The 72,089-nt window shown below is 36.2% G+C and overlaps 1 pseudogene; it reads right to left on the reverse strand.

The window, feature by feature from the left end:
- Window positions 1-15,800: 15,800 nt before the first annotated feature.
- LOC138172866 (large ribosomal subunit protein uL5-like) lies at window positions 15,801-38,517 on the reverse strand (annotated as a pseudogene).
- Between the last annotated feature and the right edge of the window lie 33,572 nt (window positions 38,518-72,089).

Genomic DNA, 72,089 nt, shown 5'->3' on the forward strand with positions numbered 1-72,089 from the left:
TTGCAGGCATCTTTTATGCCCCTTTTACACATAAGGAAACTAAGGGTCAGGACGGTTAAGTGCCTTGTCCTGGATCACATAGCCCATGATTTTAGGAGACAGGTCTTCTGATGCCAAGTCTAGCACTTTACAATACTCTGTCTCTCTTTGAATATATATATATATATATATATATATATATATATATATATATATATAATATTTCCCTGGGCATGCAGGTGACAATTAATGGTCCTCAATACTTGTGACTCTCTTGGTCCCAGTGAATAATTATATTTCATTCTCATATTCCAGGAAAAATGGGAAGATTTTGGCTCTTTTTGAAATGAGCCACCCAGTGGTGAGGACTCAGTCCCACAAAACATAGCCGACTTTGGAAGAAAAGCAAGTTGTCTCTTATTCATGTCCTCTTCCAATAGAGCAAAACCCAGGCATTAACTCTCAAGTTAAGAGCTGCCATTACCTTAGAATTTCTTTTAACTAAAGACTTTTGTCTGGAATGACATTTCCTCTAGATCGACATGGAAACCCTCCCCGACTCTGCCCACTCCACTCTGTTCTTATATTTGTGACTGTCTGGGGGGTTGGAATCCCATGGCTTGTAGTTCTTATACTGCATAGCTCCTCGGTCTGTCATAAGAAATGTGCCTTCTAAAACTCAAAGTGCTACAGAGATGTGCATTCATATTTTGAGATACAGAATGGGTGCAGTGAGAAGGATGCAGGACTTGGGAGATATGGGTTCAAATACAATCTCTGGCACTCACTGCTTTTATGACTATGTTTGTGAATTTAACATTTTGGAGGCTGTCTCCACATGTACGAAATAAGGATACTGATGATATTCCCTGATACTCCTAGAAAGTATACAGCTGGAAAGAGGCTTTTTGTTCTAGTCAGTCAGTCAATGCTTATAAGTTGGAGCCATTGTAGATGTGGTGAAAACAATTCATTATTATGATTTTCATTCCATAATCTTATAGAAGAGACTAAATTCTAAGTCCTTCATAGTATCTTTAGCCCTTCAGATATCCTAAAATTGAAGAGTTTGTGACCTTGGTGATCAGGCAAATAGCTGAGAATTATGTAGTGCTGTACATAACCTCATTTACTTCTCACAAAATCCCATGATATAGGTTCCTATTATTATCTCCATGTTACAGATGATGATACTAAGGCTAAGAGGTTAGTGACTTAACCAAGGTTACACAGCTAGTGTATGAGGCAGGATTAGAACTCAGGTCTTCCTGATTCTATGTCCAGGGCTCTTTTTGCTATGCCATATCTTTAATAATACAATATCTTCATTACACATATGTACATTAATGATGGGGGCCATCTCCAGTCATCCTGATCTATATTTGGCCACTGTACCCAGATGGCTTTGGAGCAGAAAGTTACACTGGTGACTTTTCACAACCCTCCCACTTCAATTCAGTTCTATGTCATGGCATCACCTCTCTGATGTCATGGTCCTCTTCGAGAACTAAGAACAAACACTGACAATAATTTAACAAAATTTCTGAGGTCACATGGTCAGAAAGTAATAGAGAGAGGTCCAGAAACTAACTGTCCATAATGAATCTGGGGCATTTTCCACTCTCTATATTGCCTGCACATAATTGCATCAAGAGGCCAATTCTTACTGAATTCTCAAATGCAGGGGCCACATGTTAGCAAATTTCTGGCTAGCGTAGTCTAAAAACGACCCTAGTATGTTGTCTGCGACAATTAAAACCCACCTTTTCAAGGCTCAGGTCAAAGCATATTATCACAAGGAAATCCTCTTCTGTGGTTACTACCCCATTCCCTTAATTTATACTCTGCTTTCCACTTGCAGTGTTATTTTTCTTCTTCTTTTTACTTTTTTCAAATGTACCTAAGTCATTTGTTTTTCAAATTATAATGTTAAACTATAAGCTACTCAGAAGGAAGGTTGGGAAATGAATAAACACAGCATGATATAGTGAGACAGCTAGGTGGAGCAGTGGATAAAGTGCCAGACCTGGAGTTAGGAAGAATCATCTTCCTGGGTTCAAATCTGCCCTCAGACAAATATCAGCTGTGTGACCTTGGGCAAGTCACATAACTCTGTTTGTCTCAGTTCCCTCATCTGTAAAATGACTTGAAGAAGGAAATGGCAAAGTACTCCAGTATCTTTGTCAAGAAAACCCCAAATGGGTTCATGGAGAGTTGGATGTGACTGAAGTGACTCAACAACAACATAACAAGTTGTCAATAAAAGCTAGCTCCACCCTGAAACCATTACTGATCTCCAGTTATCAGTCCATCAAAATGTTGATACCTCTAGGTATCAACTCAATAAACTCCTTTTAATTCTCTCTGTCCTGAATATTCTTTCATTAATTGGGGTGGAAGCCCAAATGAAGACTTTTCCTTCCAACACCACAAAGAGTCAGACATGACTAAAATTACTAAACAACAGAAAGTGTGATATAGAAAAGTGATGAAATAGTATTGTAATATAATAAATGCCCCAAATAAGGAAATCAAAGTGAGGTTGAAAAGACCTATACAAAGTGATGCAGAGAAAGTAAGAAAGACCAACAGAATAATGTACACAATGAGCATAATCACATAAAACAAAGCAACAGTGAAAGGTTTCAGAGATCTAAACAATGCAATGACCATAATTTGAATCCAAAGGACTGATGGCAGAACACATCTCCTCCCTCTTGGCGTTTAAAGTGGTGGACCATATGTTAATAATGAAACTTACTTTGCCAGAAATGTGCAATATATTGGTTAACTTTGTTTAATTATTTAATTCTTTGTTAGAAGGGAGAATTTTATTGTAGGAGGTGAAGGGAAGGGAAGTTTTATTGTGGAAAGGAAGTGACACTATTTTAATCATCAGTAAAATATTTTCTGTTTAAAAGCACGGTATATGCCTTTTTAAGTATTTTGAAAAAAACTATCACATGACTATATAATAGGGTCTTAAATATTTGGGAACTAATACCTATTTCTTTTTGGTGTTCATGTGAGCATGAAAAATTTGTCAAAATGACCAGTTGTTATGGTGATACAGACTGCTGGAATGCAGGGAGATAGATTTTTTTTAATTGTTCTGTCTGACTTATCCTGGGATAGTGAGCAAATAATAGTTTCTCTGTCTCTCAATTTCTGAATGTACATTGTTTGTATGCAGCAATTTGGTAATGGCATCACTATCAGAAAGCAAGATATGAATCTTTACAAAAAACTTGATTTTCAACTCAGTTTTACTTTGAAGATCCAGGGAGTTTAAATGGATAGAGAGAAGGCTATAAATAAGGAATCAAGTAAGGAATGGCATGGGGAAGTGACCTCACTTCAATTCAACAAACTTTGATATTCTAAGGTCCCTTTCAACATTGGTATTATACAAGAAGATACGTTCCTTGAGAGCAGGTGTTTATCTTTGTTTCAGAAGCAACTAAGCTAAACAGTACATAGAGCGTAAGCTTAATAAATTCTTGTTGATTGAGTGATTGCTCGGCTAAGCATTGTGTTAGGTAGTAGTCAAAGAACAAAATAAGAAGGATAACAGCTAAATTAATAGAACATATTAAAATTTGCAAAGCAAATCATACAACACACCTATGAGGTAGATGCTGTTGACTTCTTCATTTTTACAAATGAAGAAACTGAGGCTGGAAGAGTTTAAGCAAATTGCACGTGGTCACACAGCTAGTCAACTTCTGAGAGAGGACTTGAACTAAGATCTTGTCTCTGGCTTGGGCACTCTCACAACTATTTTGCAACAAAAACCTAATAACACCTGCTCTCAATGAGCCTATGTTCTCATAGAATGGAAGAGCTTAAAGGAGCTTTAACATCACAGAATATGTCATCAAAGGTAGAAGGGATGTTAGAACATAGAATGTCAGAAGTGCGGGATATGTGAGCATGAAACATTTGTCGAAATGAACAGTTGTTATGGTCATACAGACTGCTGGAATGCAGGGAGATAGATTTTTTTAATTGTTCTATCTCTGACTTATCCTAGGATAGTGGGCAAATAATAGTTTCTCTGTCTCTCAGTTTCTGAATGTGTGTGAATATTAGAGCTAAAAGGAAGCCTCATCAGTGAGACAGAAAAGGTTTGTTAGTTTATACACCAGGCCCTGTGCTGAGTCCTAGGGATACAAAGAGAGTCATAAGACAGCCCTTGCCCTAGAGAAGTTCACAATCCAATGGGGGGAGTTGTAAACAAGTAAGTCCACACAAGCTGTATAAAGGATAAAGAGGACATAATTTAAAAAGCGGAGGCACTGGAATCCTGAAAAGTTGTGGAAGGCTTCCTATAGAAGATGAGATTTTAGATGAGACTTAAAGGAAGCTAGGAGAGTCAGTAAACAGAGATGAGGTGGGAGAGAATTCTAGGCCTGGGAAAAATGTCCATAGCCAGAGAAAATGTCCATAGCCACATGACTGACTCTCTTGTTTGTAGGACAGCAAGGAGACCAGCGTCACCAGATCAAAGATTTTATACCAGGGAGTGAGGCATGAGAAGACTGGAAAGGTGGTTGGGGGTGGGGAATAATAATGAGGAGCTTTGAACACCAAACACAGAAATTTTTATTTGATCCTAAAAGTGGTTGGGAGCCAATGAAGTTTATTGAGCAGGGGGGTAATATGGTAGTACCTACCTACACTTTAGGAAAATCCCTTTGATGGCTGAATGGAAGACAGATTGTAGTATAGACATCCTAGATACCACCTAGTTCAACCCCCTTATTATACAAAAGTGGAAACTAAATTTCAAAATGGAGAAGTGAATTACTCAAAGTCACATAGCATATTAATGGCAAAGTTGGGATTAGAACTCTAGGCTTTCATGAATCCTGTGGTACAGCTTTGTTACTCCACAGAGCATTTCACTTTATTTCCTAAGTCATATACAAACTGGAACCATCTGCTCATTGACTTCCAGGTGTGTTATATGGCATTAGAATGAAAGAAAAGCCTGAAGCAAAGCATTCAATTTCATTTGTGACTTGCTCAGAACAGTAGTGATTAAAATTTCCAAGGGGTATCTAAAAAGTACATGATTCTTTGATTTATGCCATCTTTTGTAAATATGTTTCAAACAAAACAATTGGAGTCAAGTGATACGTACACTGATAGAGATATAGTTTACTAAAATCTTCTTAAAACAATTAACAATTTTGTTCTGAGTTTACCAGTCTCTGAAATTGGGAACTATAAACATTTTCCATAGTGGGTGGAAAAAAAAATACGGATTTGTCTCTAGAGCCTTGGAAATCTCTTCCATATAAAATGTTGTGACTTCAAATAGGAGAAAACACACACACCCACAAGCATGCACACACACACATGTGCACACACCTCTTATTTAGTTGTCCCCATATGTCTGACTATATACCATATGCTATAAAAGGGCCCTTATAAAAGAACAAAGAGAGAGAGAAATTCTTTACTTTTTCTACTTGGACAAAGCTCTTAAGTGACAAACAAAACTATGATGTTCTATTTCTGTATCTTTCCTGGTAAAATACCAATAGGTCTTGTACTTGAAGTACTGACTCACAAAAAAATAATGTTGGTTCTAGTAGATGCCAGAGGGAAACCACTTAACTACACCATGCCTTGTATTAATTAAAGATGGATCTTGAAGTAAAATAGACCTTTAGCTCCAGTATTTTTTTTTCTCTAAAATAGAAATCAGTAAAGGTACCAATCTATGCACATGCCCTGTGCCGATGTAGGCTAATACAGAAGAAAGTGTTTATTTACTCCTCTGTTGGGTGATATAGACTGTAATGTACCATCATCGATTTCCTTTTTCTCCTTCAAACTAGTTCAAACATATTCATGTAGCATTGCAAAAATCATCAGATGACAACCCAAGAACAGTCTCAGCAGCATCAGGATACCTCAATTCTTCAGTGAATGTGTTAGACAATAGATAATGTGATCGACATTAGATATTAGTCTCTGATCTTACAGAATATAACTTATCATAAAATCAGCTTAAATGTCCCCAAATAATAACCATCATTTAAAGGCTTTCTTTAAATCCTTGAACTGAAGGGAAATCAGAGACAAGGGAGACAAAATAGTTTTGGATTTAGCGTGAGAGGACCTGGGTTCTAATTCTGACTTTTATCAGTTAGGTGGCCTTGAGGAAGTCACTTCTCTCTGGGCCTAATTTTTCTTTTCTGTAAAATGAGTATGTAGACTAGATTATCTTCAAGTTCCCTTCTTAACTATAAATTCCATAACATTATTTAAAGGAATTTCTACTTCCTTCAACATTCAGCTTATGTGCTACCCTTTTCAGAGGACATTTCTTGATCTCCCTGCCTCTGCCCCAGTTACTAGTGCACTTTGGATGCTAAAATTAGTTCGTATTTATGTAAATGTGCACATGTTGTTCCCTTCTCAAAAAAAAAAATCGTAACTCTAAAGCTGGAAGGAAGCTTGGAGGTGATCCAAGTCAACCCTTTTATTTTACAGACAAGGAAACTAAGGTGCGAGGAAGTGAAACAATTTGATGAGAAGACAACAATTAAATAAACAGCAATTGTCAGATGCAGAGTTTGGACCCTTTTTATCTCATCTAAGAGATGATACCACTTTATAGTGGTGCTCCCTTAGGAGCAGGGGTTGTTTTGTCCGTGGTTCTACAACCTCAGATCATAGCACCGTGCCTGGCACATAGTAGGCTCCTACTACATACTTGTTAAATCTAATTAAGCCATTATATAATCTTATTCAACTGTTTCTCAAGCCATAGCTCAAGTCCTTCTTCTCTCATAGAGCTTCTACTAAGCACTGTAGTCCATCATGATCACTCCTGCTTCTAAGATCTTTACAAAACTAATGTTTGTAACAATGTTCAAGTTGATAAACATGGTGACAAGTCTGGCATAGAATAATGAAGGCTGAACTTGGAGCCAGAAGGTCTAAGTTTACATCTTAGTTAGTTTTGTTTTTTTTTTTTTAAGTAATCAGGGTTAAGTAACTTGCTCAAGGTTACACGGCCAGTTATTTCTGGGTGTGGTGCTGAGTGTTTGAGCCTGGGATTCGATCTCCAGGTCATCCCAACACTGGAGTGGGGGCTCTTACTCGCTGTGCTACCTGGCCGCCCCTTTAGTTAGGTTTTGTTAATTTAATTTATTCATTATACAAGCACTTTGTTAAGTTTCTATTAGAGCAAATCATTGTTCTAGGTAGGTGCTGGGCATACAAAGACAAAAAAAAAGTCCTTTCCCTCAGGAAGCTTCCATTCCCATGAGGGAAGGAACTGTTAAAAATAGATCAATAAGAAACATATCTAAACTTTATTGTGACCTTTTGGAGGGGGGGTTGGGAGGAGGGAAAAAAGAACAAAGTAAAAAAATGCACAGCAAAGAGCAAAAATAAACTCACAAGGAAGCAAAGAAAAGATTGACAATTCTTAACACGAGTATTATTTTTCATAAAGGCTGAAATGACAATTGATTGTTACATATTTTGAATCCTCTCATTTTGCTGTGTACGTGACATGCTCTTATTTCTTTCTAACTTTGTATTTAAGTTTATGATATGTTTTGTTTCTTTTCTCTATTCTCTATTTGTGTTCTGGTGTTTGAGTCTAAAATAAAATTTTGGGGAAAAATAACATAAAAAAGATCAATAAATATAAACTACTTTGAAGAGGGAGAGAGAACCAATAAATGGGGGGAATAGCAAAGGTTTCCTACAGGCAATGAAAACTGAGTTCATCCTTATTTGCTATGTGACAATGGGCAAATCACTTAACTTCTTAAATTTTCTCATCTATATATACAGTAATATTGCCTAGATAGGCAGAACTTTTTATAATGGTTTTCTGTTTGTCCTCTCCCCCTGAAACTCTACATTCCGGAAGCGAATCCAGAGAGCTAAAAGCAGGTGCCTAGTAAAAGAGTTGTCTATGCCCAAAGGATATAAAACTGGGCATACCCTTTGTTCTAGCAATACCACTTGTATGTCTATATCCCAAAGAGATAACAAACAAAAAGAAAAGGACCCACGTGTACAAAAGTATTTATAGCAGCTCTTTTTTGCAGTGGCAAAGAATTGGAAATTAAGAGAATAGCCATCAATTGGGGAATAGTTTGAACAAGATGTGGTATATGAATGTAATGGAATACTATTGTACCATAAGAAATGATGCACAGTTGGATTTCAGAAATACCTGAAAATACTTACAGGAGTTGATGGTGAGTGAAGTGAGCAGAGCCAGGAGAACATTGTACACATTCACAGCAATAACAACGGTGTGTTATGATCAACTATGATAGACTTAGCTCTGCTCAGCAATACAATGATCCAAAACAATTCCAAATTACTCATGATCGAAATGCTAACCCCATCCTGAGAAAGAACTATGGAGTCTGAATGCAGATCAAAGCATACTATTTTCATTTTTTTGTTGTTCTTTCCTTTTACTTTTTCTTGCTTTTTCCCTTTTGTTCTGATACTTCTTTCACAACATGACTGAAGTGGAAATATGTTTAACATGATTGCTTAGGTATAACCTACATCAAATTGCTTACTGTCTTGGGCAGTGGGGTGGGGTAAGAGGGAGAGGGAACAATTTGGAACTCGAAATATAACAAAAACAAATGTTGAAAATATCTTTACATATAATTGGGAAAAAACAAATAAAATAGTATTAAGGAAAAATTTTTAAAGTGTTATTCTATATTCTATATATTATATATAATAATAAAATATATTTAATTTAAATAAAATTAATTTAATAATTAAATTAATGATATTAATATATTATTATCATTTAATTAATTATTAATATGAAAATAAAATTAATCCACTTAATTTAATTTTAATAAAATATAATAATATCATATATTATATATTATATAGATATATCTTTAGTATTTTATATTTGTCATGTACTTAACACAGTGCCTAGCATATACTAAGTACTTAATGAAGGCTTCTTCCCTTCCTATCATTATTATTTTTAGGAGGAGGAGGAGGAGAGGGAAGAGGAGCAGAAGCAACAGCAGTGGTAGTAGTAGTAGCTGTGATAGTAGTAGCTGTAATAGGGGCAGTAGTATTACTGGAGATCCACTTTATTCAGTCTTATAATGTCTCCTCTTTTGATATTTTGAAATTAATTAAATCTCATTTTGTTATATAACTTCACATTTTAATATCGTGATTGCCCAGCTCTATGGTAGCCTTTTCAAAAATACACATTTATTAAATATCTACTGCATGCTTATTCTATGTGCTAATAACCCTTTGAAGAGATTTTGGGAAGATACAAAGTTGATGTAAGACACAATCTTTATATTTATGGAGATCATAGTTTAGTAAAAATAATATGACATAAAAATAAATAATATATATGTAAATATATTTATAAACAAAATAACATGTACATAGGAATATGGAGAGGGATTTAAACTTATGATTTCATTTTTAAACAGAAATTCTAGATAATGAAAACATACACATGTACATATAATATGTACATAAAACATGTGCATATAAACAGATAATGTAGATAGCTATAATATAAAATTATATCAGAGAGGTACAAAACAATATTTATAGGTCTTGTGTAGTTATAGGTCTAGTTTATGTCTAAAACAAGAGGCAAATGTCATTATATAATGTGTTGGGGATCTTTCCTCAAGGACAAGAAGCATGTCTCCCATTTTTTCATCTCCCCATAGGTCATGTGTCTACATATCTATTTCTTGATTGGAAAGGTAGCATAATAAATTATTTTATAACTTTACTTTACTTTAAATTATTTTATAATTTCCAACTATTTGTATCATCTTTCCATTGAGATTTTAAGCTTTTCTAGTGTTCTAATAACATGTACTCTCTTTTTTTTTTCGAGCCAATTGGGGTTGACTTGCCCAAGGTCACACAGTTGGCAAGTATGTCAAATGTCTGAGGTCATATTTGAACTCAGGTCCTCCAGACTCCAGGGCTGATCCTCTATTCACTGTGCCACCTAGCTGCCCCACATACACTCTTTCTTTGTATTCCTTATAGCACTTGGTACAATTGTGCAAATATAATGGGAGTATAATATTTTTGAATGACAAAATTATGCTAGATTAATTTATGATATAAAGAAAGTCACATTTTTATATCACTTTGTAGAATACATGATAAATTGGTAGGTCAAGAATTATTGCCTCCATTTTACTGATGAGAAAACTGAGTCTCAGATTTCTCTAATATTTATTAATACTATAGTCAGGCAATGAATTCAGATTTTGCTATTCCAGTATATTTCCAATATACCAACCTAACCCTCCTAAATAGCACAGTGAGGAAAAGATTTGGCTGCTTTTCATTACTGAGGAGAAAGCCAAATTCTCAAAAGCTTTTTTGGGCTTCCTTCTAAAGATTGCCCTTAACCAAGCCTATTATCTATAAATTAGAGAATCAGATTAAATCACATAATACATTTGATACACTAATGTAACTATTGGCAACCCAATAATAATTATATTAGAATTATAAACCACCATTTGTCCCAATAAACTACATACAAATCCAGTAAATACAACTAGTTTAACTGTCTTGATGATTCTTACAAATTATATAATTTTTATCCTTAAGTATGTATGAATGTATCCAGAATGTATTGTTCAAATATGACATTTATGAGTGATGATCAACCAGAATTAATTGTATGATAATTATTTTTTATTCTTTCAGGTTCTGACCTTTATCCCTTTCCTCTGCTAGAATTTCCCTATACCAATGAAATCAAAGGTCTAAATCCTTCTCCATATCCCTATTTACATGTCATATTATTTTACTAGACTATGACCTCCATAAATACAAAGACTATATCTTATCTCTACTTTGTATCTTTCCCAAATCTTATCAAACGGTTAACACATGGCATAAGAATAACCTTTATCAAACCTAATTTATCTCAGTGATTTCCAGATTTTAAATTGAACATCTTTGCAATAACCACAGAGTGAAGGACATGAAATTCTTGAGACATCTGTGCCTTGATGTGAAGAAAGTGGCTTCCCAGAAAGCCCTTTGCACTGAGAGGTGACTAGAACCAGGAAATTCTCCAAACAGGAGGTAATCTAAACTGAAATAAAACTGACTATGGGACATTCTAAGTGACAGCAGAGAGGCAAAGTGTAGAACTAAGAATAAGGAAAACCTGAGGTCGAATGCCTTGAACACTTATTAGTTGAGGAATTTATATAACCTTTATCTGACTCAGTTTCCTCATTTGTAAAAAAGAGGATAATAATAGCATCTACATCAGGATTGTTGTGGGGACCATAAGAGATTAGAGCAATAGATTAATTTTTGACCTAAAAATATGATTTTAAAGTACGGATTAAAGTGTGATTTGAAGTATGATTAAAGTACTGTTTAAAGTATCATACAAAAGTTAATTATAATGATAATTATTATTAGTTATTCACTTTCCATCATAAGTGGAGGTATTCTCATCTACTGCTACTTTACCTGGACTTATCTCTTATAGTTAATAAACCCTCACTCCTACTCTCTGAATTCAGTGACAACAGAGACCTGGATTCTAATATTAAACCATTCTCATCCCTAATCACCATTTCACACTTTTCCCTTTCTTTTTATTTTTTTTATTTTTCTAAATTAATTTGTTTGTTTCCTTTTAGTTTAAAGGATTCAAATCCACAATTCCTTGAGTTTCGCATTTTGTCCTCTCCCCTCCCCCATGGCAGCATATAGTCAAGTATAGGATCTGTAAATATCACATTATACATTAGTCAGGTTATAAAAACAGATTGTATCAGATGGAATGAAAAATAATAAAGAGGACATAAAACCAAACAAGAAAAGGAAAAAGATCAGGTATTTTGCTTCCACCTGGATATAAACTCAGTTCTTTCTAATTCTTTCTCTGGATGAACATATTTCTCTCTATCATGAGTCTTTTGGGATTGACTTATGTCACTGCATTGCTGAGAAGAGTCCAGTCTATCAAAGTTGGTCATCACACATACATTGTGTCTGTAATTGTGTACAAATTTCTCCTGGTTCTACTCTTCTCACTCAGCATCAGTTTGTATAAGCCCCTCCAGGTAAATATGAAGACCGTCTGCTCCTCATTTCTTATAGCACAATAGTATTACATAACATGCATATACCACAACTTGTTCAGCCATTCCCCAATTGATGGGCACCCCCTTAATTTCCAATTCTTTGCCACCACAAAAAGAGCTGCTTTAAGCATTTTTGTACATATGTGTCTTCCTCCCACTTCTATGATCTCTTTGGGATATAACCTTAGGAGTGGTATTGCTGGGTCAAAGGATATGAAAGTATTTATAGCCCTTTGGGCATAATTCCAGATTGCTCTCCAGAAGGGCTGGATCAGTTCACAACTCCACCAGCAATGCATTAGTGTTCCAATTTGCACACATCCTCTCCAGCATTTGTCAATTTCTTGTTTTGTCTTCTTAGCCAATCTGACTGGTGAGATGTGGTACCTAGAGTTGTTTTGATTTGCATTTCTCTAAACCATTTCACATCTCTACATCCCCATACTCAATAAGATACTAGACACTGAAGTTCTTTCTCAAACTAAACTGCCAAGCATTCAAACTCTGCTTCAGAGAGGGCAATTCCTATGGACTGGCCATGTTGTTCAAATATCAAATGTATGTGTGCCAAAAAGACTTTTATGGAGAACTCACACAAGGCAAGTGTTCACATGGTGGGCAGAAGAAGTGATACAAGGACCCTCTCCAGATTTCTCTTAAGAACTTTGGACTTGATTGTGTGACATGGGAGATACTGACACAGGACCACCCATCATGGTGTGACATCGTCAGAGAAGGTGCTGTGCTCTGTGAGCAAAGCAGAATTGAAGTAGCTTTAAAGAAACATGATATGAAAAAATTTAGGGAATTCACCCCAAACATTTGCATGGACCATTTGCTCCCAACCTGGGGTAGAACATTATTTGTTTGTATTGGTAAGATCAGGCATAGTCATTCACACTGTAACATGACTCTAACATAGTGATGTCATTTTGGTCCTTTTCAAGAACAAGAACACCAACCAACCAACCAACCATTCTTACCCACTTTGTGCTGGCTCTTCAATATCGCATTTCAGCTCTTTCCACCACTCACTGTGCATCTTCTGAAAGTGCTTTTTGCCAGTACTCTCATTCTTCTTTCTTACCCTTTCTATTTTCAGAGACCTGCTCGCCCTACCTTTATGACTCCACATCTCTTCTCATCTTTTTGACTACCTGTTGTACTTTCACTGATAATATCTCTCTTCTCCCTTCCCAACCCAGAGATTGATCCCGCAGTGGATGTCACAACAATCTTTGTTTCTTACTTCCACTTTCAGACTCACCCTTTGCCACCTTCACTAAGTAACTTCCCCTCCTATATTATTTTAAAATACGTCAACTAATGAAGATCATGGTGTATGTTATCTACCAATCTCCAGGTTACTCTCCTCTTCTCAATGACTGGCAACTCATAGTCTTTTTCTCTACCCTACCTCTTGCCCTTAAAGTAAGGGACTTCAATATATGTTGGTTTTCCCTCAAAGAACCTTACTCCTCAGGTCTTCAACTTACTTAGCTCCATTATGTAACTTCAATTCCATCAGCTACACACAAGATGGCTATACCTTTCATCTTGCCTTACCCATAAATATTCCACTTCCACGATTAAAAAATGCAAAAGTCCTTTATCTGATAATAACCCCATATCACTGTATCTTCTCCTGTACTTTATTTCTCTTTACTTATTCTTTGTTCTCATCATGATTTCCAACTCCTCCACTTAACAGTGGTTTTCTAGGACATCAACCTTTGCTGTGGTTACACTTTCCTTCCTTCTCCCTATTCTGCCAAAAAAAATACATAAATAAAATAAAAAGTTAAAATTTGCTCTTGAATTCTTTACTCCCTTTTCCTGTCGTCATTCATGTCTTGCCAAAACCTAACCATAAATCATTTCCTCCATTGACCTCCTTTGCATATATATATATATACATATATATGATTACATATATATATGTATATGTATATATACTCATACATAAATAGCTGAACAAAGCTTAAGGAAGTCATAAAACTGAGAAGACTAAGTTTACTACAATTTTATGTCATCTAATCTCAAAGGGGACCTTACTCTAGTAATAAAGTCATTTTTCTCCTTCACAATGTATTTTCCATTGCATACACACTCCACAGAACATCTTCTAAACTCTCCTGACCTCTTTCTTTCTTAAGTCTACCACACAAACCCCTCCCTCCACTTATTCATTTGAGGACCTCACCTCATATTTAACTAAGGAAACTGAAGCCTCTGATCTTCATCTCTATGTCTCATAACCCTGTGGTGCCATGCCTTATTCTCCCTTCCTTACTCCAGTGTCTGAGGAAGAACAGGCTATTCTCCTTGCCTTGGCCAATCCTTCTACATGAACCACTCATATCATTCTGTGCCATTTCCTTAGCAGATTACCATTACACTCATCTCCCTCCATTCTTTCAATCTTACCCTACTTGATTCTTTCAAGTTACCTACAAGCACAGTCAAGTCTCCTCTTCCTTAAAAATCCTCATTATACCTTGCCATGCCCTTAACTTATCATCCTTTATCTTTTCTGTCTTTCAGCCAAGCTGCTAGAAAAGGCTGCTGCAACTTGTGCCTTTGCTTCCTCTCTCTCACTTCTCAAGAGAAACCCAAGAGATTTTTTTATATTCTTTCTTTATCACTCAACTCAAAATGTTCTCCAAAATTACCAAAATCTCTCAATTGTCAAATCTCATGACTTTTTCCTAATTTTCATCTTTGTCTCATTAAAGCATTTGCTACCTTAGACACTTTCTACTCATTGACACTTCTGAATTTTCATGATATCTCTCTCTCTTATTTCTCATCCTACCTAAGGGCTTTTCCTTAGACTTCTCTGCTTATTCATATTCTATATCAGAAACCCTGCAACTGTGGTTGTACCCTAGACATATGTCTTCAGTCCTTTTCTATTCTTTCTTCAAGCTTTCTAATATGGTGACCACATCAACTCTTATGGGCTTAATTATCATCTCTATGCAAATTAAACTCAAATCTATCTAGCTATATCCATCCATCCATCCATCCATCCATCCATCCATCCATCCATCCATCCATCTATCTATCTATCTATCTATCTATCTATCTATCTATCTATCTATCTATCTATCTATCTATCTGTCCATCTATCACCTTAGTGTCTCTCCTGATCTCTACCTGAACATTCCCAAATTCATGCAAGATATTTTCAGCTGAATGTTCATCAGATGTCTCAAAGTCAACATGCCCAAAATTGAACTTAGTATTTTTTTCCGTCAAACACTTTCCTTTCTGCAATTTTCTGTTTCTTCTCTTCAATTCAACTAGTTTTACAACCTTGAGAGAGATAATCTTTGATTTTCCTTTCCCTCATTCCACCTATTAAATCGGATGACAAGTTTTGTGGTTTCTACCTCCAAAGTATCTTTTGCATCTTCCTGCTTTCCTCTCTCTACTCATATGTCACTATTCCAGGACCTTACTAATTGTGCTCAATTACTGTAATAATATTCCAATTGGTCACTTTGCATTCTCCCTCCCCACCCCATCTATCCTCTACACAGCTGCCAAAGTGATTTTCTTAAAGAGCACACGTCATCATTTCACTCTCTACTCAGTAAACCCTAGAGACCCCATAGGAGCAAATAGAAACTTTTCTTTTTAGTTTTAAAGTACTTCAAGACCCAGTTGCATCCTACATTTCTAGACTTAATATACATTAATCACTGCCATATACTCTTTAGTATAATCAAATTGGTCTTCTATTTGTCGTTCCTTACAAGAAATACGCCATCTCCTATCTTCACACCTTTGCAAAGACCTTTTCTCATTCTCTTTGCCACCCCCATCATAATGTAAGCTTGAAAGACCTTGTAAAGATTTTTTCCATTTTTTTGTTTTCTTAATTGCAGTATTTTTTCTATTTTCATGTACTTTATTTTTAATTTATGAAATAAAACTAGAATTTCCATAACATAATATAATAACAAAGTTGATTGTACATGAAAAAGCAAATCTATTGTTTACAACTAGCCATTCTTTTAAAATATATAATAAAGATATCATATAAATATTTTCTTCACCTCTTATATTTTTTTACACTGCAGGGATCATTTTGTTGACCTTTTAATAGAAAATAGGACTTTATTTGCCAGGAAAGATGATGCCGTCATACTTCTGCTGGAACCAGCTCATGGCTTCCTCTTTGTCAATTCTGTGTTTGGCCCCGATGCAGCCCATCCTACGTTTCTTGTCTGCAATGCTGAACTCAGACCCGTGTAGCACCACATAGAAGTCCAAGCTGTAGATGCCAATGCTCTAGTCATATTTAATCCCCAGATCAATATGCTTTTGAATCCCAAAGCCAAAGTTGCCGGTATCTGAGAAGTTATTTTTCTGTAACTCATAGTCTCACACCTTCAGCACCTTCATTCTTCTCATTTCTCCTGATTCCAAAAGACTGAACAGCATAGCAAGCTTTGGAGAACACTGGAGTTTGGCCTGTGAGCTGCTCCAACACTCTGGCTGCCCAGGTCAGCTGATCTCCACTCTCCCCAACACAGATATTGAGGCTGAGTTTACGGATGCACAGTTCCCGCATGGAGTTTTCCTTTTCACCCTGATCTTGTGCTATGGTGTTGAACCAGAAGAGAGGATGGAGCTTCCGGCCCAAGGCCTTATCCCTTCTTACTTCTTTTAACTATTTATTTTTAACAATAATAATAATAAAGTTAGAATTGATATAATTCTTTGAGGTTCAAAAAGCTCTTCTCTCCATATATTATCTCATTTTAATTTGTGTTTGTATCCTCATTACCTAGCATGTATTAGATATTTAATAAATGCTTGGTGGTTGATTGAGGCAGTCCATGCTATTTTCAGGGAGTCCTAACTACTAGAAAATGGTTCATTATCTCAAATTTAAATATATCTCTTTGCAACTTCTACTCCTTGCTTTTGAATTCTTCACTTTTGTTGCTAACTACAAGTTGACTCTCACCTCTACATGACAACTATTCAAATGCCCGAATGCACTGATCCTATATTAGAATTGCTGCGTTTGGGCGGCTAGGTGGTGCAGTGAATAGAGAACAGGACGTGGAGTCAGGAGGACCTTAGTTCAAATCTGGCCTCAGACACTTAACACAAAAACTAGCGGTGTGACCTTGGGCAAGTCACTTAACTCTAATTGCCCTCCAAAAAGCAAAAAAAAAGAAGAAAAAAGAATTGCTGCATTCATTCTTTTCTTTCCTCAGTGGTCCTTTCTGTCCAAAGACTCATAGAATGTTAGAATGAAGGGAATGTCAGAATGTAGCCCTCCTCAGTTTTCCAGATGTGGAAACTAAGGACTGGAAAGGTAAAAGAACTCCATCCTCACCCATTTCCCTAGATAATTGTTAACAATTACAGATTTAATGTATTGTCCCCCATGAAGGTACACCATATTAAGATAGATCATTTTGATATGTGCCCCTATACGACACTAGAACTTTACATCCAGAAGATACCTCAGGGCTTGTCTAGTCCAACCCCCTCATTTTAGAAATGAGATAACTAACAAATGATGGAGAGGATGTGGACAAGATGGAACACTAATGCATTGCTGGTGGAGTTGTGAACTGATCTAACCTTTCTGGAGAGCAATCTGGAATTATGCCCAAAGGGCTATAAATACTTTCATATCCTTTGACCCAGCAACACCACTGCTTGGGTTATAACCCAAAGAGATCATAGAAGTGGGAGGAAGACCTATATGTACAAAAAATATTTATAGCAGTTCTTTTTGTGGCGGCAAAGAATTAGAAATTAAGGGGGTGCCCATCAATTGGGGAATGGCTGAACAAGTCGTGGTATATGCATGTAATGGAATACTATTGTGCTATAAGAAACAAGGAGCAGACGGTCTTCATATTTACCTGGAGAGACTTAAAAGAACTGATGCTGAGTGAGAAGAGTAGAACCAGGAGAAATCTGAACACAATTACAGACACAATGTATGTTTGATGACCAACTTTGATAGACTGGACTCTTCTCAGCAATGCAGTGATATAAGTCAATTCCCAAAAGCCTCATGATGGAGAGAGATGTCTACACCCAGGGAAAGAACTAGAAAGAACTGAGTTTGAATCCAGATTGAAGCAAACTACCTGCTCTTTTTCTGTTTCTTGTTTGGTTTTATTTCCTCCTTACCATTGTTCATTCCATCTGATACAATCCATCTTTATAACCTGACTAATATCTAATGTGAAAGTATTTGCAGATCCTATACTTGATTGTAGGCTGCTATGGGGGGGAAGGAGGGGAGGTATAGGGACAGAATTTGAAACTCAAGGAATTGTGGAATTGAATCTTGTAAACTTAAAGTAAACAAACAAATTAATAAAAGAAAAGAAATGAGATAACTGAAGGCCAGAGAAATTAAGTGATTTTCCTAAAGCCACACAGCAATGTCTAAGGTGGGATTTGAATCCAGGTCCTCTGACTCCCAGACCAAGTATTCTTTCCATTGTTCCACAGAGCTTTCCTACCAAGTCTTTATTTGTTCCCACTGATTCTTCTTCAGATGTTGAGGCTTTAAGTCAGTCTTTGCACCGATAAAAAACCCTCCTCTATAGGCTCAGTTTATTTGGTGAATCCCTGATGTTCAAGTAAACACTAAAAAATGAACTGAGTTCATACGCAGCATCATTGTTAACACTAACTGTACATTTGTTCACTCCTGGGATCTTCAGAAGGCTCAGAACAATTAGTAATACCCATAGCAGCCACAGGCTCACGCTGCCCCTCCTGACACAGTAAATGAGTTTTGGCTTCCAAAAATAGGGACCAAGAAAGTCAGGCCTAAGAAGAAGCACAACAAAATTAAGAACAAAAGCTGGGCCAAATTGCATTCATAGTGGGCATTTATAGAGCACCTAAAAATTGCCAAAGGACTTTATATACATTAAAGGGTTTATCCCTATAACATTTCTAAGGGTGGCTCTGATAATGGTATTATTATCCCCATTTTAGTGGTGCAAAACACTGAGACTCAAGGAACTTTGAAATATGACTGGTTCTTGGTGATGAACCAAGGCCACTCCTGACTTCAAGTCAAACGCCTTTTCACTTAACTGTACTGCCTATATTAGATGGGCCAGGGACAAATGGACCATAAACTCATGTCAGATTAGCAAATAAGAAATAAGCCCAGGACTCTACCATTTAAGCTCACCAATTTGTTTGCAATTTTCAAAAACAACAAGCCTATCGATTCTTCCTTCATTTAGTGGCCCAAAAGCAACTCTGCTTTTGAAGTCAGGGCCACTGCACGAGTCTCACAGAAGGCTGCTGCTCTCCTGTGGCCTCATTAGCCGCTCTCTCACAAGGTAAGTAGAAGAACAGTGTCCCAGATTCCTGCACACCAACTCTGACATTTATAAAGCACTTTTGGTCCTGACAAGATCAAAAAACTCAGCATTCTTTCAAATCTCATATGAACTCCCAAGCATCCCCAGGCCTAGCTGTGAAAACTGAAAATGATAAAGCACTTATTAGATATAAAAAAAAAAACCCTTGGGAATTATGGACTCCCTTCTCTCCTCAATACAAGGCAGTCATTTGATTTCTGCCACAAATTCTCTCTTGGAAAATGCTAATAACATTACCTTTTAGACTAGACTCATTTGTGAATGCCATAGCCCTTTCTATTAGCTTGGTTTCTGGAAACTATCTCAGCAGACTGTGAGTTCCCCGCTAAACTGTGGGCTCCCTCCCAAAGACTCCTATGGTTCTGCTGAGTGTCATCCTGGACATTTTGGCTCTCTATACTGGAACAGCCTTCCTTCTAGAGAGGAAACAAAGGTATGTCACTGTGTTTCCTAAGAACAATTTGTTCTAAAATACAGTTTATCAAAAATAAAAAATAAAATAGCTAAGAAAAAGAGTTCATTTTTTAGTCTCCTCCAACATAACAGAAAATCATAGTGTATTATAAGTGGAGAAAAACTTAGAGGTCATCTATTCCTTTCAATAGTAGCTGACCCTTCTGACATGTGACCTTGGGCAAGTCACTTAACGCTCCTGGGCCTCAGTTTCCTTATCTGTAAACTGAGGCAGTTGGGATAGTGTCGATGGCTATTCCAGACTGAGGTTCGTTATCCTATGATCTTGGGTCACTCAGACCCAGAGGAGGAAAGAGGTAGAGCTATCACATGGCAGAGGTTTGGCAGATGATTTCATATGGAAGAAGGAGCACCAGACTAGAAGTCAGAAGGCCTAACCTCTCATTTTAGCCCTTATCCTGCCATTCACTGTGACCCTGGATAAATCACTTAATTTCTCTGTAAAATGGATGGGGTTATGCTAGATAACATTTCTGGTCCCTACCAGCTCTCATAGCCTGTGATTCTTTGAAAAAATGTCCTCCATTCTGGACCCAATCTATCTTTCCAATCTTACAAGAAAACAAAAAAAAAAAATGAAGCAAATGAAAGCAAAAAAACAGAGGAGCTGGTTATTTCAACAGCATTCTATTTTTGGCCAAAATATGAAAAAAACAACAAAAAATATTTTTCTTTGGCTGAGAGATCACAGTTACAAGTAAAGATGGAGAGATATGCCAAATGACATTTTAGACACCCTTACTGCATTATGATGTTTTGTTTAGGTCCTACCCTTACACCTCCCCTTGTTTTGGTGATATGACCCCTGAGGGATGAAAAAGAGGCAACTTTCTTAAGACCAAACCAGATTTTACTTCAGGCAATACAATGTGAGGCATATAAAGAGATTCCTTTTAATAGTATCTTTTTTTTCCCTCAAGATAAAAATGTTGTTACATGTTTGTTTGCTTTCCTCATGATATCTATTACAATCATGTTGGCATTTTTTTTTGTTTTTTGGAGGGCAATTAGGGTTAAGTAACTTGCCCAAGGTTACACGGCTAGTTTTTTTGTGTGGGTAATAAGTGTCTGAGGCTGGAATAGAATTCGGGTCCTCCTGACTCTGGGACTGGCACTTTACTCACTGCGCCACCTAGCCACCCTGATGTTGGCATTTCTTAAGGAAAAAGAAGGAAAGTCCTTTTGGTACACAAATTTAGAGAAAGTAATTTGTAAATTAAATATATGTATGTATGTGTGCATATTAAACACATATGTGTGTGCATATATGTATTTATGTACATGTAAACATATGTATGTCTATATAAACACACACTAAATATATACACATATGTGTGTGTGATCCTTTAATAAATGGTTTCTACCTCTTTCTACTAATCTCTCCCTTTACTGAACTGCTATAGTACTTACTGACTGTCATGTTTTTAAAATAAGAGGCTGTCTCTTATACATTTTTTTTAATGACAGAAAGTACATAGCACATACTTTGTGCTCAAAAAATACTTTGAATGAATAAATGAGTGAATGAATTTCTAAGGCAGAATTTCATAGCATTTATATTTAGAAGGCAACTTAGCTATCTTCTGATCTCAGTGACCATCTAAGTTCTCAAGTGTGGCCCTTTAATTGAATCCAAACTTTATAGAAAAAAATGCCCTTAATAAAATAATTTGTTCTGTAAAACTTGGACTCAGTCAAAAGGTCGTACGCAAGACCTAGAGGGCCACATGTGGCCTCGCAGGTTTCCCACCCCTGAACTAGCTCAACCAGGTATGTACAGGAATCTTCTCTTCAATCTATGCAACAACTAATAATCTGGTCTTTGCTTGAAGACCTCCAATTAAGGGAGCTAAGTATCTCCTACAGCAGACTAATCTACTTTTAAATGGGCCTAATTGTTTTTATACAAAATTTTTTTAATGATATTTTATTTTTATACTACCTAAATTTCCCCCTGTGGATAGGTTTAATAGTTAGGAAATTTGTCTTAATATAATTCTAAAATTGCCTCTTTTCAATGTTTAATCATTCCTTCCTAGTTCTGTCTTCTGGGTTTGGATTAAGCAAGCCCCAAAACTCTTTTCCATAACAGTCCTTTATTACTTCAAGACAACTATCACTCCCCTCCTAGATCGTATTTCTTCAAAGTTAAGTCATTACTCAGTCTTGTCTTACCTTGTATGACCCTATTTGGGTGTTCTTGGCAAAGATCCTGGAGTGGTTTGCCATTTCCTTCCCCAGCTCATTTTACAGATGAAGAAACGGAGACAAACAGATTAAGTGACTTACCTAGGGTCATACAGATAGCAAGTGTCTGAGGCTGGATTTTTATTTAGAAAGATGTATTTTCCTGATTTCAAGCAAAGTGTTCTATCCTCTGTGCCACATATCTGCCACCACTCCAAAGTGATTTAAGCAATCCTGTTGTGGTATGAACTTGAGACCCTTCACCATCATAATTGCATTCTTCTGAATGCTCCCCTGTTTGGCAATATCCTTTGTAATACATAGTATCCTGAAATAAATACAATATTCCAGGTCTAAACGGGGTAGAATATAGTGCAATTTTTACCTCCTTATTCCCAGAAACCGTTCCTCTCTAAATGTAGGCCAAGATGGTATTAGTGTTTTGGGGCTTTTTGTTTGTTTGTTTGTTTTTACTCCTACCACTCTCTGTCCAGTCTCATTTTGAGCTTGAAGTTGAATTAACACCTCAGGTCTTTTTATCAGACTACCTGTTATCTAACCATATCTCTCTATCTTTCCAGTTTTTAAACTCAAATGTAATACTTCAAATCTATCCCTATTGAATTTCATCTTAGTAGAGACAGTCCAATGACCTAGTCCCTTAAGACTTTTTTATAACCTGATTGTCTATTGTATTAGATAACTCCTCCAGTTTTGTGTTATTTGCACATGCCTGCATACCTAAGCCATCAATAAATACAATTAGTGACACAGGGCAAGGATCAGATTCCTGGAGTACTCCACTGGAGGCCCTTTCTAAACTGACATTGCCATTATTAATGACTACTCTTGAAGACTACTCACTCAATCTCTTCTAAAGGCATCTAATTACACTATTATCTAGAGCAGATCTCCCCAGGGCATTTCAACCATTCCAATGACATTTCAACTATTTTTTTTTTTTAACAGAGGAATACACTAAGACCTAGACAGGTTAAGGAACATGTTCCAAGTCAGACATATTGGAAGCAACAGATCTGGGATTGAAACCTAGATCCTTTTATTCCAGATACTCACCCTTCCCAAAATATAAGCTGTACCACATATTTAATAGATTTCAGTTGCCCCGTTAACAGTATTTTACTGAGCCAGTCTCTGACTTGAGAATGAGGAAACAGCAGTCCAGAGATAAAGTGCTAGTAATCAGGTAGTCATTTAATTAATTATTTTCATTATGAGGAACAGATTTGCAAATCAGGAATTCTCCTGATCGAAACTCTTTTTTTTTTTTGGAGGGCAACTGGAGTTAAGTAACTTGCCCAAGGTTACACGGCTAGTTTGTGTGTGTGTGTGTGTGTGTGTGTGTGTGTGTGTGTGTGTGTGTGTGTGTTAAGCGTCTGAGGCAGGAACCGAACTCCGGTCCTCCTGACTCTGGGGCCGGCGCTTTACTCACTGCCCCACCTAGCCACCCCATCCTAGCCACGCCCACAAGTGGAAGACTGTACAACAATTCTGGAGTCCTATGGGAGCAATATTGCTCAAGTCTTTAGGAGTTTTTACTTAGTGGGGTGTAGGACTATATTTCTGTGATGGGAACAGGTTTTGCAATCTTTGATTCACTTCAGTTAAGGCACACAGGCACCAGAATGCAGTATTGTCAAGGTTTGGTTTGACTGATCATTTCAAGCTGCATTGGGAGCTTCTTACTCACAAGCTAGAAGAGGCAATTCTGAAAAATACAATCTACTAGTATATTCATTATATAAATCATATTGATTATTATGAAAACTATAATTCCCTTCACACACCAAAACTTGTGGGGTGAAAAACAGAACAAAACTATTAGAATCTTGTTCTCTAAGTATTCTATTTTATAAAGGTGACCTGTGTTGAAATGCTTCTATGACACTTTCAGTGATGCTAGGACAGGAAAGGCTTTGGAAAAGGCTGATCTTCAAGCAAATGTGCATTAATGGACTACATGGTAGCTATGAGAAGATGACATTCTTTAACTTTGGAGACGTTCTTCAGGTTGGCCAAATGATGGGGTTTTTAGCACACTCTCACACCCACCCTCCCACCCCCTACCTCCCTACCGCCATAGATAGATAGATAGATAGATAGATAGATAGATAGATAGATAGAGAGAGAGAGAGAGATAGAGAGATAGAGAGATAGATGAAGATATAGATATGTGTATATATATGTATATATTTGTGTATGCTTGTATGTATGTATATGTATATATACACACATATGTATATATGTGTATACACACACACACCACCTCCACAGGTCTCATCATATTGTTGCCCAGTTTATTATGGACAGTCCCAAACTGATGTGATTCAAGAACCTCAGCCTCCTCAGCAGCAGGAAAATAGGTATGTGCTGCAAAGTTGTCTCCTAATAATTCTTAAAGACAATCATCTGCATTATAAATGGACATATACCAGTGGAGGGAGTAGTCATCCCTTGAAATCACAGAAATTCTAACATAATACAAAGGTTTGTGGTGGAGGGGTGTGTGTGTGTGTGAAGAGGGGTTAGAGGGTAATAGATTCAGAACTGAAAAGGACCTTGGAGATCATCTACCTGCAAGTTCAATTCACAGATGAGGAAATTGAGGCACAGAGCCGGTGAGTTACCTAACGTCACACAGGGGGTAAGCAGCAGGGGTATAATTAGAACCAAGCTCTTCTAACTTCAAAATCTATCCCTCTTTTTCCTGTTGTTGTTGTCTTTTTAATTAATCAATCAGAAACATTTATTTAGTGTATACTATGTGCCAGGCATATCTGAGAGAATTAAGGCTATAAAAAATGTTCTATTCACCTGTCCATCTTTAATATTTTTTTTAAGCAATCGGGGTTAAGTAACTTGCTCAAGGTTACACAGCCAGTTATTTCTGGGTGTGGTGCTAAGTATCAGAGCCCAGATTGGATCCCAGGTCATCACAACACTGGAGCCAGTGCTCTTACTCACTGAGCCACCTGGCCACCCCTAAGCAATTGGGGTTAAGTGACTTGCTCAAGGGTACACGGCCAAGTGTTTCTGGGTGGGTGATAAGTGTCTGAGCCCGGATTCTATCCCAGGTCATCCTGACTCTGGGGCCGGTGCTCTTACTGTGCAACCTGGCCACCCCAATCTTTAATATTTTTAAAGCTAAAAATCATGTAAATTAATTTTTACTTTAGTCTAAAAGAAGTAATATCCAATTATGAGCAGTAGTTTAAAAAAAAAACCTCCTAAGTATAATTTAAGTACCCTTATATACTACTTAACTGTTGGAAGTGCTACTTAAATATTTTTTAAAATTACTTAAGAGGCTACTATTATGCTGTCACCTTTGGCCTGTCTAATCACTCCTTAAAGGCTCCCAATCTCTATCTGTTCCTTCCTATTACTTTTCAATATTAACAGGAAGTGTGTAGATCTTATTTACTATCTTTCTGTTACTCAGAACACTAATGGTTTTGGATATTTTTTCACAACGGCATCCTTGTATCAATGTCCATATCTCTGTACTTGTACATGTTTCTTTGCTGCAGTGTGCTGAATCAACATTGGAAGAAGAAAGTGCGATTGGACAGACAGACTAAATTTAGAGAGAGGAGAGATAGGTTTGAAGAAAGAATTAGTGTAAATGAGAGAGGAAACACACACATGTAAACTGGTATTATTTATTTTTCTCTAGAGCCCTCGATTCATTGTTGAGGGGTCCCTCAATTTGGAAATGGGAAGCTAAGTGGCACAGTGATTAGAGTGCTTGGCCTAGAGTCAGGAAGACTCATCTTCCTAAGTTCAAATCTGGTCTCAGACACTTACTAGCAAGTAAGTGACCCTTAGCAAGTCACTGAATCCTGTTAGTCTCAGTTTCCTCATCTGTAAAATAATCAGGAGAAGAAAATGGCAAACCGCTCCAGTGTCTTTCCCAAGAAAATCCCAAATAGGATCATGAACAGTCAAACATAACTGGAATGACTGAACACCAGTGAGAAAATTTGGAAGGTCATCCATTGATGCAGTATTGCTTGAAGAACGGAGAAATAAATTGTCTGTGGTCACGTAACTAATATATAGCAGAGTCAGCACTTGAACCCAGTTCTCCCTGACTGCAAGTTTATACTTTGTGTTGTGCATGCTAAATAAAGAAAGATTAGTTTTGCAGGGAAGAAAACACAAATTTCAGAAGCACAGTTTTAAGACTTGGGTCTTAGAATTTATTGAACAGTGTAGTATTTCTTCCTTCTGGATAGGCTTTAATTATTTTCTACCCCCTTCCCTTCCCCTTGCTTATTAATCCCTTTAATTTTTCTTTGGCCTTCTTTCAACCCCAGTATGGTTATAAAAACCAAGCTGTTCACAGAAACATAAAATTGAAAACAATTCAATTCTAAATAATTAATGGAGAATTAATATGTGTGAAAAGTAAGTCAAAATCTTACTTTGCCACTACCACAGAAGGAAAGAGATGAAAAATGAAAACAAAAATAAATCTCCCCCCTCCCCCACTATCTCCTGGGGGAAGGAAGGGGAGTCAGGGAATAACCCCAAAAGAAAAAAAAGAGACAAAAATGTTTCTGATGCTAAATATTTAAAGGCATCCTCTCACAGTACTTGGAGACAAGAAGACCTGAATTCAAATCTTCCCTCAGACACTTAATACCCTGGCAAGGAATTGTTTTTTCAGCCTTAGTTTTTCATCTATAAAATGGGGATAATAATATTTATAACACTTATCTTGCAGAACTAGTGTAAGGATGAATGACCTAATGCCAGTAAGAGATTTTGAACCTTATATGACAGAACTATTGGTTGTTATTATCATACAATAAAATAAGCATGTCAGCAACTGTTTGAGGGATATTAAGGCACCTGTGTTAAGATACAGTCCCATTTGAAACTTTGTTTTGAGGAAATCAGGTTTGCTTTCAAGGTTTCCTTGAAAATCTTGCAAATGAAATTATGCATTTTTTATAACCCTAAATCTCAAGTCTAAAATTCAAGTTCTTTTTTACACAGTGGAAAACACAGATGGTGCTGTGAATACAGCACTGGGCCCAGAATCTGGTAGAATTGCATTCCAAACCTGATTCAGGCATTTAACTAGTTATGTGACTCTGGACAAATCAAGTAACCTCTTGTTTGCTTCACCTAGCTTTAAATCACTAAATAGGTGTTGCCTCAGACAAACTGAGACCTGGGCAAGACCTTAGCTTAAAAAGACCAAGGTCTCCTACTGCATCTGGAGTCATCTCCAGTTGTCCTGACCTCTGTCTTACCACAGGACTCAGGTGACCCTGGAAGAGAGAGTGAAGCTGATGACATTGCACAGCCCTGCCTCATTTAAATCCAATTCACTTGCAAGTCAAGACATCACTCTCCTGATGTCATTGGTCCTAAGAGCAAAGGACAAACAACAATTCTTACTCTGTAAAATTGAAGTAATTATATCACCTAAATCCCAGGCTTGTTGTGAAGAAAAATAATTAGGTAGATATAGAATATACACAGACTGGATGGAAGGCAATCAGGTTACTGGAAAAAACAATGGAGAAAAATAGACAATAAACAACTGATTAAAATTTTAATTTTTGAAACATAAAGAAGAAAATTCATAATAGCAAATGCATCATTCATGACAATATGATTTTGATGAATCTATCTTTTTTCTTTCCAATATTACAGACACCACACCAAAGACTTTCTTCTCTTTTTATGCCACTCTCTACCTCCCCTCCAATAAAACATAAATTAAAAGAAAACTTTTCCCAGAGTCTTCTATTTACACTTCCTTCATCCATTCTTTTCCCTTTCTGTATTGTCCTTCTTCATTCCCATCTGACTGTGCCATGCTTCTGTTCAAAACTTTTCACCAGGGGTCAGAACCAAGATGGTTCCCAATTCTTTTTTAATGCACTCCAATATTTGTTATTTTCTTTTTATCTCATGGTAGCCAATCTGATGGGTGTGAGATGGTACTTCAAAGCTGTTTTAATTCAGAGGTGGAGTCAAGATGGCAGAGAAAAGGCAGAGACTCACCTAAGCTTTCCCCCAAACTCTCCATTAATGTGATGAAAAATGCTATCCATCTCCAAAGAAATAAATGATGGTGCCTGAATACAGATTGAAGTATAATTTTTTTTATTTTCTTTATTTTTTTCTTTTTTTTATTTGTCTGTTTTCTTTCACAACCTGACTAATAAGGAAATGTTTTGCATGTATAACCTATGTCAAATTGCTTTCTAAATGAGGGTGATGAAGAGGGAGGAAAGGAGAGTATTTGGAACTCAAAGTTTAAAAATTAATGTTTAGGCATGCCTAGGTGGTACAGTGAATAGAGCACCAACTCTGGAGTCAGGAGGAAACCTAAATTCAAATCCGGCCTCAGACACTAAACACTTACTAGCCATGTGACCTTGGGCAAGTCACTTAACCCCAATTATGCTGCCCTCCCACCTCAAAAAAAAGCAAAAAAAAAGAATGTTTAACATTGTTTTAACATGTTACAGGGGGAAAATAAAATATTAAATAAATTCAAAAGATATTTCTAAAAAGAGAGTTTTCTCTAGGGCAAAGCTAATGATAGTGATGTTAATGTACTAAATGAAATAGTAACTATACAGGATGAATAACAAATAGCAATATTCATCAGAAAAATAGGAAAATATCTAAACTGATGCAGAGTTAAGCAGAAGATCCAGGAAAATTATACAATTACTACAACAATGCAAATTGTTAGTTCTCTAAAATAACATTTAATATTGAGCAAATATCATCAGTCAATCAATTAAAAACAGAACAAAACAAACTTTCATCAGATCCCCTTTTTTACTGAATAAAATCCAGTATTCTTAACTTGAGATTAAGGACCTTCTACAGTTTGATCCACTCTACCAACTTTTTTAGCCTTCTCACCCACCATTCCCTCTCCAACTTCACTTCCTTAAAAGCAGGGACTGTTTTTTATTTTGTGTCCTTTTTTTGTTTCTGTATTGCTTATCACAGTGTCTGGCACATAGTAAGCTCTTAATAAATGCTTGCTGACTGACATTCAGCCAAATTGGACTACTTGATTTTCCCCAGTCATGTTCCCTAATCTCCTGCCTCTGTATAAATGCACATGACTCCAAACTCTCCCTCCTGAAATCTCCTTCTATTGACATCTTGCCACTCTTTAAAGAGGACCCAATTCACTAAGTCACCTCTTCTATGGAGCTTGTTTCCTTATTTTCTCTTTCTCCTAATTAAAATTTATTTTTCCCTTTTTGGACTCTTGATAACTTTATGTGTCATTATATACTTACGATGTATTGTGATTATCTGCATCTGTGTGGTATTGTCCTGTTGGACTATAAGCTTCATGAAGGCAGGGATCATACCTTATTAGTCTCCCTCTGGACTGACCCCAGCACTCAGCACATACAAGTATTTAATAAATATTGATTGAATTTCATATACTTTTTGTCTTGGTTGACATATTTGTTAGGTTTGCTAAGCTTTTTTGTCATTTCATTCTTTATTTAAAGGATGAATCTCTCAATGAACAAAAATGACAAGGGGGGATACATTTGGAAATTAAAGTTATGTTAAAAAGATATCCATCTATTTTAGTGATTGTTCAGTTGAACTTCAAGAGTGCTAGATTTGGAACTAGATGACCAGGGTTCAAATGCTGTCTGTTCTCCTTACTTCTTACACAATGTTGAGCAAATCATTTCACTTTCCTGGACCTCAGCATCCTGATCTATAAAATAAGAAAGTTGACCTAAATGAGCTCTAAGTTTCCTTCCAATCCCAAGTCTGATCCTATGGACCTAAAAATGAGCAAAAGGAGATATGTAGTCTGCCTTGGTCATTTGTTCCCCATTTGCCATATGAAATACCATTTAGTTATTATGGCAAAAAGGTTTAAGAGTCCTTAGGACATATAATGTTCTTTATTATTAATGATTTCGAATCTTCTCTCCTATTCTAATGGTATATGTCATTGTGTAATTGCAATTGCATCCTAAATATCTAAAATATAGTACAACACATGTTCTGCCTGAAATTTTTCCCAGTGTAAGTCATTTAAATAGTAATCTGGCTTGTAATTCCAGAGCAATAATAAATGAAAATAATAGGCATTTTCAGAATCAGTGTAATATACCCTGGTTTCCTCAATATACCTAGTACATTACATGTCCAGAAGTTGTACTCAAGAGAAAATTATATGTTTATATATATATATATGATATATATAGCATTTAGCTATATCTATATGTATATCTTTTCTATTTATGTACATACAAATACACATACATACATGAGATACACATCTTTAAATATTTGTTATATTTCACAATGCTCATTTTAGGGAATTTTCTCATTTGAAATTTGTGAGATTTTCTCATGGTTAATGAGATACATGTGCTTCACTTCAAATTTTCATGTTTAATAGATTTTTTAGAGATCAAGTATGTTACCATTAGGACCAAGACAAGATAATGTGTGATGGTGTGGAGGTGAAAGGAATCATCTCCAAGACTATGGTCTTAACTTATTTAAAAATATCCACTAGGTGAGCAAATGGAGCTCCAAACCAGCTTCCCCTCAAAGTTTCCATTTTGGGAAGGAAGGACTGATAAGAGGCATACCTACCCCTTGAGTCAAAAGTTGACTGTTAACAATGTTATTAACCTGGTGCCTTCTCCCAACATCACAATTCATTGGGGGAGTATACCAGGGCACTATTTTTGTTTATTTTTATAGTTGTCTGCATGAGAGACAGATGGAACCTAACCAGTATATCTCGGACCCTTCTGTTGGCAGCTGATTTCCAGCCAGGAGCCCCTGCAGTTGAGCTGTGAAAGTGATTAGTTGGTATCCACTGAGTGACAAGACCAATTGGATGCTTCCCACAGAGCTGTGATCCTGATTGACAGCTTCACAATCCTCCATGATCACTGCCTATAATTATTTGCCTTTAACAGTACACCTGGACCAGGTCTAGGAGCCAGAATGAAGGAGTTTTAGGCAGTTTCCTAAGTTTTGTTCCCATTGTTCTCCCTCACTTTAGAGAGGAAAAGGAGAAGTCAGGTAGTGTGGTAGGAGGAAGGAACAAAGCCAAGGACAAATCACTGTGACAAGTACAAAACTTCTGAGCAACTTTGGTTTGCAGACCCCATCAGGCAAGAAAAGCTTTTGCTCAGAGCTTAATATAGTCTATAATTCCTTCATCCCCAAAGTCTCTGTGAGTTAGATTATTTTGATTTATTTATTATTATTTATTTTATTTTGGAGGGCAATTGGGGTTAAGTAACTTGCCCAAGGTCACACGGCTAGGTTTTTTTGTATGTGTGTGTTAAGTGTCTGAGGCCAGATCCGAACTCAGGTCCTCCTGACTCCGGGGCTGGAACTCTACTCACTGTGCCACCTAGCTGCCTCGAGTTAGATTATTTTGAAACTCTATTGAGGCAAAAATGGTCGATGGACCACATCTCACTCTCATATTATCCTGGTTTCATTATATTGTTAGAAAGAAGTGAAGTTGTAGAATATAGAGCAAACTAGGAGTCAGGAGACTTCATTTGCCATTAACAGCATGATCTTGATTGAGCAAGACACTTCACTTCTCTTGGTCTCAATTGGCCATGCAACATTCATAACTTCAATTTACAAGTGGGGAAGCTCCCTCTCAGAGTATCCAATTAGTCAATTAACAAACATTTCTTAAATGCCTTTTATGTACCAAACATTGAGCTAGGGTGCTAGGGATTCAGGAGCTAGCGATTCAGATAAAAAAATGAAATAATCCTTGTTCTCAGGGAGTTTACATGCTATAGGGGAGGCAATGCACAAATATCTAAGTATATATTGAATAAACATATGCCTAAATAATGCAAAATAAATACAGGGTAGCTAGGAAAGGTTGACATAATCCATTGAGAGGAATAAGGAAGTATTTCATGTAGTAGACAACACTTGAGCTAAGACTTGAAGAAAGTGAAGGGCATGGAGTACAACCGATGAAAAGTTGGGAAATGGAATGCCATTTCTGAGGGGCAAAGAGAAGTACACACTATAAATTGGATGAAGAATAAAGTATGATGGAACTGGAAAGACAGACTGGGATCAAATTGTAAGGAGCTTGAAAAGCAAAACAGAAGAATTTATATTATAGTACATACATGTGGTTTGATTAAATTTTATTAAGTAGGAGAATGACAAACTTAGAAATATTTTTGCTTTCTGGGGGATGAATTAGAATAAAGGTAGATTTAAGGAAGTGAGACCAATTAGAAATTCATTGCAAGTTAAGGGACATGCTAAAGGACATGCTAAACACTTATTAAAAAGACCTATAAATCAAGACTACAATAGGCAAATACATTAACAAATATAGAATGAAAACAAATAGTTATAACAAATTAGCACATAGGTTAGAAGCAATTTGGATTCAGTAAAAATACAATTTTATTAGTTGATTGGCAACCCTATCAGAGCTAGGAAATGAACCCAGATTCTTATATTCTAGTTCTATTTCTACCACAAAATAATAAGAGATCAGGCAACAATCATTCATATATGTATATTATTCAGTCTATGTTGGGCTTTAATCAATACTTTCCTTTGAGACTTCCTAGGTAAACATCTAGATCAGACAAGGGTTAGGGGTGGTGTGGTATAATAAGAGGACAGCTGGACTTGGATCCAGGAGATATTTGGGTTTGAATCCCATTTCTGTCACTCAATAGCCTTGTGACCATGGGCTAATCACTTCAATTCTCCAGCTTCAATTTTCCAAAATTGAGATAATAATACTTTAATCGCCAGCCTTACGGGGCTGCTGCAAGACAATCCCTTTATAAAATATACAAGGCTAAAAATGTGCCTACCTCCTGCAGTTACTGGGTCAGGTAATCTGCAACTGCCTAAGACAAAACACTACCATGAAAATAATGGAATCCAACCAGACACCATCATCTTCATAGGCACCAAAATCTAGACTGTTTGCAAATAGAAGAAGAAAATGATGGACACATCCAGGTCTTTGGTACAGACATATTTTGTTCTTTTCTTTTCTTTCTTTTTTGTAAGCATTTTGGAAAGATGAGTCCTTTTCATACTACTTCATGGTAGTCACTTAAAATATAATCGCTGAATGAATGAAAAAATTGAGGATGAATTAGATGCCCCGGTGAGAAAGCCTCATCTATGGAAGTACTTTGCCCTCGCGACAATCTTGACCAGAATTGGTGCCCTGCAATGATTGTAAAATTACTTAACGTGGTGATCAAAAGAAGAGGCCCAAATGCTGAGACTAAATAAACTCTCTGTTCGTTGAAGAATTCTATTTGCACATCAGTAACAGTACAAAAGTAAAAAGACAGCCAAACTTCATAATACTAAATTGCCATTTCTTAATTTCTTTTTTTCTGGCTTTATTTTCTTGACCTACTGTTTTTTTTTTTCTTTTCCCTCCTTAGTCTCCTGAATTTTCTGTTCTGAAACATCTAATTATCATGCATTCTGATGGATAAGCTCTCTGCTATGGTGCTCTGTTTTGGGTAATGGGGACTCTGGTTCCTTCAGCACTTTTTGCAAAATAGATTTCCTTAATTAAGTAATCTTTGCATTCATCATTTCCTAACTTATATTTCATACCCTCTTAACTTTTGCTCCTGGGCAAATGTGAAAAAAGGAGAGACCACAAAATTCGTCACTTTTCTCTACATTTTTTAGCCTACCTTTTTATTTCAATGATATTTTATATACAATTTTCTTTCAGGTATATGTCAGAATTCAATCTTTCCTAAAGGCCAGAGATTTCCCACATCCAAAAATGAACGTATGGGTTAACGTCCAACATAAACCATTTTCACTTCAATGATGAGCCCTAAAAAGCTGGAACTTTGGATTTGGCTTGGGTCATCCTTTAATATAGTCAGTCCTTAAAAAGAAAAAAAAACTTCATATATTTCAAATTATGAGATAGGTAATAATTCCATGTTTTTCAAAATTAACCTAAGTGATGGGTAAGGAAATGCTTTCATAAAGCTGAAAAAGATACACATAGCATATACCAAGATGATATCTAAAAGAATACATAATAGATATTAAGAGTAACACCATAAAAAATGAAAGTTGCAAGGAAGAAATTACCTTTTAAATCTATGAATTGGGGAAGAATCTATGACACAAAACAGGAGAGAGATCACAAAAGATGAAATAAAAAATGATTCTATAAAAATTTTAAAGTTTTTGCATTAAGAAAGTGAATTTGATTAATATTAAAAGCGAAGCAGATAGGGGAGAAGAAAATGCAGAAAATTATGCTGATAAGAATATCATTTTCAAGATGTAAAAGAACTGATTCAAATGTATAAAACTAAAATCCATTTCACAATTGAGAAATGGTGAAGTGATATAAACAAGCACTTGACTAAGTAAGAAATCCAAGCTATTAATAGCTGTACAAAAATGCTACAGATCACTAATAGTTAGAGAAATGCAAATTAAACAAACCCTGTGACTCTACCTCATACATTGCATTCACAAAAGAGACAAAAAGTGAAACACAAATTTTAGATGGTTTGCAGGAAAATGGGCACTGCTGGTAGAACTGAAAAAATGGTACAGATTTTCTGGAAAATAGTTTGGTATTATGCTGCTCAAATTACTAAACTCTGTATACCCTTTTCCCCAGCAATACCACTAATGGGTTTATACCTTAAAAAAAAAAAGATTAAAGAAAGGGTACATAGACCCATATATACAAAAATATTTATTGCTCCTCCATTTTAGGAACAATAAGCTAGAAACTAAGATGCTACCTATCAATTGGGAATGACAACAAATTATGGCAAATACAAGAGGGTGAAAGCAAGATGGTGGAATAGAAAAAGCGATTCAGCTGAACTCTCCCAACATTTCACTCCAAAGAACTTGAAAATAAAGCTTCAAATCAAATTTTGGAGTAGCATAGTCAGCAAAAGGTCAGGTTAAGACACATTTCCAGTATAAGACAATTTAAGAATTTGGCAGGAGAGGTCTGAGACACCTGGGTGGGGTTAGGATGGAATACATGCAGAGGTAGCACCAGCTTGGGGCCTTGGAGATGACTAATACATTAAGATTAGCACCTTCAGGAGTTCTCAGAAAAGAAAGGTTAAGGAAGTTAGAGAACAGGTCAGAAACAAACTACAGGGGATTCTTTTCTGGTGCTGGGTGTAGCTATAGATAAGTGGCAATTTATTGCTCCTATGCAGTTCTGGGCTGCGATTCCAGGGCAGAAAGGAGTATTTGTGGTTAGTCTCAAGCAAGGATGGGTCCTGGTCCCATTTCAGGGGCCCTGAGGAGCACTAGAGCTTGTGACTACAGGAAAACAATGGATCTTCTTGGGTAAAGATCAGAATATAAGATAGTAGAGCAGTGACCACATCTTTCTCTGGATCACACCAACTTGGAAGTCATGAAAACTTGAAGACCCCCAGAACTAGCTGTAAAAACAATAGCATGAAAAAGCCTGAAAATTGGCACAGTGCTTCCTCACCCCTCAGTGAACAGAGTCCAATTTTAACATAAAGTTCAAAGTCAAGAAATAAATTGGAAAACAAGCAAACGACAACAAAGAATTTTGCAGTTATTAGCAATTATGATCTCAGATAAAGCAAAAGCAAAACTAGATGTAATTAAAAGAGAAAATCAGGGAAACCACATTTTGTTAAAAGTACCATAGATGGAGGCAGAGCCAAGATGACAGAGAAAAGCAGGGACTCACCTGAGATCCCCCCCAAACTCCTCCAAATACCTTTAAAAAAGTACTCTAAAATCATTCTACTGCAACAGAACCCATAAAAAGATGTAGATAAACACATTTCCAACCAAAGACAATTTACAAATTTGGCAAGAAAGGTCTTCTTCAACAGGGTGAGAGACTCACAGGCAATGCCAGCAAACACTAGGCCCCAGCAAACTCTGAGCAGTCCTCAGGGTGACTGAATCAGTCACAGCAGTGGTAGTTTCCAAATCTCTCAGACTACAGACACCAAATGCAATGTGGAAGGTCAGAAGGAAAGGTCTGTCACCTCAGTGAGAGTGGAGTGCAGTCCAACACAGGCCACACTAGCGTAGCCTCACCCTTAGCAAACCAGGAGCAGGCCTTGGGAGTGACAAATCAGCAGGGGCAGAGGATGCTTCCAGAGCTCTCATCCTACAGATGGTAAGGCAGTCAAACAAGTGGTCAGAAGGAGATTATATGGATCTTTTTGCTAGCACTGAGGCAAGACTCTGTTACTTTGCCCATAGCTGGATCTGAATCACAGTCTTGGCTTGAGTCCCAGGGTGAGGAGAAGGACTAGCATGGCAGAGCTTGTGACCACAATGGAAGGGGTACCCTCCTTACAATTCCAGAACAGAAAAGAGTGCTTGTAGTTGCTCATAGATCAGAACACAGGCCAGGAGAGTAGAAAACACTGCTCAGATCATACCACCTTGAAAGAATCAAAAACTTACAGGTTCCTACTAGGTTCTCTGAAAACAGCTACACAGAACCCCTGAAGCCTGAGATAGTGCACCCTCCACCCTAGAAATGGAACCCTACTTTAACAAACAAGTAAAGTCAAGTAATAGGCTTGGAAAATAAGTAAAAAGCAGGAAAAACTTCTGATTATATAAAGTTACTATGGTGACAAGGAAGAGCAAAACCCACACTCAGAAGAAAACAGAGCCAAAGCTCCTCCCTTCAAAGCTTCAAAGAAAAATATAAACTGATCTCGGACCATAGAAGAGCTCAAAAACGATTTTGAAAATCAATTAAGAGAGGTAGAGGAAACACTGGGAAGAAAAATGAGAATTTTGCAAGAAAATCATGAAAAATGAGTCAATACCTTGTTAAAGGAGACACAGAAAAGTACTGAAGAAAATAATACCTTAAAAAACACACTAGGTCAAATGGAAAAAGAGGTTCAAAACGTCAAAGAGAAGAATGCCTTAAAAAGCAGAATTAGTCAAATAGAAAAGGAGGTACAGAATCTCAATGAAGAAAATAATTTCTTAAACATTAGAATGGAGTAAGTAGAAGCTAATGACTACATTTATAGCAACTCTTTTTCTGGTGGGAAAGATTTGGAAAATAGGGAATGCTCATAAATGGGAAAATAACTGAACAAATTTTTGCATATGATTTGTGGAGTAAAATTGTGCTATAAGAAATTATGGGGGTGGTTTCAGAAAACTGATATTTTCTGAGTATCAATTGAAATATATTTTTCTTACTTTATTTTTCTTGCTTTGTTGTGATATGGCTATATGGAAATATGTTTTGCAGTGTAGGACCCAGAGTCAGGATGACCTAAGTTCAAATCTGCCTCAGACTATAGTTGTGTTATCCTGAACAATCATATGTATATCTCAGTTTTCACATCTGTAAAATAAGTGAAATGATAGCACCCATCTCCGAGAATTGTTGTGAGGATAAAATATTTATAAGGTACTTTAAGATCCTTAAACTACCTACACACACACATACAAACACACACATGATTATATGCATATGTATTATACATAATACATATGTTTGTGTATATATGGGTATATATGTGTATATATGTGTATATGTGTGTATATGTATATATCTATATCTATCTATGTGTGTGTATCTACAAGAGTGACTGCCACATAGTAGGTTCTTAATGTTTATAGATTGCTTAGAGAGTCATTGACAAATTAGAACAAGTGCAGCAAAAACTCAGATATGGAGGAGCCTAAAAATTATTCCATGGGAAATGGTTAAAGGAATGGATGTTATGTTGCCTAGGAAGAGAAGACTAAGAGAATAACTATCTTAGAATTTTGGAAATATAATGTAGAAACTGAGAGATCCCTGGACTTGGAGGAACACTTGAATCTGAAACCTGCCTCAGACACTTACCAATTATGGGCATATCACTAAACCTCTCTCAGTTCCAGGCAACTGTCCATGAATGTATAGATGGAATAATACTTACGTGGATTCCCATGCCATCTAAATTATAGATTCTTCACTTAATGATGCAAAAGGTGGAAATAACATTCTATGTTAATCAAGAAAGAACTAGAACTTTGTTGAAATAATAGGGATTTAGATTTCGGTTACTTTCTGATAACTAGATCTCTCCACCGAATGGCATATTTCATGATATAGTGATACCATCTCCACCACCATCACCACCACCACCACCACCACTACTACTACTACTACTACCACTACCACTACCATCACAACCACCACTACTAGTAGTAGTAGTACTATTACTACTGAGTAAGCTAGATTTTATACAGAACTTTAAGCTTGGCAAAGTATAAATATTTCCTTTTATTCTCATGACAAACCTGGGAGATAAGTGCTACTTTTATGCCCATTTTACAGATATGGAAACTGAGGCATATAGTACATCACCCTGGATCATACAGGCATTAATCACCTGAGGCAAGATTTGAACTCAAGTCTTCCTGTCTCTAACTCCAGGACTTAGCTAATTAGTCATCATAGATATAGTTAGAGCACTGTTGGGTTTAGCTGCAACAAGATACCTCTATGTTTCCTTTGAAGCATTTGATTCTTTGAGGTTCTTAAAGCATGTTGGCTTAATTTGGTCCTGCTTGAAGACAGACAGGTACTATTAGATGACTTCTTGATGTATCTTTAGCAGGATTCTTTTTATTGTACTTTCTTCACATAGCATTACATTATTGTGACATTTGGGAAATTAGAAGACTTATCTTTGAAAGTTCCACTGCTAACCTTTTCAGTAGATCCTGAAATAGCTTTCATGTCATTTGAACCTAAGCAATATATTTAAGTTTGCAGGTTTTCCTAGCCAGGGGTGGGGAACCTCTGACCTTGAGATCACATGTGGTCTTCTAGGTTCTTGGGTGTAGCTTTTTGACTGAGTCCAAGTTTTAGATAACAAATCCTTCTTTTAAGGGGATTTGTTCTGTGAAGTTTGGATTCAGCCAAAGGTCTACACTTGAGGACCTAAAGGATGACATGAGCCATGAGGCCACAGATCCCCCACCCCTGTCTTAACCTCTCTTTTTTTCTTACCAAAAAGGAAAATTTTCTCCATTGATCCAACAATACTAATGTAGGTTAAGATCCTCTCAATATCTCACAGAACAATATGCAAAGGAAAGTATTTAGACAAGTAATCTTATGTGGATCAACAATCCTGAAAAACTATTTGGTTTTTGCTGTTATATTCCAGGACTCTAAATGATATTAAAAGGGCCAGATATTGAGTTTCTTTCATTCCAACCATCAATTTTTCCAGTTTTTTCTCACAGTATAGTAAATGTGTTAGTTCTGTAGAACATCAATGATGGGACTGGAAGGACCAAAGGCATTGAATGCTACCAAAGCATCTCTTAATTTCTTAGACTAATAGCATGAATTCTGCTATGAGATGGGTCCAAAAGAGCCATGACATTGCCAAAGGAGAAGAAGTTAACATAGGGTGTTAACCTTCTAGTAAAAACATGATAGAGGTGGCTAGGTGGTGCAGTTAATAGAGCACCAGCCCTGGAGTCAGGAAGACCTAAGTTCAAATGTGGCCTCAGATTGACACACTTACTAGCCATGTGATTTTGGGCAAGTCACTTAACCCCAACTGCCCTCCAAAAAGCAAAAAAAAAGTATGATGATTAAACTCTGGCTAACCTGAATTCCTTGTGATAGGAAAAGTTTCATAAGAAATACTAATCAATTCATCATAAGGATTTTTTAAAATATAAAGATATGTGTTATGGAAACTATAAACAATGGGATTTTTCTAAGATTGTTTTGAAAGACAAGTAAGTAGTAAGTTTTCTTCTGTCAGACTGCTGATGATATAGAGACACAATATAAGAGAGTGCTGATACCACAAAAAATAACGGCAGAGTTTCTGAGATAGAGACAAAATTCATCTGAAATCACAATAAAGAAGCTGCTGGATCTAAAAGTGATCACAAATATATTTTAAACTAACATTGCTTCCAAAGCTTAATGTTAACAAAATTCTGACTCTTATTCTCCACTTGTGGATACTCTTTCTCCTACTCCCACAGATCGCATGGTAGGAGATAAGATGGAACATGGAAGAAGTATTTTTTCTTCTTCAATGCCACTTCAGGAATATTCCCCTACAAATGTCCTTCAATGGAAATTTCTTGTTTGATGTTTATGTTTTCAGTTTTTACCACCAATCCAATTCTGAAAGTTAGCATAAAACTATCAGGATTATTTCTGTCCATTTTTTCAAGCAGTTTAATGTCTGACTTATGTGCTTTTTTCTTAAAAAATGATCATTATTATATGGGATGGCTTTCTGAGAGGGGGAGGAGGGATATGAAAGGAAATGTTGGCATTGTAACTTTTTGAAATCTATAAAAATTTTATTCATTTAAAAATAAAATAACTGAAGATGGGAGTACAAGGCAGGACCCAGCTGAACTCTCACAACAATCCCCTCCAAACAACTTTAAAACAATGATTGAAATCAAATTTTGGAGCAACAGAGACAACTAAAGATCACAAGGGAATTTTTTCTAGGCTAAGACAGGAGAGGTCTTTAACACCAGGCTAGGTACAGGCCTGTAGTGAGACCAGGGCATAAAAGGTAAGCCTTAGAGTTGCTCAAAATAACAGCTGCAGCTTTGGGATCTTAGCCCAGAAACAGTAAGAGAGGGGTCAGACAGTTGGTCAGAAAGAGATTTACAGGGACACTTTGCTGGCACTGCATATAGCTAATGTTGATGAGCAAGTCTATTGCCCCAAAGGAGTTCTGGGGTGCTGTTCCAGGCCAGAGAGGAGCACCTGAGATCAGTCACAATGGAGCAGGGACCTTGATCACAGTTCCAGGGCCAGGAAGAGGACTAGTCCTTGGGGTTACAGGGGAACAGGGGCCCTCTCTGGGAAAATACCAGAATACAAATCATTAGAGTGACCACACTTCTCTCCATATCACAGAACCTTGGAAACAGTGAAAATTAGGAGACCCCCCAAATTAGCTCTGAAAACAGAATCATGAGAAAGCCTTAAGCTTAGCACAGCACCTTCCCACCCTCAGATGAGACCAGGTCAACTTTAACATAGAGTTCAAAGATAAGAAATAGCCTGGGAAAATGAGCAACTAACATCAACAAAGAATTAGACCATACCTCAGTAGCAGGGAAGATCAAGACATAAATTTAGAAAAAAGACAACGATATGAAAGTACCTAAAAGCAAAGCCTCAAAAAAATGTTAATTGAACACAAGTCCAACAAGAATTCCTAGAAGAGTTAAAGAAAGATCTGAGTGGTAGGGAAAAGTGAGAAAAGAAATGAGAGTGAGCAAGAAATTTACAAAAAGAGAATGGTTTCATAAAAGAAGCATGAAAAAGTACCAAAGAAAATAACACCTTAAAAACAAACATAAAAGCAACAACTGAATTGATCTATTAGTAAAAAAAAAAAGAAGCACAAAAAATCATTGAAGAACTCTTCAAAATACAGAATTAACCAAATGGAAAAAGAGGCACAAAAATTCACTGAAGAAAAAAAAACTTAAAAGGTAGAATTGGCCAAATAGAAAAGGAGTTACAAAAACTCACTGAAGAAAAAAATTTCTTAAAAATTAGAATTGAACAAATGGACATTAATGACTTTATGAGAACATAAGACACAATAAAATAAAACCAAAAGAAAGGAATGAAAAAATAGAATATAACATGAAAGTTCTCATTGGAAAAACAGCCAAGCTGAAAAATATATCTAGGAGGGATAACTTTAAAATTCTAGGACTAGATTGAAAGCCATGATCAATAAAAGATCCTAGACATAATTTTTCAAGAAACTGTTAAGGAAAATTGAACAATATTCTAGAGTGTAAAACAGAAAATGAAAGAATTCACCAATTACCTCCAGAAAGAGAACCCCAAAATGAAAACTTGCAGGAATATTATAGTCAAATTCCAGAGCTCCCAAGTCAAGGAGAGATTATTACAAGCAACCAGAAAGAAGCACTTCATGTATTGTGAAGCCACAGTCAGGATAACACAAGATTTAGCAGCTTCTATCTTAAAGAAGCAGAGCACTTGGAATATGATATTCTAAAGGGTAAAGGAGCTGGGATTACACCAAGACTCATCTATTAAGCAAAAGTGAGTATGATTCTTAAGGGGAAAAAATGGATATTCAGTGAAATAGTACACTTTCAAGCATTCTTGATGAAAAGACCAGAGTTGAATAGAAAATTTGGCTTTCAAATACAAGAAGACTCCAGAGAAGCATAAAAAGGCAAACAGAAAAGGAGAAACATAAAGGACTCAATAAAGGTAAACTATTTACATTCCTAAATGGGAAGATGATACTTGTAAATCCGAACAACTTTTTCATTATTAGGGAATTTAGAAGGAGTATATATAGACAGAGGGCAAAATTGTGAGTGGAATATGAAGGGATGATATCTTCAACAATAAAATTAATAGATAAGAAAAAGGAATGCACTGGGAGAAAGGTAAAGGAGAGGGTAGAATGGGATAAATTTTCTCACATAAAAGAGGTCTGAAAGATATTTTGCAATGGAGGGGAGGCTTGAAAGAGGTGGGGGGGGAAGTGAGTGAGCTTTACTCTCATTAAAATTGGCTCAAAGACGTAATAACATACACACTCCATTGGGTATAGAAATCTATCTTACCATATAGGAAAGTAGGAGTGGAAGGGGATAAGAGGAGGATGGGGGTGATAGAAAGGAGGAAATTGGGGAAGGGAGCAGTCAGAAGCAAAACAGTTTCTAGAAGGGACAGGGTGGAAGGGGAGAGATTATAGAATAAATAAGCATGGGGGAGAACGATGGAGGGAAATATATTTAGCAATCATAATTGTGAAAAAAATTTTGACGTGAAATTCTCTAATAAAGTTCTTATTTCTCAAATATATAGAGAACTGCATCAAACTTATAAAAATTAATGACATTCCACAGCTGATAAATGTTCAAGAGGTGTGAACATCTTTCAGAGGAAATAATTAAAGCTATCTATAGCCATATAAGAAGGCGCTCTAAAATAATTATTGATTGGGGGAATGCAGATTGAAAAAATTCTGAGGTACTCACTCATACCTATTGCATTGGCTAATAGGACAAAAAAGGAGAATGACAAATGTTAGAGGACATGTGGGAAAAAATGAGACATTAATGTCCCATTGATGGAATAGTGAAATTATTAAACCATTCTGTAGAGCAATTTGGAACTATTTCCAAAGGACTATAAAACCATGCCTACTCTTTGACATAGTAGTGCCACTACTAGGTATGTATCCAAAAAATATTTTTTTAAAAGGGGGGAGGAGCTATAAGTACAAAAGTATTTATAGCAACTCTTTTTTGGATGCAGAGAGTCAGAAAGTGGAAGGATGCCCACCAATTGGGGAATGACTGAACAAATCGTGCCACCTAATTGTGATAGGATACTATTGTGCTATAAAAAATAATTAGCAGGATGCTCTTAGAAAAACATGGAAAGACTTATTTGGGCTGATGCAAAGTGAAATGCACTGTGTACAAAATAACAGCAACATTGTAAGATGATCAGCTTTGAACGTAGCTATTCTCAGGATTACAATGACAACTCTGAAGGAATTATTCTGAAAAATGCTATCCATCTCTAGAGAAAGAAGTGATGGTACCTGAATACAGACTGAAGCATACTTTTCTGCTCACTCTATTTTTCTGAGCATTTTTTTTGCCATGTTTCTTTCACAACATGACTAATATGGACATATGTTTTGCAAGACTACACATATGTGACCTGTCTTCTCAATCATGGGAATGGGGAGAAAAGAAGTGAGAAAATATAAAACACAATGTTTTAAAAATCAATGTTAAAAATTGTTTTTACATGTAACTGGGGGAAAATAAATGCATATATATGTATATATATACACACACACATATATTTTAAATAAAGGCATTGAAAGGACAAAAAGTAAGATAAATTTCTTTTTCCTACATCAAAAAGGGCAATCAAACTGCATGGACTCTTTGATCCAGCAATACCACTACAAGGTCTATATCTCAAGGAGGTCATAATAAAGGGAAAAGGATTCGTAAGTACAAAATTATTTAGACTTGTTCATTTTGTGGTGGCAAATACTTGAAAATTAAGGGAATGCCCATTGATTGGGGAATGGGTGAACAAGTTGTGGTATACATGTAATACTATTGTTCTGTATAAAATGACAAGCAGGTAGATTTCACAAAAACCTGGAAAGACATGCATGAACTGATGCTGAGTAAGAACCGGGAGAACATTGTACACAGCAACAGGAACATTGTCTGATGATCAACTATGATAGACTTAGCTCTTCTCAGGAATACAATGATCTAAGACAATTCCAAAAGACTCATGATGGAAAGGGATATCCATATATAAAAGGAAGAACTATGGAGTCTGAATGCAGATCAAAACATTTTTTTCACTTTTATTTTTTCATGTTTTTTTTTCTTTTGGTCTGTTTCTTCTTTCACAACATGACTAATATGGAAATATATTTTACATAATAGCACATATATAGCATACCATATTGCTTACTGCCTTGGAGAACAGGAAGTAGAAGGACTGAGAAAAATTCAAAACTCAAAATCTTATTTAAAATGAATGTTAAACATTTTCTTTGAGTCTAATTAGAAAAGTAAAATAATGTAAAGTTTTGTAAAATATTTAAAAATAAAAAATAATATTTTATATACAATTGTAAAAAATAAAATACTAAATTTTTAAAAAAGTTATTTTAATTCAAATTTCTCTAGTTATGACTTAGAGCTTTTTTATATGACTATAGATAACTTTAATTTTTCTTCTGAAAATTTCCTATGCATAACCTTTGGACATTTATCAATTTGGGAATGGTTCTTATATGGATTTGGTTCAGTTCCCTATATATCAAAGAAATTTTCTTATGCTGACCCACAATATATTAAAACTGCAATGGGGAAAGTTTCAGTGTGGAAAGGGTAACTGTACAGCTGGTGAATAAACAATTCATCATGAGTATACCATGAGTTCACTTATTTCATAAAGCTTTGTATCTTAGGAAAGTCTGAATAACAGGGAAACAATGTGAAAGAATAATGAGGTAATTCTCGAGGAGGAAAGACCTACCAACTCTTGAACAGGATTAGAAAGGTCTCTCTTTCATTACCATCTTGGTCCTGGAATTTACATTTCTAACCTAATAGTCATTTCAATTGACCTTAAGATGATTCATCTGTTTAAGTGAGGGAATAACATGAGGCAGTATGATAACTTGTTTCTGCTGAATAGTATCAACCACTGTTAAGATGAACTCTTCAATTATTTGGATTTATTTTTTTTATATTTCCATAAAACCTTTCATTTGTAGAGCATTTTCCAAGTCCATATTACATTCAAATAAAAATGTCTTCACTCAGCAAAGTGAGGAAATACATATACTAATGAATGCGAATTCACACTCATATTGATCTGAATTAACTTGGCCATTCATCTTATTGGGATCTACATGATATATTTTCTTTAAAACACATACACCACTACAATTATCACCTTTAGATATAGTATAAATCTGCATCGGAGCTAAAAATGAGAAACAAGTAATATCTATAGCAAGGGTTGGGGGAGAGAGAGAGTTATCTAATAAGAGTTCTGTGTATAGTTTTGGTGTGAAGGGTAATGCCTCAGTCTAGGAGAGAAATTTTTCCTCCATTAAAATTTTTACTATGAGAAAATACTGAATGAGTTTCTACTACTTTTTAGGAAATTCAAATGGGTATGCAATTTTTATCTCTTCTGACTAGAGATGCAAACACATCAGCAGCTGGTGAGAAGTGCCAATATTTGTAATGAAGGCCTGGATTCAAATTTTGAAATTATTGACTTGTTCCAAGAAAAAAACACTCAATTTCTCTGTTCCTGCTTCTTCCTTTGCAAAAAATGAACATAAGTTCAAAATAGCCTGTCAGGATTATTTAGGGAAGACTAGTTGCTAGTGCCCCCCATCTCCATAATTTATTTTGTCTATAATTAATGTACCTGCTTTAATAGAGTTCCTTTAGGGCAGAGAATATCTCATTTTTGCATTTCTATCCATAGTTGTTTGCATTAGTACTAGCACATGATAAGCATTTAATAAATGCTTGTTGATTGACTGATTGGTCCTATTAGCATGAAAGGAGATGAAGTCTATCTAGTTAGAGACTGTGTTTTCCATACAAGGCTAGTCTTGCTAAATTCAGAGAGGATCATAACCAGAAGACTGGGTCTCTGGTGGTGATTAATTTTGACCATAGGAATTCTTGAAAATATTCTAGGAAAACACAAAGAAATTTCTGTTTGCATTAGTGGATGGAGTACCCAAATTGAAATTGTAGACCATTTGAAGTAATGACTTTAATACACAGTTTTCCAAAAATCTTGCTTTCTTAAGCTATTAAAGTTTAAAATGAAAAACTATTAAACTAAAGCTTAAAACTAAAAGCTAATTAAAGCTTAAACCTGTGCTAAGACTTTTGGGACACCTTCTATATGGATAATATATTACACAGAAAAACAGAAAAAAATGTGGGCAAAGGAGATTACTATGATGGAGTTCATATTCCATTTGCCCTGTTTTTGTCTACAGCTAGCGAACAAGCTAAGCTTTTGAAGTTCTGAGTGATTACTAGGTGACATTATATTACTGTAGTTCTAGTCACTATTTCCTCTTAAAAATGGTCTCCCTTGGTGTTAATGCCCTTGAAGTATCATTAAAATAACAAACCCATAGGTTTCTCACTTAGCCAAGCTATGCATATTTCATTCTTGCCCTCAGCTCACCCAATACTGTCTGCAAGTGATAAATAATCGGTGTTGCCTTTTTCTAAATTCCATAAACTTGGTCAATGCCTATCTTGTATCTAGAGAAAATTGCATATTCAATGAAGAGAGTAATGAAAACGTCTTAACATAGATTTGTGACACATTAGCCATAACTGTGGGGAAGGCATACATGGTATCTAGAGCTTGTTATAATCCTTAGTTACTTTGTATGTGATCATGCACGACATTTCCTTGCTCTTAGTGTGAATATAGTATTTCATATTTCCTGAAATGTGGTCCAGAAAATGAGTTCCAGACCTGTAGCTATACTGAGATGGAATGAACAGCAAGCAGACTTAGAATTAGGAATTTTAGATTTCAGTCCCAGCCATATTAGACAAGCCTATACATATTCGAGTATCAGTTTTCAGTATAAGATTGAAATATACATTAGCACTTGCACTACCACCCCAGAGTCATGCTGGAGGCACCACTGAGAAGTATGTGTGGTAGGAGATAAGCTAGATTCTTGTGGGGAGTCAGTATGTTGAGGTAGAAGGGGGAGTAAGAGGAATCACATAGAAAGTAGCCACCAGATTGCAGTACCTATACTATTGGGAACAGGGTCATGTTTGCTCCAGGGTAGGCTGTGATTGGAACTCTTTCTCCCTCTTTCCATTTTCCCACTGTTCTCTGCTCTTCTTTCTCCTTTTTCTAAAGCTAGCCTTGCCCAATGTCCTATGCTAGGAGATGACTTTGAGTAGCAGGTGAACTTTACTGGACTATTAGGGGCATAAGAATGTTTTTTTTTTAATTGTTGAAGTATAATACAACCAAATTGGGGGGGGGGTGAGTCAGAGAATATACAAGAATTCCTACAGCCTTTTGGAGTCTTGAACTGGTAATTATGGAGGCAGAAGGAAGTAACATTTCAGAATGATTAAGATTCAGAATCACTTAAATAGTTTTTATTGCATTTTTGTGATCCATGAAGGCCTTATCACCATTTCTTGGCTTTTTTCTAGTCTCAGCTAAAATCCTACATTTTGAAGTATTTTCTGATTTCCCTTATTGTTAGTGCCTTGCCTCTGAGATTATCGCCAATTTATTTTGTATGTATATAGTTGTTTGCATGGTGCCTCCCCATTTCTTTGTGAGCTCATGGAGAGAAGGCCTTTCTTTGTATCACTGCTGCTTCATTCTTATCCTTTGACCATTTATCAATTAAGGAATAGCTCTTATTTCTATAAGTTTGATTCAATTGTTTATATGTTTAAGAAATTAAGTTTTAATCAGAGAAACTCACTGTAAACGTTTTTCACAGTAATGATTACCAACTAAGTATTTTCCTCCATCCTATTTTCTTTCTATTTATCCTACTATCTCTTTTACCTGTTCATTCTTAAAAGTATTTTACTTCTGACTACCTCCTCCCCCAAATTGACGTCCTTTCTGTCAGGTCTCCCCCACCTTTTCTTAGCCCCTTCCCTTCCTATTTTCCTTTATGGTAAGGTAGATTTCTATACCCAAATGAGTGTGTATATTATTCCTTCATTGAGCCAATTCCAATGACAGTAAGCTTCCCGTACTCCCCTCTTTTTCTCTCCACTGTAAAATTTCTTTCATGCCTCTTTTATGTCAGAAAATTTATCCCATTCTATCTCTTCTTTTCCCATTCTCCCATGGGATTGTTCTTTCTTATCCCTTAATTTTTTTTTAATCATGCCATTAACATTCAACTCACACCTCTTGTTTTCTATCTATGTATACTCCTAGTGTCCTAATGATGAGAAAGTTCTTATGAGTTACAAATATCATTTTTTCATGTAAGAATATAAACAATTAATCTTATGATTAATCCTTCATGATTTTCTTTTCCTTTTTATGCTTCTCTTGAGTCTTGTATTTGAAAGTTAAATTTTCTATTCCACTCTAGTCATTTCATCCAGAATGCTTAGAAGTCCTCTATTTTGTTGAATTTCCATTTTCCCCCTGAAGGATTATACTCAATTTTGATGGGTAGGAGATTCTTGGTTGCAATCCAACCCTTTTGCCTTTTGGAATATCATATTCCAAATTCTTTGATCCTTTAATGTAGAAGGTGCTAAATCTTGTGTTATCCTGATTGTGGCTCCATAATATTTAAATTCTTTCTTTTTAGCTCCTTGAAATATGTTTTCCTTGATCTAGGAGGTCTGGAAATTGGCTATAATATTCTTAAAATGTTTCATTTTGGGATATCTTTCAGGATGTGATCAATAGATTCTTTCTATTTTTATTTTACCCTCTGGTTCTAGAATACCAGAAAAGTTTTCCTAGATAATTTCTTGAAAGATGATGTATAAAGCTCTGTTTTTGATCATGGCTTTCAGATAGTCCAATAATTTTAAAATTAAGATGTATAAGGCTCTGTTTTTGATCATGGCTTTCAGATAGTCCAATAATTTTAAAATTATCTCTCCTGCATCTATTTTAAAGGTCAGTTATTTTTCCAATGAGATATTACACATTATCTTTTTGTTTGTTTGTTTCTTGATTTCTCATGAAGTCATTATCTTCCATTTGTTTAAATGCAATTTTTGAGGAATTATTGTCTTCAGTGCACTTTTTTACCTCCTTTTCCATTTAGTCAATGCTATTTCTTAAGGAGTTTTTTTTCCCATTAGTGAATTTATATATTTGGTCAATTCTGCTTTTCAAGGCATTTTCCTCTTCATTACATTTTTATGCCTCATGACAATTTGGCGTATTCTGTTTTTTTAAGGTGTTATTTTTTTCACTATTTTTTGTCTACTTTATCAAACTGTTGACTTGTTTTTTCAAGATTTTCTTGCATCACTCTAAATTCTCTTCCCAATTTTTCCTCTACTTCTCTTACTTGATTTCTCAAATCCTTTTTGAGTTCTTCCATGGTCTGAGACCAATTCACATATTTCTTGGAGACTTTGGATATAGGAACTTTAACTTTGTTGTCTTCTTCTGAGTGTGTGTTTTGACCTTCCTTGTCACCATAGTAACTTTCTATGGTCAAAATTATTTTTCTGTTTTTTGCTCATTTTCCCAGCCTATTTCTTGACTTTAAACTGTATGCTGAAGTTGGGCTTTGCTTCCCAAGAGGAGTGGGAACTCTCCCAAGTTTCACATGTTTTGTGTAATTGTTTTCAGAGATAATTCTGGGAACCTGTAAGTTTTTGGCTCTTCCACAGTGGCATGATCAAGGAAGAGGTGTGTTAACTACTCTCTTGTACTGGGCACTATTTTCTGAGTGATGAGAAGCACTCTTTCCAACCCTGGAACTGTGACCAGGTCCTTGCTTCCCTATAGCAGCAAGGTCTTCTATGCTAATGCTCCTCTTGGTACTTAGACTAAGATTCAAGGCTATGACCCAGATCCATATATAGGCTGTGGTTTGTCCTTCATTCTCAAACAGGACCTTGGCATAAGAATATGATGATAGGACTCACAAATGAATTGGATTTGCATGAGGGAAAACTGTGAAAAGTCATAAACCTTACTTTCTCCTCCAAAGTCATTTTGGTCCAGTGGCCAGATATAGATCAGGAAGACTGGAAATGACCCAGGATGCAGTGGGAGACCTTGGCAATCTTAAAATAAGGTCTTTCTGAGTTTTCACTTTGACTTAGGCAACACCCATACAGTGAATTAGCCTGTTTAAGAAATGAGTCAAGGGATGGACTTTTTAATTAAAAAAAAAAGAAAAAAAAATTAAACTGGGATGGGAAGACCTTCAGGGTTGCTGGCCAAAAGAGAAACAGTTACTATTTACATTCATTCTGAGACAGAAGAGCCCCCAAATTAACCATTAAGTGGTGTTTAGTCAGGGACCTATTGTTATCCAAACAACTATAGGCAATGCAACAGAATCCTGCCTGTGGTGCCAGCAAAGAGACCCTTGTGAATCTCCTTATGACCTGATGTCCAATCCCCTTTCAATATGTGTGCTAAGAGGTCTGAAAATTGCCATTGCTGCTACTGATCCAGTCCCTCTGAGGTCTGTTCCTGGTTTGCTGGGCCCCCGTCTGTGCTGACACAGCCTGTGCTGGACTATGCTCCTCTCTTGCCCTGTTGCAACAGACCTTTCCTGCCAATCTTCTAAGGTGTCTTGGTCAGAAAATAGTTTCATTCCATCTTTTTGTGGGTCTTAGAATTCTAGAATTTGCTTGGAGTCATTATTTAAAGGTATTTGAAGGGGTTGGGGTGACAGCTCAGGTGAATTCCTGCCTTTTTTTCTGCCATCTTGACTCTGCCTCCTATTCATATACTTTTGATCGACTTCAAAGCTTACCTCAATGTATTCCTAAGTGATGTTTGTAGTTATTTTGCTTACAATTGCAAATGAAAATCCACCTATTTTTTGTTTTGTTTACTCTATGTAGTTTTTGTCCATTTTTCAAATATGTTTCAAGGAACGTCTAGTTAACTTAGAGGAAGTTTTTCTTTGGGTCAGTCAATATTTCAAGGATACCAAGAAGCAGCATTGCATAATGGATGGAAAGCTGGTGTTGGAGTCAGAAAAACCTGTGTTCAGTCTCTGCCCTTGACTCATGTTGTTGTTTAATCATTTCAGTCTTCTTTGATTTTTCATGTCTCCATTCAGGGTCTTCTTGTCAAAGACACTGGAGTGATTGGTCATTCCTTCTCCAGCTTGTTTTACATGTGAGAAAATGAGGCAAAGAGGGTTAAGTGACTTGCTCAGGGTCACATAGTGTCTTAGGCCAGAATTGAACTTGGGTCTTCTTGACTCCAGGTACAGTGTTCTCTCTGCTGTGCTACCTACCTGACTAAAACTCACTCTGTGACAATAGTCAGTTCACCTTGCCACAAGTCACTCTCTAAGATCATAAACAGCTACGAGTTACTAATTTGTATCTATGGAGAATTTCTGCACTACAAATTCTCCCAATGAATATGCTAGCTGCAATACTCAGCAAATTGTGTGACTATATATGGTCTATTTTAGAATATTACCTGTTAAAGTCTGCTTTTTTTCATTTCATGTTTTCATCAAGGAAACCTTCAATATATGCAAAGACCATTTTTCATAAATTATAGGCATATGGCCTGATGTTGTATATTTCCATTTGTTTTTGTTGATCATATTGTCCATAATCTTTTCCCTCCTTTTGGAACTTTTTTTATATATTAAAACCTGATTCCTGAAAATCACTGAAGTTGTGTAACCTTCAGCATCAATATAGTTGGCATTTTGTAGTGGATAGCCACTCTCTCCAACTTCTTTTCCTTCAGTGTCATTATGACTTCTTTATACAGTATGTCAATCAAAAAGGTGTTCAAGTTCAAAGGTAGGGGTCCTACCTTCATTGAAGATAACAAAAACATTTGAAACCTTTGGCAATCTGTATAATTTCAGATCTATTTCTAGTTCTTCTTATAGGCACTATTATTGACCCATAAGCAATCTTGTGATGAGTTGAGTCTCAAAGCAAGCTCATTTTCTCCTTCACCATTCTTTACTAACTTATGAGGCAATATTTCCAACAATTTTCTGTCATCCTCCTCCACACTGTTTTTGCAAAATTACATGTAGTCTCTACAATTTATTTTTATTTTTGAGGCTGATTTTCCCTTTCTTGCCCAGGCTGGGAGTATGCACTCATAGATCTGATCTCACTGCTGATTGTCATGGAGACTTTTATCTGCTACAATGGCAACCTTGGTTGGTTTGCCTGCTCAGACATCCTGATAGCCCTCCTACTCCTAAGGCTTCAGCGGATTGGTCCTGGACTTAGTCCTGACACCTGATCCCCTTTAACCCTTCTGCAGCTCAGAACTCCTGCACTTAAGTGATCCACCAGCCTCAGCCTCCCAAATAGCAGAGACTACAAACACACCATCATACTCAGCTTACCATAACTCAAATCAGTGTTTTATTTGCTTTGCATGTTTGAATATCTCATTTTTTTTATTCTGTCTTTGTAACCAATTAATTAACCTTCTTTCTAGTGTATGTTCACCTATACATTATTATCTCAATCCCTTTACCCAAATCATGGATTGTAGTTTTAAATAGGATGAGGCCACACAAAGATCTCTAAGGCACTGCACTGGAGACTTATTACCTAGTTGACCTTGGACCATTAATCACTACTCTCAACTAGTTCCAAATTCACAAAAGTGTTCTTTTGTTTAGTCTACATCTTTCAATTTTGACAATTAGAATAATATGAGGGAATTTGCCAAAGTTTTGCTGAAATTTAGGTAAACCAAATGGTCCAATATGATAGAAATATTATTCCTGCCTACTAGTATAGGCGGAAAATTTTGTATCAAAAAGGAGAAAAGTTTAATATTTCACCCAAAGTCACACATATAGCAAGTGGCAGATCTCAAAATTAACTTTAGCTTCTATAATTTGAGATTCAATAGTCTCTCAACTGAACCACATTGCCTCTTCTTACTTGTTATTTGACCCTGGCTAATCACTTAAGCTCTCTAAACCAGTTTTCTGATCTGTAAAATGGAAATAACAATCCCTGTAGTACCTACCCATAAGATAGTTGTAGGTAAAAAATTGGATCATGTCTATGACATTCTTTGGGAATATTAAAGCATAATATATAAATACACTTATAATATTACCCAAAATGAAAAAAATATATATTAGTTATGGCCATCATGATAAGTTTGTAATGAACTTATTCCTGTAAGTATTGTATGCAATCTTTAAACAGTGTTCACTTGTAGAAATACAAAGGGTGATGATGGGGATGACATAGATTTACAAGTTTCCAAGATATAAGGAGTCATAGGATGTTTTTCCTTTTTTCTTTGTACTCTCAGAACCCAATAATAATGCCTTATGCAAAGCAGCCATCTAATGAATGCTTATTGAAACTTGATTGGCCATGGAGTCTAAGTTTTTGCCCAATGATTCAGTTTCTTGGCTCTTTTGACCTCCTCTGTGGTAAAGGTTTAATATAGGCTATGCTTCTCTAAGGAACGATGGTCATCAGAATCAATGTTTTTTTTTTATATGTTTCCTGCTTTACTTGACCCAAAAGCTTGTTTAACTTGGTTGTGTTAAAGCTTTTGCAAATATTGGGGGGTAGATTCTCATTTCTATACTAATTTTATGTTAGTTTTCACCTCTGCTCTCACTAGTAAATGACCTAATTGGGCAGAGAGCTAAATCTCAAAGTAATTTATTCATAATCAGGTTCTACATAATAGGTTCTACAAATACCTTCACATGAAAAATTAGTCAAGTTGTAAAGAAGGATTATAACCATTGGAGTGAACTATGAGAAAGAACAGACAAAACAAAACACAAAAGAGAGACAGCATGTAGTTTGCTTCCATCTGCATTCAGACTCTGCAGTTCTTTCTCTGGATGTGGATAGCCCTTTCCATCATGAATCTTTTGGAGTTGTGTTCTAACCTTGTATTGCTGAGAGGAGACCAGTCTATCAAAGTTAATCATCACAGATATGGTGTGTCTGTAATTGTGTACAAAGTTCTCCTGGTTCTCCTCACTCACCATCAATTTATATAAATCTCTCCAGATTATTATGAAGTCTGTCTGCTCCTCATTTCTTATAGTACAATAGTATTCCATTGCATTCATATACCACGACTTGTTTAGCCATTTCCCAATCGATGGGCATCCCCTTGATTTTCAATTCTTTGCCACCACAAAAATAGCTGCTAAGAATATTATTGTACATATGGGTCCTTTTCCCACTTCTATGATCTCTTTGGGATACAGCCCTAGAAGTGGAATTACTGGGTCAATGGGTATAAAATTATTTATAGCCCTTTGGACACAGTTCCAGATTGCTCTCCAGAATGGTTGGATCAGTTCATAACTCCATCAAGAATGCATTAGTGTTCCAATTTTTCCACATCTTCTCCAGCATTTGTCATTTTCCTGTTTTGTTATCCTAGCCAATCTGACTGGTGAGATGTGTAGCTCAGAGTTGTTTTGCTTTTCATTTTTTCATATGCTTATAGATATCTTTAATTTCTTCCTCTGAAAACTTCCTGTTCATATACTTTGACCGTTTATCAATTGGGAATTACTTGTTTTCTTATTGATTTGACTCAGTTCTCTATATAGTTTAGAAATGAGGTCTTTATCAGAGATGCTGGTTGTAAAAATACTTTCCCAATTATCCACTTCCCTCCTAATCTTGGTTACATTGGCTTTATTTGTATAAAACCTTTTCAATTTAATGTAATCAAAATTATCCATTTTGTATATTGTAATGCTCTCTAACACTTGTTTGGTCATAAAATCTTCCCTGCTCCATAAATCTGACAGGTAAACTATTCCTTGCTCTCCCAGATTGCTTACAGTATCAGCCTTTTACCTAGATCATGCACCCATTTAGATTTTATTTTATTATACAGTGTAATATGTTGGACTATGCCCAGTTTCTGCCATACTATTTTCTAGTTTTCCCGGAAGTTTTTGTCAAATAGTGAGTTCTTATGCCAGAAGCTTGGGTCTTTGGGTTTATCAAACAGTAGATTACTATAATCATTGTGTCTTGTGTACCTAATCTGTTCCATTGATCCACTACTCTATTCCTCAGCCATTACCAAGTAGTTTTGATGACTGATGATGTATAATACAGATTAAAATCTGGTAGGGTTAGGCCCCCTTCCCTAGCATTTATTTTCATTAATTTCCTTGATATTATGGACCTTTTGTTCTTCCAGAACAATTTTGTTATTATTTTTCCTAGCTCTACAAAATATTTTTGGTAGATTGGTATGGCACTAAATATTTAAATTAATTTAGGTAAAATTGTCATTTTTATATTAGCTCAAGCTAGCCACACACAACTGATGTTTTTCCAATTATTTAGATCTGATTTTATTTGTGTGAAAAGTGGTGTCCTCTTTCATTTATTGAAAAAAAAAGAAAATAGCAAAAATAACAGCTAGCATTTAAGTAGTGCTTTTATTTTTCCAAAACACTTCACATATATTGTCTCACTGATCCCCACAGAAATATGTGAGATACGTGATATTGTCTCTAGTCATTTCATGAATGCAGAAACCAAGGATGACACAGCTCAAGTGACTTGTCTAGGGTCAAAAAAATCAATAAATATTTAAGGCAGGATTTGAACTCAGGTCTTCCTTACTCTTTGTCAAGTATTTTATCCACAGCATTACCTAACTACCCAAACCATATTTTTTTTTCTACTTTCACTGTCTGTTTTTAGCTTTTTTTTCAATCACACTCAATTAATCAAGGATTGATTTGATTTGAAGAATTTGGTGAAGCTCTCTGACAGAATTTTTCTTCATTTTAATCTTCTGAAGCAAACATTGCCTAAGAGCTCAAACTACCTTTCTGGTGGTCCCCTTGCCTATACTTATCAGAAACCCAGGAAGGTAAATTGACCAAGCTCCTAGTGAGACACTATTTGTTGTTGCCCCTGGGCACACAATGAAACTGGTTCTGTGAAAACCTTTAATTTCCTCTTTATAATGACCTAAACATAGTACTTCCATTTTAGCTGTAGCTTTTTATGTATTTTGCTTTAATTTGTATCAAAAACAGCCATATAAACAGGAATCCATAATGTATTAATTCCATGGTCAGTGGACACAGATTTTATGTTTAGAGTGCCAACAGTTAAATTAACATTTTTCAATGGTGTGTGTGATCCTGAGCAACCTCTGCCCCATTTTTGTCATGCCAATACCATCCCTGTAGAAGCCAAAGAGAAACACATGGGACAGAGACTGGTTCTTATTTTTCATTTACTCTAATGCAGGGTCAATGAATTGTTCATTTAGAGTCCATTCAGCCATTATCCTACCATAATAATCCCTATGAAATGTAATGCATTATGATTGTCATTACCACCATTAAGTTTTCATACCAAAATTACATTTAATTAGGAAAATAAGTATCCAAGATGCCATTACACATTTTAAGAGATGAAATTTGAATCATTTCTGTTTGCAACCTTTATCACTGTTTAAGTAGAAACCAGGCACTCTAATTTCTCTTCTAAAACCCATCCCTCTAAAATTCAGTACCTTATAATTATGTATACAACAAAAGGCACATTTTAGGATAGGCAGACACATTTCTTCTAAAATATCTCTCATGAGTTACTAACAATCAAGATTTTAAAAATAATTAGTAAAGGCATGTTGGTACCTTCTGGAGCTTACAATGCATGGTAAAGCAGTCCTCTAAAATTTCTGAAGATCTGTGAAATCTGACAGGGTAATTATAGCTTGACACTGCTTGGTATAGTACCTGGGGCTTCTAAAGAAGAATGAGCTTACAGCAAGAAAGCAAACAGAAGCATGGAGGATGCCATTTCTTAAAAGTCACCAATAACTGAGATGCTAGAGGAAGTAGAATAAAAACAAGATTTTCAAAAGGAATAAAGGCTGCTATGGATACTCAAAATTGCTTTCTGTAGTCTTTCTAAGCTTCTTTATCTGTGGACATAATAAATGGACCAACATTTTCCCTGGAGATATTCTAAGATAAGTTTCTCCTCTTACTTCAGCCATACAGTGTATTGCTTGCTATTTGATCAATGTCCATGAGTAAATAAGACTATGTGGTCTATCCTTAGAATTGATTCTGAGACAACTCAAAAATTTGAAAAGAGCACAAAATCTAGTTGTTGATTAAATAGCAAGGGAATTGACATTAATATTCACACTGAATGAGCTCACTGGATTCAGAGCTGCTGAGTTAACACCCACTACAAAGCACTGATCCTGACAAAAGATGGAATTAATCTCACTATTTACACAGCCAACAACACTAAGACAAGATGCAGGGGCATTAATGACACTAACTAATTACACTTTTGGAAATGGTTCCCATGGCATTCAGCAGTGATGCTGCAGAGAATACTCCAGGAAAGGGAATAAAAATGAAGGTGAAGTGGCTCATTGAGGCCACTGGCTGAGTCAAGACTTCCATGACAGGTGGACAGCATCTTTGTACTTTAAATTTTAAGAATCACAGGTGCGTTGATTTAGAGTTTGAAGGGACTGTGGAATTGGAGGCAAGAAAACCTGTGACCAAATTCCATCTAAATTAGTGACGGGGCATTATTAAAGCCCCAAATAATGGGCATACAGAGCAAGACATTTATTGTATAATTTTGGGTAAGGGACTTAACCTCTATGAATGTCAGTTTCCTCATTTGTAAAAATAGGCAATAATATATACTTTACAAGGTTGCTGTGAGAATGAAATGAGATAATATATGTAAAGTACTTTGTAAGCCATAAAATTCTATATAAATATTGCTTATTATTATTTCCCAAGGTTAGACATGCAGTAAATGGCAGATATAATAATAATAATTATAATAACAAATTTTTTCATTGCACTTACTATTTGGTGGGCATTGTGCTAATTTAGAACTTTTTTCTCATTCAATCTTCACAACAACCCTGTGATATATGTGCTATTGTTATCCCCATTTAACAGCCAAGGAAATTGAGGTAAACAGAGATTAAGTGATTTGTCCAGGGTCACTCACATAATAAGGGTCAGAGATTGGATTCAAACTCAGGTCTTCCTCACTCCAGGGCCAACAGTCTATCCACTGCACCATTTAGCTGCCAGATAGATCTAGGATAGATATAGTGATTTTCTTTTCTTCTAATTTTCTTATTGATGTGGCAGTATGAAAGAATATAGGCAGAAAAGCTGGGATAAGTACTGGATTTGATTCTTATTAATTGTGTGACCTTAGGTAACATCACATTTATGAATGTTTGTTTTTTGCTTTAAAGTAGAAATCATAATGCTTGTACTACATTAGCTTTGTAGTGAATGTGTTTTGTATATATTTAGGATTGTGCTGCTGAATGTTTAATAACCAGCATGGTGGGAGGAGGGAGTACACATTTTTTACACATTAAGTTTAATCTCCATTAATGCCATTTTCTTCATCCCTTTTAAATATCCAGTCAACTAATGAAACAATAAATGATTCCCTGATTTATAGCATTGCTGATTTCCAAGGTATAAAAGCATGCATTGAACAATTAATGATAGGATCTCTGAGCCTGTATGGATCAGCTTTAACACACCACTGTTAAAAACTCTAGAGAGCATAGGAATAAATGGATTTTTCCTCCAAATGTTAAATAGTATCTATTTAAAACCATCAGGAAGCATTATGTGTAATGGGGATAAGCTAGAAACTTTCCTGGTAATATCAGAGATGAAACAAGGATGCCCATTATCTCCACTATTATTCAATATTTTACTAGAAATATTAGTATTAGCAACAAGAGAAGAAAAAGAATTTTTTTATTTTTTTATTTATTATTATAAAATTATTCTTTGATCCCCAAACACTACTAGGTCCATATGGCAAAGAGATCATTAAAAAGGTAAAGATCCAGAGTTACAGTAATATATATAGCAACAATTTTTTGTTGTGACCAAGAATTGGAAGTTGAAAGGATGCTCATCAATTGGGGAATGGTTGAACAAGTGGTGATTTATGAATATAATGGAATAGTATTGTGCTGTAAGAAATGATGAGCAGGCAAATTTCAGAAAAACTTATATTAACTAGTACTGAGTGAATGTGATAGTAATGGCAATTAAAGATTCCCCTGTATTGGCTTGGTTTTCAAATTGATTGTGTTAAAACCCAGAGTTTGTTAATCCCACCTGTGGGATGGGCTTGTTGATGTGAAAAGAAAGTCCTGAATTGGGAGGAGCTGGTGACGTAGATTTGGAGACACAAGAGAGAGGCGGAAGATCTTTTTTGGAAGCAGCACCTCGTGGAGAGAGAGAGACTAAGAGAATTGCTGGTGGCCGCTTTGAATTGCCCTGGACTTTTGAGACCTGCCCCCTGAGCTGCCAAGGACTGAGGAGACATGGCTGTTTTGCTGGTACTTTGTCTGTCTGTTTTGATGTTATTTTGCCAGATTTGTCCACTGGTGAAAGACTGTCCTTTTGTTGAAGAAGTCCTGGAACCTGGCTGTTCGCTAAGAAGGCCTTCGACTGTCCTGCAGACAGAGAGTGAATACTGTCCACTGGTGAGGGACAGTACTGTTGTTGCAGGGGTCTGGAGACTGTCCTGCAGACAGAGTGAATACTGTCCACTGGTGAGGGACAGTGCTGTTGTTGCAGGGGTCTGGGAGCCTTTCTGTTGGTTCAGAAGCCCTGAAGAAGGATTTTCTTGTTGTATGTTTACAGAAATCCTGGGAGAGGGCTTTGCTAATGTGTTCAGGGGTTCTAGGACTGTTCTACAGACAGAGGATAAATTCATGAAGGGACTGGCAATGTATCTTATGGCCTTGCTAAGCCTTGTCTCCCCAGGAACTAAGATTGCTGAGAACTTGCCTCGTGTCAAGATGAAGAAAAGACCTCCATTTGGGTATTAAGTGCTGTGTTTAAACTTGATGTAACTCTGGGGTAGATTCAATTGTGATCCTGGGGGTGGGGAACTTTTGACCTTATTGTGCTCTGTGATTGACAAATGAAGGTACTTTACCTATGTTTGGAAACTAATCTCCATTTGAGAAGAGGGGTTTTGTGGTGGACTTAATTAAGGTATAGCCTAGGGGTGGAGTAGTATTTATAACAGGGACTTTGTAATTGTTTGAATGATTGGAAGATCCTGGGGTGGGGTAGTACTTGGAGATTATTTAATCACACTTAGTAAATGCTGTATTTTGAATGATGTCATGTTTTGATCTTCTCTGTTCTGGGTTTGTTACTGAATAAAATAGAGAGCACCTATGCTGGTATTTTGAACCTGGGAAGTTGCCTTTGCTTGGTATTACATTACAGTGAAGTGAGCAGAACAAGGAGAATATTGTGTACAGTAATAGCAATATTGTATAATGACCAACTAAGATAAACTTAGTTCTTCCCTGCAATACAATGATCCAGGACAATTCCAAAAGGTTCATGATGGAAAATGCTATGCACATCCAAAGAAAGAACTATAGAGTCCAAATGCATATTGAAGCATACTATTATTTTCACTTTTTTTGTTTTTTTTCTTTCTTATGTTTTCCCCCTTTTATTCTGATTTTTCTTTTACAACATGACTAAAGTGGAAATATGTTTAAAATTATTGTACATGTATAACCTAAAACAAAACAAAATAAAAGTCATCCTAAAATGCCACCCTCAACATTTCACTACTTGACTAATTAATAAATTTTCTTCCTAATTCACCCATTAGGTATCCACCAGAATTTCAATTTTCACCCTGAACTTCTTACCACATCTCAAATTCCTCTAACATTAAAGTCTTACTCATTCACTGACTCCATCCTACACATCAAATTCTATCTCTCACTATCTCCAATGTGAACCTTTTCTAGGGTCTTCTGACTTTTAAACCCAGTGTTCTATCCTCGTCATTAGTGAGTTTTTAAGGCATGAACTTTGTATACTCAGGGCACAATAGCATAATTCTTGACAGATGGTCAGAACATAGTAAATGAGGAAATTGACTTGATTTTCCCCTACTTTATATCCTATACTTTCCATAAAACTTCCTATGACTGCCTTTAGAACACTATCATCTTTTCATGATCTTAATTCCCATGACAGTAAGAATTTAGAGTAGCTAAGTGTGTCCCCTTCTAATTGCTTTTAAATACATATTTTCTTACACTAGTAAGGCTTTAAGGTACTTGTGTGTCAGCAGTATGTAAAGATCAAATAAGTTTGTCCTACCTTAATTCCACAACTTATAGGAAACTCAAATAGAAGAAACTGCTAAGAATGCCACTTGTTCAACATCTAGCTAGATCCACACATAAAAACCACACATTCTGTTGTCCTTTAAAACTGTTTTTGGTGTTGTTGTTAAAACAAGTACCCTTTCCGTGGGTGTGGAGACTAGAATGCTTGAATCAATAGGCCCTTACAGATGTAGATATTTTTTGTCTTCAATCAAAAAGAATATGTTCTAAATAACTTTAGTTCTTATGACAATTTAGAGAATTTCACTGTTTAGATAGTTTCAACAATATCCATGGCATCCAAAGTTGTTACTGTAAGTAGAGAAGATTACAAATCTCTCCTCTGCTGCTCAAACAGTCTTAGGAGAGGTATACAGTGTACAGTTTTCTATCTTTCCTGTGTCTTTATCTATCTGTGTGTCTCTCTATGCCTCTCTCTTTTCTCCCAGATGTTTGGAAAGGCAGAAATGGGTATTTGAAATCATCTTACTTAGCTCCTCTGTGTGTTTGGAGATGGGTGGGCATGAAGGACAAGGGGGTAAATCAGATGAAAACATGGTGTTTTCTCCAAGTCTCTAGATTCTTTAAAGGGCTGATTTAAATAGAAAATTTGTCATATACACACTAGGAGAAAATATGGAAATGATAAGAATCTTCTGTGAAGGACAAAGAATTGAAGAGAGCGATCCACTCAATAGGGGAGATATTTTGAGGTGTATAATAGATTTCTGTGATTGGAAGGGGAGTTAGTGAGTACTAACTTTCTTGTTTGTAAGGGTTCCCCAAGCCTTTCTTGCCTTTCCTCCTCCCCAATATTGTGTGAGTTTTGAGACTAAGGGGAACAGGAACATAAAAGTTTTCAGAAGAAATTTTTTTGATACTTTTGATACTTTGGTCCATACTTTGATCTATAAACACATTAGTCAAGAAAGGCTTTACAAAGTCCTTCCCCTTTCGGATTCATTGAAAAAAGAGGGTCTCATGAAGACAGACATGCACAATGTTTTAAGACAGTGTGAGCTTTAAGAAATAGAATTGCAGAGAATAGTCAAAGGGAACTGAGGCAAATGGCCACTAATTTCTAGTAATGGAGACTTGGAACTCTTAGATAGCAAAAGGGAATAGCAATGAGAGTGAAGAGGTGCTGACCAGTAAAGTTCACTTAAAGTGGTAAAGGCAAGAATATTAGAGAATGATAAACCTTGTACAGACAAGAAAGTCATGGGGGGGCACAGCAATAAGGAGGAGTAAACCCCCATGAAATCTTGGTAAAGTTCTTCTCAAGACAATACTGTAAGTCAGGGATACTGTAGTCTAGGTAAAAGACTTGCCTCTTGATACATATCCCTTTCATACACCCTAATACTCTTAATTTGTAAATATTTGTTACATAGGCTAATTTTTCCCCTCTTAACTTGCAAACATGAGTTCACTCATTAGATTGATTTGTGAGTCTTCCTATTGACTATAGGACTTATCTAAAGACATGCTATATAAGGGGACAAATTGGTGACTAGCAATTAATATGCTTGAAAGAACTGTATATGAAATGTGAAAGTTCCCAGTTCATTTGAATGGGGGTAACAAGCTAGAGAAGTGAGATCTTCCAAAGTATATATGGGGGAGAGGGTAATGGGGAAGCTAAGATGTAAAATTATAGGAAATAGTACAGTGAGCTCACCCTACCCCAAATTCTTCCAAACATACTTAGAACATGCACCAGACCAAATATCAAAGGGGAGATCCAGAAAACATTGAGTTATTTGTCTAGTACACTTGGCATGGGGAAATTGATAGGAAGGTTTGCAGAGAATACAGATAAGGATAGGCCAGGAACATATTGCCTGCAAGTCCTATAACATCCAGGGAGAGGCTGTGCACCATGCCAAGAGGTGAACCTAGACTCATACTGCAGTACTCCAGACCCACTCTGGTGTATTTGCAATGGGCAGAATTGCAAACTCAGATTTGTCACCCACTATGCAGTTCTAGGTCACAGTTCCAAGCAAACTGAGAAGAGTATCTGTGTACAAGGGCTTAGGTAGGTTTTGGAGAGTGTACTAAGAAATAAGAAAGTTCAGAAGTCAACAGCAGCAACAATGTGGCTAATACCCTAGGCACAGATCAGGGCCTCATTTTCAGCATCTTTCCTGGCCTGTAGGTTAATAAATAAAGCAGGAATCACAGACCAAAGAACTTAGAATTCTGCCACTCCACAACAATAGAGATTTTCAGCTGGTTGACAGAGGTTAAGTCCAATAGCAGCTCATGTCTGCTCAGATCCAATCCCAAATCAGTAACTTGTGGATCAAACCATTTTGATAGCTAGCAAGTACTCAGCCTATCCCTGCTATCCTGGAGTAGCATAATATTGAACACCCCTAAGAAAGCAACAGGACCAGCATGGATCTTCCCACCAGAAGTGCCAGATCTAAAGTCAGTAAATATGCTGAAAGAATGAACAAACAAAAAAAAAGAAATCCACCATAAGGAGTATTATGGTGGCAGGGAAGTATGAATACAGGCAAGAGCTGGGCCCATTCAGCATGTGGAGGACTAGAAGCCAGTCTCAAGTCAAGATGAAAGAGAATTTTACTTGGGTACTTTATATTGACTAATGAGATTATGACTTACTGTGACCTAAGGGTGGGTGAGGTACTTTCTGGTACCTTAAAGATGATTGCAAGACAGTCTTGAGTCAAGATGAAAGAAGACTTTATTTGGGCACTCTGTATCGACTAAGGATATTGTAACTTACTGAATGATATGTTTTGTTTAAGACTGTGGCCACCTTAGCAATAAGTTATGTTATGTTGCTGTGAATGTTCTGCTTTAGTTTCTTGAATGTTATGCTTTAGTTTACTGCTGAAAAAATAAGAGTCCAGTATACTATGCGATTAGATACTTAAAGTTATTCACAGCAGCAGTCCTTAGGAGATTTTCTTGTGATTAATTTTACAACCAAATAAAGGTTAATTACCTTGTAAGGCAACAAGACATATTAAATCAAAGATCAGAAAAATGGAAGAAAGTTTAAGGTATCTCATAGTGAAAACAACTGACCTGGAAGAGAGATAGATGTTAGGAAAAAAATAATTGTACTATCTGAATGTCATGATAATAATCACAATTATAAATATTAATAACTAGCATTTGTATAGTACCTACCTAATGTGTCCCAGGCACTGTGCTAAGTTCTTTATAGAAATTTCATTTGATCCTTACCACAACCTTGTGAGGTAGATGCTATTATTATCCTTGTTTTGCAGTTGAGGAAACTGAGGTAAATAAGGGTTAATGATTTGTTGAAGTTTACACAGGTATTAAGTACCTGAAGCCAGATTTTACCAGGTCTTTCTGACTCTAGGCCTAGTGTTCCATCCCCAAATATCTGCCTATAAAATAAGAACCTAGAATTCTATTCCAAAAAATCATAAAACAAACTGAAAAATTTTTAGAAGCAGAGGGTAAAGTAGAAATAGAAAGAATCCACTAGGCACCTACTGAAAGAAACCCCCAAAAGAAAATACCTAGGAACTTAATATCCAAAATCTAGTTTTTAGTCAAAGAAAAAAAAAAAAACAAAGAAATCAGTCAGAAAAAAAAAGAAAAAAAAAGGAGTGACAGTCAGAATCACACATGACTTAGAAAACCATTACTTTAAAGGAACAGAGAACATGGAATATGATATTCAAGAAGTCAAAGGATATTAGCCTACAGCTGAGAACACCATTCAGAAAAGGTAAGTATAATGTTATAGGGCAAATAATGGACCAATAATGAAATAGAGACTTCTAAACTATCCTGATAAAAAAGCTCAGAGCTGCATAGAAATTTTGAAGTTCAAAAACAAGAGTAAATAGAAACTTAAAAAGGTAAACATGAATGAACTAAACTAAAAGACTAAATAGGCATAAACTGCTTGCTTGGGAATAATATGCATGTGTCCCCTCTGAACCATAAAATCATCAGAAATCATAAAGTGAATCTAATTAGACAAGGCCTGTGAGTGGTCCTATAATGTCTAAAGGATCTTAAGAGAAGGAACATGAAGATAGAGGGAGAGGAATATAGTAGGGGAAAGGAAGAGGGAAAAAAGGTTACTAAAGATATCTCACATAATCAGGATGCTCAAGTTGACAGCTACATAAAGAGGGTGATGGGAATTAGGGGAGACATTGAAACTTAAACTTCATTCTCAACTGAACTGGGCATAAGAAGGATGAATTACACACATACAAAGAGTTTGGTATATATATATATATATATATATATATATATATATATTTCTCACAATAGGGAAATGGGAGAGAAAGAAAAAAAAAGGGGAGAGGGAAAATTAAAAAGAAGGCAGATTAAGGAAAGGATTAGTCCTAAGCAAAACAAACTCTAAAGATGTTTAAAAATAGTTATAACTCTTTTTGATGTGACAAAGAATGGTAATCTAGAGGGAGGGTGCATAAATAGGAAAATGGATGAACAAGTTATGCACACACAATTCCAGATGAAAAATGAGTTATGCAGCAAGTTATGCAGACACAATTCCAATGATGAAAAATGTTATCCACCTATTGATACAGAGTTAAAGAAGTCAGTAACAGAGTATTTTTTAAATTAGATATGGACAATGTGGAAAGTTGTTTGGACTGATCATATGTATTTGTGATGTTGTGTGTGTATGTGTATGTTCTCTGTTCTTAGTTGAAGAGGACAAGGGATTGGCATGGGAGGAAGAGAACACAGATTTGGGCTAGTGTAATGGCAAGCACAGAAGTAGTTCATACCTTGTTCCAGCTATTGAATTATCACCTTGTTTCAGTCCAAGTTTTTTTGAGCCTTGTATCAACTCTGTTAAGAAACAGAACGTGTGAATCTGACAACTTGTGAATCCTGGAAATCATGAACTCCTGCAGTATGAAGGGAAGTAGTTATACCATATACAATGGAGAACACAAGCTGGACAGACAGAAATTCTTGGGATAAGCATCAAGGAGGTAGGGCAAATACAGCTGGACTGAAGACTGAACTGAGAATTGAGCAGAAATGAGAAGAGGACCCTTGTGGTGGCAGAGTTAAGAAGGAGAAATCTTCTGGTATCCTGGCACTCTGTCTGCTCTGTCTGTGTGGATGTTTATTTGTGATACTTTGTACAGAAGTCCTGGAACATTACTGGAAGACCTGAAAGAGAATTTTCTGGTTGTATGTTTACAGAAGTCCTGGAGGAAGGTTGTGGAGGTCCTGGGACTTTACTGATAATGTGTGCTGACCTCTTGGATATTGTTTATAGGTCTGTGTTGATTTCTATGTTGATGATCTATGTTGAGTTCTCAGACCTTGTTGGTGGGTCTGAGTTTATTTCACAGGCAGATAGTGAATTAATGATGTTGCCAGCAATGTGCATGAATATTATTGTGGCTCTGTCAGGCTTTGTCTTCCCAGAAAAAGGAACTGTGAAGAACTTAAGGCAGACTGGACACTGTAAACTTCAATATGAAATGAGAACTGGATGAAGAACTGGACAAGAAACTGGTAGCTGCCTGCCTTTGAACCCAGGTGACAGATCTGGGACCATGGAAGAGGAACCATGGACACTGAGAGACAGCCTCGAGTCAAGCTGAAAGAAGACTTCACTTGGATACTGTGTACTGACTGAGAAGATTATGATTTACTGTGACCCAGGGGTAGAGAACTTTGACTTTTGTACTTTGTGATTGAATTAAGGATCTTGTGATTGACTAAATGAAGGTGCTTTGTTTAAAACTATGCGACCACTTTGGTGAAAACTATGTGGCTATTTTAGTGATAAGTTGTTGAGTTGTAACATAGCGAATACTGTATTTTTATTTTCTGTGATAAGTTGCAACATTGTGAATGCTGTATTTTGATTTTCTATGAATGTTTTGTTTTGATTTGTTATTGAATAAATAGAGAGGTCACTATACTTATGTGTACACAGCAGCAGTTCTCTGGAAAGCTGCTCGTGCTTGGATTTACAGCTAGTTAAGACAAATTTTGGGTCCTTCATATCAAGGGAAAGCATCTTATACAAAAGTTACATGTGATATATTACTTGCCTTAAGTTCTGAAGAAAATTGTTTTGCATCATGGTATAAAATGATTGCTCGCTTTACCATCATTTGCTGAATCATCTAGTCTTTCACTGTTGGTATCATTTTTGATTCACACTCACTTACTTCACATATACTTTGCCAAATATTATTTCTCCTTGCATAATATCTGTCTTATACATACCCTTCTTTATATATATATATATATATATATATATATATATATATGTATAACCACAGTTTAGGTCTTTATCACCTTTTTCCTGGAAAACTGCAATAGACTTCTCCCCTACCCCCTTTCTCAAATTGAGGGTGCCTGAGTTTTTAATTATTAATTATTATTTTTTAATTTTATTTAATTAATTATTAATTAAAATGTTACCTTTAATTTAATTTTATTTTTAACAGTTTTATTTAAACTTTTGAGTTCCAAATTCTATCTCTCCCTCCATGCCTCCACTCCACCATCCCTGAGATGGGAAGAAATTGGATATAGGCTATAAATGTGTAATTACGTAAAACATTTCCACATTAGTAATTTTGTATAAGAAGACACACACAAAAAAGAAAAAATGAAAGAAAGTGAAAAATAGCATGCTTCAGTCTGTATTCATATAATATCAGCTCTTTCTCTGGAGGAGGGTTGTATGCTTCATCTTTAGTCTTTGGGATTGTATTGCTGAGAATAACTAAGTCATTCACAATACTTCATTGGAAAATATTACAGGTACTTTATACAACTTTCTTCTGGTTCTGTTCTCTTCACTATGCATCAATTCATATAAGATTTTTCATAGTTTTCTGAAATTATCCAGCTTATCATTTCTTACAACACAATAATATTCCATTACAATCATATGCCATAGGTTGTTTAGCCATTCACCAATTGATGGGCATCCCTTTGATTTCCAATTCTTAGCTACCACAAAAAGAGCCTTCAAAAGAATTCTAAAGTACACTCCCTGCTTTAAATTACTTCCCATTCTAATCCACCTCCAACTTGACTGTCAAGTTGATTTTTCTAAAGTGTAGGTGTGACATGATCACACCTCTGTTCAGTGGACTCTTGTGGCTCATGGGAACACATTTCCCTTGATCTGTGCCCCACTCTGCTGATCGGAGTTCTACTTTAAAGCTACTCATCCCTTCTATTATGCTCTCTAAAATACTTGCTCTACAGGTGACAAACTTATTTTATCTTAAATATGTTCTTTTCCTATTCCTCCCATCTTTTGGTTCTCACTGACACCTGGTGCCCTTTTAATTACATAGCCTCCCTGACTTGCCTTTTCTGCTCTGCCTGTACATTCAATTATTTCATTTGGCTCCCTGATAAAGACAAAGGAGTTGGCATATTTCTTGTTCCACATTTCTCTTTCCAGGTTTTCCCTTTATCATCATCACTCAGCAACCTCTTCTCCTCTGAGGTTTACTCAATCCATATCTATTGACCAATCACAATTCTGGTAGCTATTGTCTACTGATCTCTAGGATGTTCCTCTTCTTTCCTCATAAGTTCTGTTGCCTGGTTCACAGTCTTTCTCATCTCCTCAGCTCTTGACTTCATAATAGAGGATTTCATCATATATACTGATACTTCCTCAAATTCCCTTACTTCACAATTTCTCAATTTACTCATTTCATATAACTAATTCCTTTATGCTACCTCTGTCACAAAAATGGCCATATCCTTGATGTTTCCATCAACCACAAATATAACACTTCCATATTCGGGAATGCTAAAATTCCCTTTCCTGGTCATGGTCTATTATTATTTCATATTTTCCTCTGCTTTATAAACCCAAATCCTGTTCTCCTTCCTCATCATGACCCCCAATCACTTAACCCCTCATATCTTTCTCAGGCTATCACCTATTCATCAAATTTGCCTCATATCTTCTTCAACATTCCTTCCCAAACAACTTTAAAATAACACATCACATCAAAATTTGGAGCAGCAGAACCAAGAAAAGATCAGGTTAAGACATTTTTTCTGGCCCAATAAAACTAAGGAGCTTTATAAGAGAAGTCAGGACACCATCCTGGAGCATATACAGGGAGAATAGAAGCAACAACAGAAGCACAAGCAGCAGCTTTGAGAACTCTCAGTTCAGAGACAGTAAGGAGGTTGGATAACTGGTGTGAAATACATTACAAGGGACCCTTAATTGGTACTAGATCCAAGTGATGCTCTTTTGCAACTCTATTGCCCAAAAGCAGCTCTTGATCACAATTTCAGGGAGAAAAGGAGCACTGGTGGTTTATCAAAAGGCAGCAGGGGCCCTGGTCTCAGTTCTAAGGTAAACAGCAGTGCTGACACTTTGCAGCAGGAGGGAAATACCAGCCCTTCATGGGTGAAGACCAGAGAGAGGACCAGGAGAGCAGTGATCATATCTCTCCTAGGATTATACCACGTTTGAAGCACTTCAAACTTGCAGACTCTATGAAATATCTTGGAAAACAACAGCATGAAAAAGCCTGAAGTTTGAGACAGTGCCAGATGAACAGAGATCAACTTTAAATATAATATTCAAAGTCAAGAAATAGGCTGGAAAAATAAGCAAACAACAATAACAAAAGAACCCTGACCAAAACAAAACAAAACAAAACTAAATAAAAAAAAAAACAGAACAAAATTTATTGTAGTGGCCAAGAAGACCAAGACATAAACTCAAAAGAAGACAGCAATGTGAAAACAGCTACAAAAAGCCTCAGAAATATTAATTAAACCCAAGCCCAACAAGAATTCCTGGAAGAGTGAAATAAGACTAACGGAAGAAAATTTGGGGAAATGAAAATAAGTCAATAAAATTATGGAAAGAGAATTAATAGCTTGATAAAAGAGGTACATAAAGTGACACCTTTAAAACAGGACTGCCTGGAAAGTTAAAAAAAAAAATTTCATTAAAGAAAAGGACTCCTTAAAAACCTTAATAGGATGGGGTGGAAGGTAGCACAGAAAGTAAGAGCACCAGCTCCAGTGTTGGGATGACCTGGGGATCAAATCCGGGCTCAGATACTCAGCACCACACCCAGAAATAACTGGCCATGTTACTTAACCCCGATTGCTTTAAAAAAAAAAAATGAATAGGTATTTGGAAAATGAGGCACAAAATCTCACTGAAGAAAATAATTCTTTAAAAATTAAAAATAAACAACTGGAAGCAAATGACTTCATGAAAGATCAAGAAATAAAATATTTTTTTAATGAGATGTGAAATATCTTACTTAAAAATTAACCTCAAAGAGAGATCAAAGAGAAGTAATTTGAGAATTACTGATGATTATTTAGTAGAAAGTGAAAACGTCATTGACATCATCAAATTAATTTTAGATACAAACCCTGTTGACATCCAAGAAAACACAAGTGTTCACTGGGCCTGAGGCAATAGCTACATTTGGCTTTTTATTAATGAACTGATGGACTCTTTGTGAAATACCAAACTGGTCCAACCATTCTTGCTTATTTTGAAATATGAAAATATACTTTGCAGTATTTCACATGTATAATTGATATCATTTTGCTTGCCTTCTCAGTGGGTAGGAAAGGGGTTGGAAGGGAGGGAGAGAATTTGGAAATCCAAATTGAAAAAAGATGAAAGTGTTAAAAATTTTTAAAAATATTAAAAAAGAAGAAAGAGTGACCACTTACTAATCAAGCTACTTAACCTTTATCAGGGTGCTTCCTCATTTGCAAAATGGGGATTGTAATAGCTCCTTCCTCAAAGTGTTATTGTAATGATCAAATGAACTACTAAGCAAAGCACTTTGCAACACTAAGCATTATTTTTAAAATCACCATTTTTAATATTATTATCAGTATCATTAAATAAAACTTCAATATCTCTATGATTTTAATATAGGTACAACCTAGAATAATGCAGATTACAAACCAATTGTGTATTCTAATTCATCAAATTGTTATTCATGCTTTCCAAAAATTCTTTCAAGGGGCGGAGCCAAGATGGCTGAGTAGAAGCACAACCTTCCTGAAGCTCCGGCTTCCACCTTCCCAATCCATGTAAAAAGGGGACTCTAAACAAACTTTGGAGCTGCAGAACCCACAAAATGACACAGAGAAGTTAACCACCCACCAAGGACAACCTGGCAGGCAGGCAGGAATCCAGCGCAGCACTCTGGGAGCCGAGCCCAGCCCCATGCCAGGCCTGACCAGCCGCAGGCCAGAGGGACTCCAGATCAGCAGCAGCTGTGGCCGTTTCCAGATTTATCAACACATAGACACAAAGGACAAAGTGAGAGGTCAGTGCAGTTTGGACTTTGGGACCAGTAAGTGGGAATGCGTGGCTTTTAGCCCCAGGGCGAAAAGCCG

The sequence above is a fragment of the Petaurus breviceps genome, unplaced genomic scaffold (genome assembly GCF_028583685.1).
Source record: "Petaurus breviceps papuanus isolate PSGF00001 unplaced genomic scaffold, PetGlider_PUasm1.0 551, whole genome shotgun sequence".
In the NCBI taxonomy this organism is placed as follows: Eukaryota; Metazoa; Chordata; class Mammalia; order Diprotodontia; family Petauridae; genus Petaurus; species Petaurus breviceps.